This window comes from Nicotiana tabacum, chromosome 22 (assembly GCF_000715075.1).
Source record: "Nicotiana tabacum cultivar K326 chromosome 22, ASM71507v2, whole genome shotgun sequence".
Classification (NCBI taxonomy): Eukaryota; Viridiplantae; Streptophyta; class Magnoliopsida; order Solanales; family Solanaceae; genus Nicotiana; species Nicotiana tabacum.
This window is the reverse complement of record NC_134101.1, coordinates 172,526,723-172,582,292: the sequence shown is the minus strand read 5'-3', so window position 1 is coordinate 172,582,292 and position 55,570 is coordinate 172,526,723. Positions and strand designations below refer to the sequence as shown.

Sequence of the window (55,570 nt, the reverse complement as noted above, 5' to 3'; positions counted from 1 at the left end):
TAATATAAATAACACTAATAATACTCTGTGAAGTTAAAGGCTTTATCATTTAAGAATGTTATACTATAAATAACAAATATGAAAAAATGGCAACACTAACTTTTTTATGCATATGTATTTATATGTACTAATAAAAAAATATAAGGTATGTAATTAAAAATTAGCTTTAGGCCACTAATTTTATTGAGCGGCCCTTGATGTCATCCTTATGGTTTAATTGACGAAACTTCTATTCTATGTAACCGGAGCTGAAATGGATATGCAGAGTTCAAAACAAAGATGAACAGCGGTGAGACCTCAGGCTCAGCCAAGACTGTAACGATCCGACTGGTCGTTTTGCTTTTTAGAACCCCGTTCCCTTAAATAATACTTTTCGCGCTTGCTTTAACTAATTTACGACTTGCGGGGATGGTGGGTTCGGGATTGGAAGAGTTTGGAGTGAAATATGCCCATTTGATTCCTTAGGATTTTCTTAAAAGGCTAAGTTTGACTTTGGTCAATATTTTGAGCAAACGGACCCGGATTTGTAATTTGACGGTCCTTGAGGGACAGTAGGAAAATACGGTACCTAGGTGTATACCCAAAATCGAATTCCGAGGTCCCTAGCCTGAGTAATAAGTTTTTATCAGAAATTGTTAATATGAAGTTTTAAAGATTTAAAGAAACTAATTAATGATTGATTCCATGGGTATCAGACTCGTACATTGGTTTCGAAGCCCGGTACAGGTTTGATATATCATTTAAGACTTGCCCGCAAAATTTAGTGTCAATCCGAGTAGTTTTAGGGCGTTTCGGCTCGTTAGAGGAAAATTTAGAACTTGAAGTTTATAAGTTTGATTCATTTGGTTTTAGGGGCTGACTCTTAGATTTAGCGTTGTTTCGGGCGTTCCGAAGGTTCGAGTTGGTCCGTCTCGTGATTTTAGACTTGTCGGTATATTCGGGCGGGGCCTGGGAGCCCCGAGCATCAACCGGACGAGGCTCGAGTGAAGTTGAGAATTTGGAGAAATGCTGAAGCATCTGCTTATGTCATAATCGCACCTGCGGTTGGTCGACCGCAGGTGCAAGACCGCAGAAGCGGTCGTAGCCTCACAGATGCGGCCCAGAGCTGGCCAGGCCAAACCGCAGAAGCGGCTTCGCAGAGGCGACTTCAAGACCGCAAAAGTGGTCCCAGCCCTTTTAGCCAAAATCCGCAGATGCAGCCTCCCCTCGCAGATGCGGGACCGCAGATGCGGTCCCCTGACCGCAGATGCGGAAACTGCTAAAGTAGTGAGCTTTATTTAAGTCGAGCTCCAACCATTTTTGACCATTTTGGCACTCGGGTATTGAGCGATTTTGGAGCTCTTGAGAAGGGATTTCCATATAGCATCGTGAGTTTTGGATCATTCGGCTTCAAACTGAGAGTTTGGGCTCGTTCTTGGTATTGGAAGTGCACTTTGAAGCGAGGTGAGTCTCCTTTCTAACCTTGTAAGAGAGAATTGTCCTCATAGGTATAATAATTGAGTAAATTGCTGCTAAATGTGGGGGCTACGTATGCACTAGGTGACGAGAGTCCGTGCGTAGCTACTATTATGTTAATTGTTCGGGTAGTCTAGGACCCGTATCATGTTATATTTGTGAATGTCTCTATATTTTCTTGCTAATGTGATCACTTAGGGCATGCTAGAGACTTGGAAAGAAATATAAGCGAATATATACACGTGTTGGACACTTGTATGAATTTACTTGGAATTAAATGCACATTCATGTGTTTTCTTGATATTAATTGATATTTGTGGATCGGACCGATCGCCTTGGTAGAAATAGATGCATTTATGGTTCGCGCCATTCGACCCTCTGGTAGTGCACGGTTATTTTTCTATTGGATCGGGCCGTCGACCTCGGCATATGTGCGCATGATATATATATGTAAAATCTTATCCATGACTTGTGCTGCTGAATACTTGAAATGAATACGGTTAACTGTAAAATTGTTAAGAACATGACTTATTACCTCTTGCTACAAACTGTGGATTATTTGTGACAACCATGCCTAGCAGGACACTTTATTAAATTACTTGGCCCTAGTATGTGTCACGTCGCTCTCGTCTCTACTTCTTCGAGATTAGACGGGATACTTACTGGGTACATAGTTTTTATGTACTCATGCTACACTTCTGTACTTGATTGTACATGATCTGAGGTAGGTATATCTGGCTATCAGACTGGTGCATGCCCCTGATTCATAGACCGAGACTTCCACGGTGAGCTGGTCCCTTCATGTGTCGTTCATCAGCTTGATGGGGCCTTTCTTTATTTTTGCTGTCTATTCTATCCCAGACAGTAGGATAGTATTATTCTTTTGTACATTCTACTAGTTGCCCACTACTTGTGACACCAGGTCTTGGCACACATATTAGTAGACAGTTCTTTTGGGTTGTATAATGATTATTAAATATTGCTTATCATCACCTGTTTTAACTGCAAATTAAGAAATGTTGTAACCGATTTGGGTAAGTAAAATAAGAATTTACTAATACTTCCATGTTGGCTTGTCTGACAATGGTGTTGGGCGCTATCACGATCTGTTATGGAAATGGGTCGTGACAAAGACAATTGGGTCGAACTGTCTCAAAGACTCTCTTAATAAATGGGCTTTCGGCACTTCCATTTTGATCGTTTACCAGTATGAGGCCCCGACAAAGTAATTTGAGTTTCTTAATTGTGTTTTTTTTGGGAAGAAATTTCAGGGTAGCCTCATTTATAATTGCTAATTAAAAATTAATCATAATTTAAAATTACATAAAATTTAATCAAATTTTTCATGCGAAAATAAAATTTGAACAAAAATATTCTTAGTTAAAGTTCGAAACATTTTCAGCATAACATATTGGGGCTTGAATTTTACATATAAAATTCCAGCATAATGTGGTGAAATTCATAATGTGTTGGAATTTCAGCATAATATGCTCGAGTTTATATGCAGGAGTTCCATAATCTAGCATATTTTCTCGTGTCTCAGCTAAAGGTATTCGTGTCTATATTTTATCTCCATATTAAATAGTGGATATATTTTAATTATTTTGCAAACATTGGCTATTTTTCAATTACTAGTTTAATAAAACTAACTTGCTAATGCTATTTTGGCTCTCTTTTTCACCCCGACTAATTCGAACTCACATTGATCAATTAGATATAACCCATTAAGTTGACATTGTAAAGGCTACTAAGGACCGTGTGAAGAATGAAAGACGTCTGTTAAAACCCATAGGATAAGGTTTGCATATCCAATCATGAAGATCAAAATATTCAGCTGCCAATGGACAAAGCCCAAAGAATGACTACAAATGAAGGATTATAGTATTCTCCATTAGAATTTTTTTTATTCTCAAGGTTCACACTCTCATACTTATTCTACCTAGTAGGATTAAGCCCGAGCATAATATTATGGCAAACAAACTAAAATTACAGAGAATCAACATATTATTCGCAACTATGTTACATATAATTTGGTTAATAATTTACGAACAAAATTATCCAAATCAAAGCAGAAATTATCCAAGCTTATTCAAACTAAATACAACACCATACCAAAAATAAAAGGCATCGAATCTAGCAAATTCCAAAGCAACATGCTATGAAGAACAAATTTTATACAAAGATCAAACAGTTTTGAGTCTCCACCTGCCGTATAGCTGTCCAACGGGACGGTTCGGCCTGGTCCATCCCGATCCCGACCCACTAACTCTTAAACGGGACTAGGCCCATTGTATACGGAACATGGGATGGGAAGGGCTGCCCATTTTGTCCCGACGGGCCGGCCCGTTAACATCTCGTCCCGTCCCGCTAGCCCCCGTGAATATTTTTTTTATTTTTTGAAAAAGAGTCATTGGCAAACAACATTTTTTGCAAAATTAGTCGTTGGCAAAGGCTATAAGCGACTATTTTTTTGCCCCTACCCCCTCAAAACACCCCTTATCCACCCTCCCCCAAATTCCCTGTTATAATCCGTTGATGTAAGCTCAGAAATGAGATCCTCTTGGAAAGTATATAAAGTGATTTTATGTCCCATATTTTTTTTTGCAAGCCTTTGAGAGTTAATATTCAAGGATAAATATTTATAAGGGTACATGTTATTACACCCCGTACTTCAGACGTTACTATCATTATAGGATTATCTAATGTAAACTCAAAAAGGATGAAATCCTTCTACAAGGATAAGAAAGGTTTGCCGAAGTGTTAAGTAAGTTAAGATGAATATGAGACTTGTTAACCATGATTTAAATGATTTTAAAGCCATGATATGACTATATATGATTTTTGTATATGAAGTATAAAGTTTGAGAAAAATCGGATCTATGTTGCGGAAAAACCGACTAAGGATTTGCCTTGTAACTGAGTTTTTTGAGAAATATATTTCGTGTGCTATATGATGTTTTTTTGGGACATATTATATACCAAATTGAAGGTCTTGGAATGTAGTTTCCAACTCTCTTAATCGTTTGCTCATACGACACCCGGATAAAAAGTTATAGGTGTTGGAAGACGAGCCAATTATAAGGTGCCAAGTAGCACCTTTTGACTTTTCAACAAAATGGAGATTTATCTCCTTTATCTCGTCTTTTTATGCATATTTCCACAGAGCACGACCAAATAAGACCCCTAACATCACCCTCAATCTCTCTACAAGGATTTTCAATGATACTATCATCCGGGGCACGAAATCAAGTAGGGATAACATCAAAATGATCCATGCGACGTAAGTATCGCTATATCACTTTTTTACTTTATAGTTTGAGTTTAGAAGGTATTTTGAAGTTAATAAAAATGCCTAATTTCTGGTTTTAAGATTTTAAATATCAAGGAAGGTTGATTAATTTATTTCATAATAGTTAGAACCCACGGGACGGTGATCGGAAGTCGTGAGTTCGAGTTATTTGACTTGTAATGGATTGTTTTTGGGCTGTTTTGTGTAGCTTTTGGGATGTCTATTTTGTTGCTGTTAAATGGAGTTTTTGGATGATAAATGGTGTGGAGAAACATCATATAATGGCAAAATCATGGATTAGTCATTATGTTTGACACTACTAAAGTTGTCATTTTGGGTATGAATCGATTGGGGTATGTTGGGCTGTTATAAGCTAAATATAACATGGATTTCGACTTGCATCTACTGTAGTAGGTAATTATATTGTGTTCCTACAAGTGCTTAAGGTTATATTGACATCGGTTGAGTTAAATGGATGAACTAGACATGAACTAGTGAATAAAGTTGCTAATTGAGAATAATTGGAGTTGTGGATCGTTTTCTTTGTTATGGATATATGGTATGAGGCTAGAATTATTGATGAATTACTTCATTATCATATTAATGATACTATTAAGTTAAATTAAAAAGTCTATAAGGGGTGATATGGGATATACGAATTCCAATTGGAGCTTGCCACTCGTCGTAAAATAGTTGTGACTTGTTGTTGTTGTTTTATGGTGTCTTGTTATTGATAATTATGTATTGCTGGATTTCTCTGGTAATTGTTATTGTATATGGTATTGGAGTAGGCTCTTGTTACAGGGGAGATGCTGCCCGAATTTATATAAACGAGCTACAAGTTTATGTTACAGACTTAGCCTTTATTCAATACTGATTTTGAATCTCCTTATGCAATGGTAGATTGAATTGAGTTGTTTGAAGAGTTGCTTGGGAGGTATTAAGGACTCAACGTGGTTAAGGTATTTTAAGGAACTTACTTCTTTTTTTTGGCATGATCTAACGTGACATGAACATAAATGTTACGCTAATTCATAACGGATGTACTCCTAGGAACTAAGGTTGTCCATGTTGTTCTTTCCTTATAAAGTTATTCTAAGCAAGTGTGTATGATCCTTGAATCCTACTAAGGTTCATATTGGGGGTATGGATGTCCATAATGTTAATCGAAGGTGCAACGACCTTAAGTCACTCCGAAAGGTTTAGAATGTGATTCCCATGAGTCTAGCATGCATTATATATAGTATCTATTTTACTTTATCGAGTCGTGCTATAGTCGGCTGGGTATGACACCTATTGTGAAACCACTGATCAGTTAGATTTACCGAGCTCCACGTGGCCGGGTACGATTCTACCGAGCCTTATGATGGCCAGGTACGTTTTTATCGAGTCCTCTTTGAGGCCGGGTACGATATGATGATGATAGGCGTATGTTTTTAAAATTTTATGTATATATATGTATTATGCATTTCATGTCAGTAGCCCCCAGAGGCACTCAGATGTTACAGGTTGTATATCCTCTATCTCTCTTTACATTAATGTTCTTGTTTATGCTTTCCTGCCTTACATACTCGGTACTTATTTGTACTAACGTCTCTTTTGCCTGGGGACACTGCGTTTCATTCCCGCAGGTCCTGATTGATAGGTTGATAGTCTTCCTAGTAGGCTATCAGCTCAGCGGAGGTGTTGGTGCACTCCGCTTGCTCCGGAGTTGCCTATTTGGTTAGTATGCTTTGGATATGTATTGATTGGTGTGGCGGGCCCTGTCCCGACCTTTATGATTTTATGTACTCTTAGAGGCTTGTAGAAAGATGTCATGTATATGAAAATTGTATGGCCTTATCGGCCTATGTTCAGTGTATGAGTGATCACTTTGGTTTTATAGGCACATATGTCACATGTATAAGTTTTCATGTCATGTCAGGCCGTCCAATATTTAGTATTCCATTATATTTTATTTTTGTTATCTCATGATGACCTTTCTAGGCCATTTACCCATGATATTATGATATGACAGATATGTTACGTTGGTACTTGGTTGAGTAAGGCACTGGATGCCCGCCGCGGCCCTTCGGTTTGGGTCATGACAGAAGTGGTATCAAAGCAGTTCTGTCCTAGAGGAGTCTACAAGCCGTGTCTAGTAGAGTCTTGTTTATGGGTGTGTTGTACACCACACTTATAAGAGGAGGCTACAGGGCATTTAAGGCTGTCACTCTTTTTTCTTACTCTAGATCGTGTTGTAGAGCTCAATTGTAAGAATTCAAACTTCTAAATTCTATTGTTTCGTAATACAATGATACCTCATCCAAATAGATAGTTGGTATAAGATTGAATGTGGTTGTGGAAGAGTTGAGTCAGAGGAACTCGATTTTGCATCATGCTTATGACGAGAAAATGTGGTGTCTTCAACTTATCATGTGTGTATTAAGATATGTAAGCTTCTTGATAAGGAGTCATAAGGCAAGAATATATATCTACTCGTATGGTAAAAAGGACTAAGAGAATCGGAAAGTAGATACAAGTTTCAACAAGTAAAACAAGCAAGATGACGAAGTGTACGAGGTACCTAGTTAATGAAGATTATCAGTATTTACAATTCAGGCAGAGAAATGTAAGTACTGGTGTTACCTTCAATATTAACGGTGATATATACAATTCACCACACCCATCTCAGTTGTGTCTTATGGGAGCTAACAAATATAGTTTAAAAGAAGAAGGTGATATCAAGATTCAATTCGGGTTAGAGTAACCAAAAATTATGGATGGATTGTTATCATTAACTAATGTATCCGAAGGATAGTGCAAATGTGGTAATAGATCTCCTTGTGAGACACCTAGATGGTGAACTTTAGAATAATACATTCAGATATGAATACTAGAATATTCATAAATTTCAGAAGATAGGTAGTGGGATCCTAGAAGGGAAAAATATTTCCCTTAGTATGACTCCAGCCCCGAGTAAAAAAAGGGAAGAATGTTAGGCATTCCGAAGATCCAGTGAGATAAAGCAAGGGGAGCTAAAAGTAAAAGAACATTTTGTTCAAGTTTCAGAATAAAGTGATAGAAAAAAATATTATCCGGAGAATAAGAAGAGAGTAAATGAAGCATCATAAGTAAGATATGATATATGGGTAATAACAGTAAATCAAAATATGACACGATGATAGAGTCTATAGTCGAGTGGAGAAAACTACAAGATGTGACAGGCCTTGAGACAATAAATGAGTATAGGCCATAAAGTCATATCCTTATTTCGAGAATGAGTTGGTGACTTCAACGTAATTACCAGGAGGAAAGGTTAGACCCCAGAGTAGTAGAAATTAGTATGGGCTGGTGAACAAGATAAACTGAACATGAATTAGGGACTGAAGGATTTTATAATAGTTTATATCATGTGAATTTCAGAGATAACATTCCGACAATAATAGAATAGACAACAAAGAATAACCTTTAAGGATCATTCAGGAAGATGCTTCCCTAAAGCAAGCACGTGAAGCAAAGTTAAGCTTAAGGAACTAAGTGTGCCAGTTACATTAAGTGTCACCCTTGTGCGTAATAAATTCAATTATCCCTGGTATAGAGAGGTTACTGCAAGGCGAGTAAGATGTTAGTGAAGATGTGAAAAAAATACCAAGATGAAGAGGTAACTATGGAATAGTAAATGAAGAACTAGTAAAAGGTTGAAAGGAATGAGATTGCATCTATTCAGATCCTATAGATATGATATGACTCCTAAACATTATGCAAGCATGACGCTGGAGAGAAGCAGTAAGGGTTACGTACTCGATGATATTGATAAATAAGTGCAAATGAACACTTGATACATAAGGAGCCAGTGCGAGAGGTAACTTAAGACAAAATAAATAACTAAAGAGAGATTATAGGAATATAGATATGAGAATGGACCAACGAGTGGTTTGTAGTTGATTTAGAAAGAGCCAAGTTATAGCTATACAAGAGGTTATAAGCAAATCAGCAGATAATGCAAGATAAACGTAGTGAATCCTAATCTAGTAAATTTAGTCTCGCAGATATGATGTCGTAACCTTGAGAAATATTCAGCTAGGAGTTGGGTTACTAAAGGTACCGTATAAGTGTTACGGAAATAATGGAGAGTGCCACTAAGGAGACAATCAAAATCTGAGTTTAGAAGGAACCCTACGAGCACAAGGGCACGAAGGTATGTAACTAAGGATGTTTGTAGGCGAGTAAGAACATCAAAATTTCCTTCGGGTATACAGTATAACAAGATCATAATTTTACAGGATCCAGAAGGTCTCCTTAAGTACTACAAAGAAATACTAGCTGAGGAAATAAGGAAGAAGGCTTCAACTTAAGCATAATGACATAAAAAAGATATGGTCGGGTAACAACAGTCCCACTACAACATTGTATGCACTCAATACGAAAGTGTCACCTATCGTGGATAATGAACGGGAAGTCAAAGTGCTATTTGAGATTATATGAGTTACAACAAATTCAAGTATTCGTGGGCAATAATATAAGCCAATTATTCATGTAACAAGTGACGTAACGGCCATGAAAAATGATTGCTTACATTTAAAAAAAGTTGAGAGGGCACGAAATGAATTATTCAATCAATGACCCAGAGTTGGTTAAGTTGTGAATGCACTTAAGACTTCAGATTTATATCCATGACATTCATACAACTATAGGAGACTCTAGTATAAGTACAAGAAAGAATTAAGTCCACGTCACCGATAAAGACTTGAATTGTTAGAAGAATATATCATGGATGCTACATAGAGTCCATGAAAGGCTAATGTAATAGCTAATACCCTAAGCTGAAGATTGGAAGATAGCCTAAGCTTAATTAAAGGCTGATAAGGAAGAGGAAGCTCGAAAGTTACATCACGAGTCCGATTGTTCGACCCAGATGATTATAGAAATCGTGACTCAAACCATAGCAGGAGCACTTTTAATAGTAGAGGTATAAGAGAGATAGTACAACAATCATATTCTATAAAAGCTATACAATAAAGCAATTAGAAGAGTACCAGCCTCATAAGACGTTAATACGAAGCTCCTACCAGATTGTGTATGCACCAGAGTTGCAAGTATTATAGTAGAGCTTTAAGGTATGGATGTGAATTCCACCAATGTATAAGGGAGATTATGAAATCGATAGAAGATACGGTGCGAGATTTAAAGGTAAGTATAGTAAATGTGAGTGAGAAGGTGACAATAATAGGCAAGGTCTCAAGATTAAACCCGTCAAAACAAGAGAGTTGATGCTTTCCATGAGCTATAGAAAGCTCGGTACACTCTGAATGAACTCAGAGGAGTCTAAGAACAGGAGCAATTAGAAGAGATGGAATACTGCCCTGGAAGTAGAATAAAGGTGTAATTGTGATAGTTAAGAGAATGACGTTTGGGCCTTCGATTGAGTAATGATTTAAAGAAAAGGGATTTCATGGATGGCACGGTATTAGAATGCCCCCGTAAGATGAATACGTTGGGATGTTATGAAAATGCAGTTATTGAAGTATAGTATCGTCCCTAGGTGTATTAAGAAAATCACTTTAGATGTTCCTCGATGAGACGCGAGCCTTAGTGACAATGTATTACATCCGAGGCGATGGTTGGAGTTGGTGAAAGACTATGATGTTTATATTTTATATCATCCAGGGAAGGCGAATGTAGTAGTCAATGCCCTCAATCATAAATCTATGTGTAGCCTATCATATTTACAGGCATAGAAGAGTGCGATAGCTTGTGAGATTCATCCGCTAGCTAATCTTGGAATTCGATTACTAGATGCAGGTTGTACCAGAGTTACTACTTAGGACATGGAAACCTCCTCTCTAGTAATTGAAGTGAAGGAATGCCAGTATGAAGATCACGTGCTAGATCATTAAAGAGATACAACCCCTCAAAAGGAGAAGACACAACTTGAGATTACAGGAGATGGAGTCCTCAGATATCGAGGTCGATTATATGTTCCTAATATGGCAGGGTGAGATGGAGTACTCAGATATCGAGGTCGATTATATGTTTCTAATGTGGCAGGGTTGCGCCGACATGTTTTGGGACAAGCAATGAGAAAGTAACCTAGAGTTGTGTAGCACACCTCGGTAATAATACCAAGGCTATAAAACGAAATATAGCAATAGTAATACATTCAACAAAGTACCAAGGGAAGAGCTTAAATATACCTATGTATTCCCAGAGGGACATCATGTCATAGTTCTATATATGTATTCACAAAGTGAAGCCAAGAGATTGGCAAAAAGCTAGAGGAAAAAAAGGAGAGAAGAGTCGTGCATAAAAGGACATAGTCATATATGATACATCATAGAAGGTAGCCGAAGTTACGAGATTGGAAGAACTCCGGCCATAATTCGCGAGGTGAGAATAGGACTAAAGGGGGGAATGCCCTGGTTTTTAAATTTATTCACAGAACAATTGCCTAGATGACAAAGGATAATATTAAAGTATTCATAAGAGCCATATGTTATGAGAATGAGAAGCGCATCAGTCAACATTCGAGAACGAATGTTCCAAAAGGGGGAATAATGTTACAACCCATGTTTTTGTGCGTGAAAGTACGTCGTAAGTCCGTTGATGTAAGCTCAGAAATGAGATCCTCTTGGAAAGTATATAAAGTGATTTTACATCCCATATTTTTTTTGCAAGCCTTTGAGAGTTAATATCCAAGGATAAATGTTTATAAGGGTACATGTTATTACACCCCGTACTTCAGACGTTACTATCATTATAGGATTATCTAATGTAAACTCAAAAAGGATGAAATCCTTCTACAAGGATAAGAAAGGTTTGCCGAAGTGTTAAGTAAGTTAAGATGAATATGAGACTTGTTAACCATGATTTAAATGATTTTAAAGCCATGATATGACTATATATGATGTTTGTATATGAAGTATAAAGTTTGAGAAAAATCGGATCTATGTTGCGGAAAAACCGACTAAGGATTTGCCTTGTAACTGAGTTTTTTGAGAAATATATTTCGTGTGCTATGTGATATTTTTTTGGGACATATTATATACAAAATTGAAGGTCTTGGAATTTAGTTTCCAACTCTCTTAACCGTTTGCTCATACGACACCCGTATAAAAAGTTTTAAGCGTTGGAAGACGAGCCAATTATAGGGTGCCAAGTAGCTCCTTTTGACTTTTCAACAAAATGGAGATTTATCTCCTTTATCTCGTCTCTTTCTGCATATTTCCAGAGAGCACGACCAAATAATACCCCTAACATCACCCTTATGATCTCTACAAAGACTTTAAATGATACTATCATCCGGGGCACGAAATCAAGTAGTGATAACATCAAAATGATCCCTGCGACGTAAGTATCGCTATATCACTTTTTTTCTTTATAGTTTGAGTTTAGAAGGTATTTTGAAGTTAATAAAAATGCCTAATTTCTGGTTTTAATATCTTAAATATCAAGGAAGGTTGATTAATTGATTTCATAATAGTTAGAACTCACGGGACGGTGATCGGAAGCCGTGAGTTCGAGTTATTTGACTTGTAATGGACTGTTTTTGAGCTGTTTCGTGTAGCTTTTGGGATGTCTATTTTGTTTCTGTTAAATGGAGCTTTTGGAGGATAAATTGTGTGGAGAAACACCACATAATGGCAAAATCATGGATTAGTCATTATGTTTGACACTACTATAGTCGTCGTTTTGGGTATGAATCGATTGGGGTGTGTTGGGCTATTATAAGCTAAATATAACATGGATTTCAACTTGCATCTACTGTAGTAGGTAATTATATTGTGTTCCTACAGGTGCTTAAGGTTATATTGACATCGGTTGAGTTAAATGGATGAACTAGACATGAACTAGTGAATAAAGTTGCTAATTGAGAATAATTGGAGTTGTGGATCGTTTTCTTTGTTATGGATATATGGTATGAGGCTAGAATTATTGATGAATTACTTCATTATCATATTAATGATACTATTAAGTTAAATTAAAAAGTCTATAAGGGGTGATATGGGATATATGAATTCCAATTGGAGCTTGCCACTCGTCGTAAAATAGTTGTGACTTGTTGTTGTTTTATGGTGTCTTGTTATTGATAATTATGTATTGCTGGATTTCTATGGTAATTGTTATTGGTATATGGTATTGGAGTAGGCTCTTGTTACAGGGGATATGCTGCCCGAATTTATATAAACGAGCTACAAGTTTATGTTACAGACTTAGCCTTTATTCAATATTGATTTTGAATCTCCTTATGCAATGGTAGATTGAATTGAGTTGTTTGAAGAGTTGCTTGGGAGGTATTAAGGACTCAACGTGGTTAAGGTATTTTAAGGAACTTACTTCTTTTTTTTGGCATGATCTAACGTGACATGAACATAAACGTTACGCTAATTCATAACGGATGTACTCCTTGGAACTAAGGTTGTCCATGTTGTTCTTTCCATATAAAGTTATTCTAAGCAAGTATGTATGATCCTTGAATCCTACTAAGGTTCATATTGAGGGTATGGATGTCCATAATGTTAATCGAAGGTGCAACGACCTTAAGTCACTCCGAAAGGTTTAGAACGTGATTCCATGAGTCTATTTTACTCTACCGAGCCGCGCTATAGCCGGCCGGGTATGACACCTATTGTGCAACACTAATCAGTTGGGTTTACCGAGCTCCACGTGGCCGGGTATGATTCTATTGAGCCTTATGATGGCCGGATACATTTTTACCGAGTCTTCTTTGAGTCCGGGTACGATATGATGATGATGATGCCCACAAAGGCGTATGTTTTTAAAAGTTTATGTATATATATATATATATGTATTATGCATTTCATGTCAGTATCCCCCAGAGGCACTCAGATGTTATAGGTTGTATCTCCTTTATCTCTCTTTACATTAATGTTCTTGTTTATGCTTTCCTGCCTTACATACTCGGTACTTTATTTGTACTGACGTCCCTTTTGCCTGGGGACACTGCGTTTCATGCCCGCAAGTCCCGATTGATAGGTTGACAGTCTTCCTAGTAGGCTATCAGCTCAGCGGAGGTGTTGGTGCACTCCACTTGCTTCGGAGTTGCCTATTTGGTCAGTATGCTTTGGATATGTATTGATTGATATGGCGGGCCCTGTTCCGACCTTTATGATTTTATGTACTCTTAGAGACTTGTAGACAGATGTCATATATATGAAAATTGTATGGCCTTATCGACCTATGTTCAGTGTACGAGTGATCACTTTGGTTTTATAGGCACGTATGTCACATGTATAAGTTTCCATGTCAGGTCAGGTCGTCCAATATTTAGTATTCCCTTATATTTTATTTTTGTTATCTCATGACGACCTTTCTAGGACATTTACCCATGATATTACGATATGACAGATATGTTATGTTGGTACTCGGTTGAGTACGGCATCGGGTGTCCGTTGCGGCACTTCGGTTTGGGTCGTGACATCCCCTCCCCCCTCAAACTTTTAATTTAACCCCTAGGCTTTTTAAATTACACTTTGATCCAATTTTAAACTATAAGTACCCCATCCTTCTTCATTTTTTTCCACAAAAGTTCTCAAATCTCTTATATTCTATCTATATTTTTCTCACAATCAACTATATTTCAAGTATTTGAGCAAAATTTTGGAGCAACTTTCAAGCTTCAAATTAATTCGTTTGGAGCAATGTTTTGAGCAATTTCTTTAAGTTTCAATATTTAATCATAGTGCACTCGTTCCATTTTCTAATTTTAATATTTAATATTTGCGTATAATTTTAGTGCTTATATTTTGTGTTTACCTTACGTGTTCTATTTTCGTATTTTATTTGTGTGTTTAATTGTTGTGTTAACTTTTCTAATTTATTTTCATATTTAAATTATGGCTCATAAAAGTGTATTTGGCATAACCGATCCATTTTAAAAAAATAGTAAAAAAAGTAGTAAATGTGCTAGTTGTAGTAATCCTAATCTTAATCCTTCTCCTAGAATTAGAAAACATATAGATGAAATGACTCATGCTGATAAAACTTTATTTTTCCAACCCCTGCATTTTATAATATTAATTTAGAAAAACAACTAGATCATGAAACTTTACAAAGACAATTTGGCAATGATATTTTTAATGGGAAAGAAGAAAATGAGGAAGAAGAATTAGATGAAACACCCACTAGTCTAGTAACATAAGTTCCAACTCAGAGTCAATATCGGTTTGGAGCTTTACCTCATGTACCTCCTGTAGGGATAAGGTTAAGGTTAATCGTACGAAAACATCACTTGTATGAATTTTTTTTGAATATGATAAAGTCAACGAAGTTGCTATATGTGCAAAATGTAATGCACGATTTGCACATGGAAAATCAGGTGGGGTGCGAAAAAATTCCGGATCCTAACAGCGGTATTGGCGCTCCTACTGGATCTGGCGGGATTCTAACTTTTTCCAACAACAGCTTCGCCCTGCTTCTGGTAGTATGATACGCCCCTAAAACAAAGATAGAGATTGTGAAAATTTAGCAAAAATGATAAATATGTGTGGCTTACCTTTTATTTTTCCTTCTCAGCCTGCCTGCTTTTCAAGATTTTTCTAACACCACAGTTAGAAATGATACTTTTATTCATTGTGTATTTTTCCACTTAGACCGTAAAATGTCTATCACATTTGATATAGGTCGTAGTCCTAATGGTAATGCTTATTTAACGGTTACATTTCATTGGGTTGATCATCACTAGAACATGCAAAAACGTATTATTGATCATAAATTTGTTGCTTCAAAACACATTGGAGCATATATTGCAACGAATGTTCTATAAATAGTTGATTTTTATCGGCTCGTCGATAAAGTTTTAACTACATATTAGATAATGCTTCTGCTAACACCACTGCAGCAACTAGCTTAAGAGCTAGACTTTGTCCAATTAATCCAGAAATTTTTCATGTTACATGTGCATGGAATATTTTTAAATTGATTGTAAAAGATGGTATTAATTTATTTTTTGAGGCTTGTAATAAAGTACAACATGCTTACGGCTATATTTTTCGTGCTAATCAAGCGAGTAAAATTCGTGAGTTTAGACAACAACGTTCTAATACTGACCTTCCATATAGAAAAATTCCAAAATATATTTATACTTGGTGGAATTCTACTTATGAGATGCTTAAAGTTGCTTATGATTATCGGGTGACTATACATAAGGTATTTAATATACATAATGGTATCCTCGCTGATCAAATTGTTGAGTCTGATTGGGATGAGATCAAAGAGCTTACTAAATTTTTAGAAAATTTGTATTATGCTACAAAATAATTTTCTTGTATATATTATCCTACTTCTACACAAATATTACGGTATATTTATGGATTTTTTGTTGTATTTGGTAAGTATAAAATAAATCAAACTTATGCACTGGCCGTTAATGAAATGATTGCAAAATTTAAAAAATATTTTTTCTTATTCCCCAAGTTTATTTAATTTCTACTCTACTTAGCCTATCTTTAAAATTAAGAGGTGCAAATGAACTTATTCGTAAAATTTATGAGAATTTAGAAATTCAAGAAAATGAACAACCATCTCTCGAAGACTGCAAGCTAGCATATATTCTTATGCTAGATCAATATTTAATAGTTATAAATCTATGACAACAGCAGATGATGAAAATGCTCCTACTGCTTCTAAGGCTAGCGTAGAAGTTCTATGGGAAAGGATGAAGGATATAATGGGTCTTGATTCCTCTATTGACGATGAACTTGATTCTTATCTTATTCAGGGATTGGAATGTATTAAAGACGAAAAAGGCAACAAACAACTTTTTGCATGGTGGAGGGAGCGTGGCAAGGCATTTCCAATACTTTCAATAATGGCCTGAGATATACTGGCTATTCAAGCATCATCAATAGCATCGGAGAGTGCTTTTAGCGCGATAAGATTTCACATCAAAGATCATAGACATTCATTAGCGGAGGACAGCCTAGAGATTTTCGTCTTATTCAAAGATTGGATTAATTCAGAAAGAAGAAATCTTGACTTTGAAAAATTAACCACTAGGGAAGAAGAAGAAGAATGACGGCATGGAACTCATGGAACATCAAGCAACATTGTCAATTCCAGAACAATGATCGAGAGAAATTATAGATCAGTTACAGCGAAGCCATATAGGAGCTTACAAATATTAGTATGATAATTTGTAATTAGCTAATAAGAGGCCTAGTTCAAACAGAACCCTTCATAGAAAGTGGCTGCATAGATTAGGTGCTCTTCAAAAGACTTGTATATGTATGTGAAATTTGAAAGTTCTATTAATAAAATAAAAGGATTTAGCCTTGTTTTTTTTATTTATGAATTGTCTTACTTAGTTACTTTATAGCTTGAGATTATATTAAATAAATTACAAGTTTATTATAATTACTCAAATATTTTTTGTTGCAAGTCTTTTGTTTTAATATTTTATAATTCTTTACTTAGTTTTTTTTATAATTTATTAAGTTTATGTTTATTAAATAAGTAAAAAAACTAGCCTTTGCAAACTTTAAAAACTTAGTCATTGTCAACTTTTAAAAAAATAACCGTTGCTATCTATAAAAAATTAGTCGTTGCTAAATTTAATGCTTAAATATTTAAAAGATTTTTTTAAAAAAAGTCCACTCAAGGCCCACGTACCGTTTCATCCCGTCCTGTCCCATCCAGTTTGTTAATGGGATGGGATGGGCATACCGGGTCGTCCCGTTTAAGGCCCGTCTCGCTACCGTCCCGGTCAAATGCCGTCTCATCTCGATAATTTGGTCTCTTCCCGTCCCGACCCATCCCGTTTGACAGCCTTTAACCTGCGGTAAAAGCAACATGTCAAAAGTTAGGAAACACAAGGAAACTTATAGAAGGATATCTGGTAACTTTTTAACAATATGGGTATTTGGAAATTTGATGGTCCATGCCTCAAAATTTTAAATTCCTGGTGCAACAAAAATACAGTCAAATCTCTCTATAACAGTCTCGTTTGTTATGATATTTTTGCTGCTATAGTGAAGTGTTGTTATAGAAGACATATATTAAAACATAACATAAAAACCGATACTGAAAAAACTTGGCTTTTATAGTGAATGACTATTATATAGAGATGTTATAGAGAGTTCTGATGGTACCAAGTTAAAACCATGTCTAGCTTTGTCTAACTTCCTCTTTTTCCAAATAACTTTCTAACTGCAATGATAACGAGATAAAGTATGCGGAGATTAGTATCACCAGAAATTATTATAACCTCACGTTATTTGGTCACTTATCATCATCCGAGAGCTTTTATACGTAGTCAGACTTGCATTCCTTTATACTGGTCTCTTATATCACAAATGGTCAACTAAACAAGTCTAAACTAACTACTCTATTCCTACCTTTACTTTGTGTTCCATGTTAGAATTGGGGTATATTACTGTCTTAAGTAATCAGATGACTAGATGATCTCCATAATCTAATTAGATAGAAATTTCACATCATGCTACCAAGAACCTGTTATTTTCATAGTACAACTACTATCCAGCCAGTGCCGTTTACACTATGTATATAAGGTCAAATATTTTTCACCATGTACATATATAAGATGTTGAATCCCCTTATCTTTTTCGCGTGTTTACCTTTATAATTGTTTGAATCCCCTTGGTGAAAATACTGCTTCTGCCACTACCTGCTACCTCCCACTAGCACAACTACCATGGAACAATGTCCATCAGAGCTTAGACAGATAACTGGTAAAAACTGGTAGCCATAAAACCAATGAGGTCTAAGCCAAGCACTAATATCCATAAAAATTAACAATTATAGATCAGCTCTTCAGTAGAGTCAGTTTTTGGTAAAAATAGCTGCTATTAAGATAGCTTTACATAAGAAATTAGTACCATGTTCAGGTGAAATCTTAATGCAAAACTGCTAAAAACCAATCAGGTCTAAGCCAAGCACTGATATCCATAAAAATTGACAATTGTAGATCATCTCTTCATTGGAGTCGGTTTTTGGTGAAAACATCTGGCTATTAATATAGCTTTACATAAGAATTAGTAGTACCATGTACAGGTGAATGGAATTGGTCTCTCAGATGCAAAAGCAGTTTACACCAAAAGAATATTTAACCCGTTAACCCTACCTCTTTAAACCATATGTACTCTTCTACCCTTAGAGGGGAGAAGCATTCCTAACTTTGTTTTCAAAAGAAGAAACTTTGAAGGAACGGAAAGGCCATGTTTCATCAAGAATTCCTCCAACACTTTAAAGTCAACAAAGAATCCAGAATCTACAGGAGGAACTTCAGGGGACAATATGTTGAATCCTGTGGAAACTGGTGCCTCTGAAGGTCCAGAAAATAATCAATCATCATACAGAACGTCCAAATCGAGTGTGCTTTCAATTAACTGAGAAAATCTGCTTACCTCTGTTGACTTTGCAGGGTTAGGATTATATACCTTACCCAAATTGTTAGTTTGGGTAACATTTGTTTCCCAACCAAAGTCAAAATCTTCGAAACTTAGACCAAAATCATTTTCGCCTTGATATCCATGTTGGGAAGTACTTTGGCTATCAGATGATGAAATTTGCTGTCTACATAGGTTAGGTTGGCAAGCATAAGTGTTCTCGTGCCTGCTTCCAGAGGCACTTCCTGTCCTAGCAGGGGAAGGCAAATGGCCATTGCAGGGGATTGAACTTCTAGATGAGGTTCCATCATCTGGATGATTGGACAACTGGGACACCGAAGATTGCTGAGGCAAATTGTTAGTAGAGTTTCCGGCTGCATACAGTTGAGAGAACATTTGGGCTTCAGATGATAATGGGTTATTGTACATATTACCCACCTTTGACTGGGAGGATACTGCATTTTCAGATGAAATAAAACTTTCAAATTCACTTAGAACACTAGGAAGTGTAGATAAGTGAGGTTGAGAAGGTGATGAATTAGCATAGGGTAGAGAGAATGCTGGAGCTTCTGAAGACGCCGAATTTGCACATACACTAACTTGTGACTGAGAGGGTATCTGAGGTTCCATTGGTGCAAAATTTGCAGATGCATCCACAAACCTAGACTGCCTAGGTAATTGAGGTTGGAATAAAACAGCATTTGCACCAAGCATGCCAGCACTGGGCTGGGAGGATATCTCAGGTTCCATCAGTGCATAATTTGCAGATACACCCACAAGACTAGGCTGCCTAGGTAATTGAGGTTGGACAAAAATAGGATTAGCACCAGCTATGCCAGCACTGGGCTGAGAGGGTATCGCAGGCTCCATTGGTGCATAATTTGCAGATACACCCACCAGAGCAGGCTGCCCATGTAATTGATGTTGGGAAGAAACAGCATTAGCACCACGTATCTCAGCATTGGGCTGAGAGCGTATCTCTGGTTCCGTTGGTACATAATTTGCAGAGGCACGCGCAAGACCAGGCTGTTTATGTAGTTGATGCAGTTGACGTTGGCAAGAAACAGAACTAGCACCAAGTATACCAGCATTGGGCTGGGAGGAAGCAAGATATTTATTCGAGCCTACAGGCACCCTGCCATAAAGCTCTTGCCACCTAGCCACTGAAGAATGAGTTCCACCAAATTGAGGCACAGAACTAGCACTGGATGAATTATACCCCGATCTACCAGTTGCCAAAGCCTGTCCAGATGACCCTGCCCTTTTGAACGCTGTTCGGATAGTTAAAAACTGGGGACCCATGTGACTAACATTGTGCCTTTTGTCCCTTGGACTAACGTTAATGCTTGCATTGCGCAACTGTTGAGAGACAACATGGCTATGAAATTTGTCTCTACGATCAGTAAGTTGCTGTCTCGCTAAATTCGGTAACCCAGGACTGCTTGACATAGAACAAGGACGAATTGGGGCTTGTCTAATTCTTTGGTTCTGTGGCGGATAATTAGGTGATCTCCAAACCAAACCTGGAGCTTGGTTAGATACGGGTGGGTGAACAGATACTGAAGTATTAGGGCCTGGAGGGACCGATAAAAGCGCTATATCAATTTTCCTTGTGCTTTGTCTCTGTGATTTCCAATACTTCTCCTTGTCAGTAGCATGACAATGGGCAACACCAGTGCACCAGTAGACACAGGGAGCAAGTGTGTCACAAACGTAACAATGGCACTGAAATTAAGAGAATAGTGATCAAGATTACAAATTTTTGCACAAAAAATGGACTTCAAACAAAGGATATAATTACCTGATCACAGTGCCTTTCATGTGGAGTAGAACCAAAGGGATATTTAGCACAAAGATGTCGTGGATGTGGATAATCTCTGCAGGCAATCTGAAAAAAGTAAGACAAGCAGAAGAAATCAATGGCCGAAAAACACCTCCAAACTCCCAAGAGAAAGAATGTAAGTCATATATTGGACAACTGTAAAAACAAATTTTGTAAAAATGTACATGGAACAAACAAGGAGAATTTTCCATTCGGCACTTCTTACTCCGCAGAAAATTGCAATGTTGCTGATTACATTAAGTGCATTAGCCATTGAATAAGTCATCAATGTGTCTTTGTGCATGCTCATAGTGGACACAGCCAGCCTTCATCATGTGGAAAGACCATGCAGGTGAACTATTGCATAAACAACTATTTCAGTATCGATTACAAGTTAAGCAAGCTCGATAGAGGGACAAGGTAAGACATGACTTATGTATTGGTCATTCCCTCAATTACATGGGTTATCTTACTAAGATAAAGGTGCAGACAATCTCATCTCCAGAATGGAAAAATTGTCGAACAGGGGCAGGGGATGTAACGTTATCCACATAATTCATATCAAGGGAAGAAAAAAAGTCGAGAGGTTTGGCAGTCAAAACCCGAATTGATTTAAGGTTACCTTGTTGAAAATGTCCTTTGTCATACTTAGGTAAAAATAAATATGTAATACATTGTATGGAGGGAGGGAGGGAGGGAGGGAAAAAAAGGGAGGGTTGAGCGGAATCTAAAATAAAGTTATTCATCGAATCACGTAACTCCATGGTATGCTCTGATCACCATCTAGCTAACGTGATAGGGAGACTACTATCACTCAGTCAGTTTCACTTCCTAAGGGAACGTTACATGGAAATGGTACAGTTAAAAGTTAACCAAGCTTCAATGTTTGACTTTTTGTAAGAAACACAGTTTATAGCAGAGAGAGATGGCAAGAGTGGACAAAATCCAAACTGATGTAAGGTGCCTACCTTGTATACAATTTCCTCATTACAGGGGTTGGAATATTACAAAATGTTGTATATAAGTGAAATCCAACAGTATGACAATGTCCGTTATGAATTACCAGGGTTCAACTAGAGAGATGATGATATGTCCACACATAACGGAAATAATAAACAGGTAAGGGTGCAGTTCAATTCATCAATGCCATTCAGGCATTCACTGCCAAATATATAAATGGAAGAAGCAACATGATAGACATTCCATGGTATATGTTATTTATCTGTCCGTTCTGATCTTGTCTCTTTGAAGCATAAACCTTAAAGTCACTGAGGCTTGAGCCAGCATTATGGAGACCTCTGACCTGACTTCCCACCAGATAAATGATAGAAGCTTCTTGTCGAGATAAAGGACCCCGTCCTTAAGGGAATCCATTTAACTGCACCCACTTCGGTAGAGGAAATATCAAAAACACATGTTCTACATATGGTGTTGTCTTCTGGTGCTGCAACTGTGGTCCAAATAGAAAATCAAAATCCTTTGGAATCAGACCACCATGATTTCTAGTGTTAATTAAGATAAGTTCCTAAACATAGCGCAGCTAAGGAGTCATCTATCACCTATGTGGCACAAACAAGTCAACTCAAGTCTCTTGCCTCACCAACTCTATCTCGTACCTACTAGATTTTTTTATTCAGAAGCCTAAAACTCTAAAATCAGTAAACTTGCCAAAGACTTTGATTGTTCAATCAATTTAGCAATACATATGTTCTTGTACAGGAACGAGGTATGATATGGAGGCGTGAGTGGACAAGGGCTTTACTTCTCTCTGATAGTTCATCTTCCATGCGCGGCCACTGATGTTCCCTCCTCCACTTATCCATAGTCGTGGACATTCACATCTTTCAAAACTTCAGTGAATGTCTCTTCTAGTGAGCCTTGCCAGCTTTAAGGGGAAAAAAACACATCCTCTCAGATGAATTAATAATCGTGCATATCGATTTGAACTTGTTCATACTAATGAATGGCTAAAAATAGTGAACAGAGAACGACATCAGCTTTACGTCAGGGCCCCCGTCCCTCCTTCCTCCCACTATGATGAGGGTTCATCTAGGCCGAGAACGGGGACTCATAGGAACGAGAGAGGTATACCCCCTATTATTTGCTCACAACTTGTGTTTCACCTACAAAAATAGTCTACGCCCCGGAAAAACTCGAAACAAAGGTGAAGTGGCTGCCAAAGTTAAGGTCTGACCCAAGTACCAGAAAATCCGACGCCCTCTGCGAATTCCACAAGACACAAGATTGCATCGCCCTACGGCAAGAGGTGGTGAACATGTTGCAGCAAGGACGCCTCAAGGAGCTGCTGAGCGACTAGGGAAGGAACACCTTCTCCAGGGGTCGAGAACGTCAAGGCCCACCGAAGCCGCCCTCACATGCCCGCACCATCAATATGATTATTGGCGGCAACGATGATGCCTCCATCAACGGTATCAAGTTCACCACCACTCACAAGCTCAAAAAATCGATCACCCACGAACGGTATGATGGACTCGAAGAAAGTATCATCTTCGACGAGTCAGATGCCGACGGTTTGACTTTCCCTCACAACGATGCTCTTGTCATTACTTTACGAATTTCAGATACTGATGTAAAGCGTATCATGATAGATGATGGGAGTGGAGCGTGCATTATCCAACCTCGAGTTCACGCCCAGATGAGACTCGAGGACAAGATAGTGACACATTGGATCACATTAACCGGTTTTAACAATGCAGGTGAACGGACCTCATGAGAAATCACAATCCCCGTTCTTGTCGGTGGCATAACTCTGGAGACAACGTTCCACATCATGGACCATGCACCGCATACAATGCCATAGTAGGATAACCATGGATACATCCTATGAGAGTCATACCCTCCAACTTATACCAAGTGATTAAGTTCCCAATATACAATGCCATAGTAGGATAACCATGGATACATCCTATGAGAGTCGTACCCTCCAACTCATACCAAGTGATCAAGTTCCCAACACCTTGGGGAATATTCAGCATACACGGGGAACAACGCACGTCTCAGGAATGCTACCGCATCGCCATGGATGGCTCGACGATCCAACAAAAGAAAGATAAGGAAAAAGAAGAATAGCAATCAACAAGGTCGATGTCGACACAAGAAGAGACCAGGGATGTCATCACAGGCCCCGAAACGCTCGAAACTACGGATTCAACTATAGAGGACCTCAAACCCATTCAATTAGATACCTGCAATCCGGCAAAAAGGCCTACATCGGCTGCAAACTTCGAGAACCAGATAAATTTAGTTAATTTTTAATAACTAATGCATATTTGTTTGCCTTCAGCTATGCAGATATGTCGGGCATCCCCAAGGAGATTGCCACATGCAAGTTAAACGTCGACCTATTCTATCCCTCTATAAGGCAGGTCAGGCGGCAAGCTAGGCAGAAATTCAACCCCATCATTAATGATGCCATCCACGAGGAGGTAGAAAAGCTATTAGAAAATGGCTCCACCAGGGAGTCGAAATACCCAAATGGATAGCCAACGTGGTGATGGTCAAAAATAAATATGGAAAATGGAGGATGCGCGTAGACTTCACAAACTTAAACAAAGCGTGCCCGAAAGATTCATTCCCGTTGCCACATATCGACCAACTCATCGACGCAACGAACGGGTACGAGCTGCTGAGTTTCCTAGACGCATACTCGGGCTATAACCAGATACTCATAGAAGAAGAGGACTAGGAGAAAACCACGTTCATCACCCATACAGGAACATATTGTTATAGGGTCATGCTGTTCGGGTTGAAGAACGCAGGAGCCACTTATCAAAGATTGGTCACAAGAATGTTCAAAGACCAACTTGGCAAGACCATGGAGGTATATATGGATGACATGCTGGTCAACTCCGTAAGGGAAGAAGACCATATCGACCACTTAAGGGAAGCTTTCGACATACTAAGACAGTATGGGATGAAACTAAACCCAAAGAAATGCGCATTTGGCGTAACCTCGGGAAAGTTTTTGGGTTTCTTAGTGTCATAACGAGGGATCGAAGTCAACTTGGACCAAATCAAGGCTATCGACAGGATACCCGAACAACTGACTACTAAGAAGCAGGTCCAAAGGTTGACTGGCCGAACCGCCGCCCTATCGAGATTTATCTCGCGGTCGTCCGATAGATTTCACAAATTTTTCGACGTACTCAAAAAGGATAACGACCTCGAATGGACGCCCGATTGCGTACAAGCACTACAAGAACTTAAGATGTACCTATTGTCACCGCCTCTGCTCTCACAGCTTGAACCCGGGGAACACCTCCTCGTCTAACTCGCCGTCTCCAAAGTAGCAGTAAGTGCGGTCCTGGTGGAAAAAAATAAAGGTACACAATCCCCTATTTATTACATTAGTAAAACACTTGTCGACAGCCGAAGACGAGATACCCACACCTCGAAAAACTGACCCTGGCACTGATCGTAGCTTCGAGGAAGCTTTGATCCTATTTCCAGTGCCACCCTATCTCGGTCGTTACCATTTTTCCTTTAAGAAGCATTTTACATAGACCCGAGTTGTGCCAAATGGTCCATCGAGCTAAGCGAGCACGACATAACATATCAGCCACGAACAACGATAAAGTCGCAAAACTCGCCGACTTCGTCACGTACTTTAGCGCAAAGATAATCCATGAGGTCAAGAAGGAAGCCGCTCAAGCTTCTCTTCAAACACAAGACCTCTAGGTCCGATACATCGACGGCGCATTCAATGCTTCTAGATCCGGACTGGGACTCATACTCAAGGTCCCTACCGACGAAGTAATTCGCCAATCCATAAGATGCCCGGATATGACTAACAACAAGGTCGAGTATGAGGCCGTAATTTCAAGGTTGAGACTAGCACTCAAATATGGGGCGAGGCGGTTGAAACTCTGTTGTGATTCACAGCTCATAGTCAACCAAGTCATAGGGACTTTTCAAATCAAAGAACAAAGGTTGTAAAAATATCAAACCGAGATCTCTAAGTTGCTGCCCAATTTCGACAAATGCCAGCTCGACCAGATCCCGTGACCTCGGAATGTCGAAGCAGACGACCTCGCCAAATTGGCTGCAGCCACCAAAAGCATCACAACCGGGGATAAAAGTGTAATCCATCTCCTCAATTCGTCGTTAGACCAAATGGAGGTAAGATCTGTAAGTTTAACTTGGGACTGTTGTATTATCACCTACTTGCAGGACGACACACTCCCAAACAACAAAAAGGAAGCTAAAAAATTGAGAATGCAAGCGGCCAGATACAGCCTCCTTCATAACGACTTGTACAAGAGAACATACGGCGAACCTATGGCGAAGTGTTTGGGTCCAAACCAAACCCAACGCGTTCTCGAAGAAGTCCATAAAGGCCACTACGACGCTCATTCTGGTGATCAAACGCTCATTAGGTGCCTCATACGGGCAAGATACTACTGCCCACCATGAAAAAATGCACCTCAGAACTTGTAAGGAATGCGAACAATGTCAAAGATACGCCCCAATAATTCACCAAGCAGGCACACATCTTCACTCGGTCACCTCCCCATGGCCGTTTATCAGATCGGGAATGGACATTGTGGGCCCCTCCCGACAGGGCAAGGTAATGTGCGATTTCTTCTTGTTTTAACTGACTATTTCTCTAAATGGGTGAAAGCAAGAGTGTTCGCTCAAATACACGAATAAGAGGTAATCGCCTTCATATGGAAAAATATCATATGCCAATTCGGCCTACCAAGGAGTTCAGTTGCGACAACGGACCCCTGTTCACGGGAAAGAAAACTGCTAAATTCCTCGAGAAATGGCACATTAAGAGGATACTTTCAACCCCTTATCACCCAGCGAACAACAGGCAAGTAGAATCCTCCAACAAGTCCATATTAAACATCATGAAGAAAAAACTCGAAGAAGCCAAGGGATTATGGCCGGAAATACTCCCAGAAGTATTATGGGCATATAGAGCCACCTCGAAGACAAGCACAGGAGAGACACCCTATTCTCTGGTCTACGAAACTGAAGCAATTATACCATTCGAGGTCGGAGAGCCCAACCTAAGGAACTCCCATGCAAGCGGCACTAGCAATGACGAGAGTAGAAGGCAAGAGCTCGACGTGATCGACGAATGAAGAGACATGGCGTACATAAGAATGATCGCCCATAAGCGGCAAGCGAAACGTTACTATAACAAAAAGGCAAAGGTCCGACCGCTAAAAGTGGGGGACTACGTACTCAAAGCCAAAACCCAAGCAAGCAGAGATCCACGAGAAGGCAAACTGGAACAAACTAGGACGATCCGCACGAAATTATAGCCAAAGCAAACAAGGGTTCATTCCAACTAGAGACAATGGAAGGAAAACAGTTACCAAATAATTGGAATATCAGCTACCTCAAATACTTCAACTTCTAAAAGGAAGAAGCCCCCCCCAAGGCATACTTTTTTTCTCTCACTAAGTTTTGTCCCATTAGGGTTTTCTCAAGGAGGATATTAATGAGGCAACGAAAGCGACGCTTCGAGTCCAAGTATGCGAAGACCGGACTGATTTCTCTTTCATTTCCCGACTCCCCAAGACTCTCCAAGTCGAACAATGAAGGGACTAGATAGACCAGGACTAGAACGCCAACTAATGCCCAAAGTTTGTAACTTTCTCCAATAATGTAATCAGAGCAACAACGTCAAAGTAATAGAAACTTACGTTTATCAAAACCGTCTTAACAAAAGGTTAAGTTCGACCAAGTTCGAACAACACCTACCAGCCCTCGGCCGCGATTTGACAAAAGGCCAAGTTCGAACAACACCTACCAATCCTCGAACGCGATTTGACAAAAGGACAAGTCCGACCAAGTTCGAATAACACCTACTGGCCATCGGCCGCGATTTGACAAAAGGTCAAGTTCGACCAAGTTCGAACAGTACCTACTGACCCTCGGCTGCGATTTGACAAAAAGTCAAGTTCGAACAACACCTACCGGCCCTCGGCCGCTATTTGACAAAATGTCAAGTTCGACCAAGTTCAAACAACACCTACCTGCCCTCGGCCGCGATTTGACAAAAGGTCAAGTTCGACTAAGTTCAAAGCCAGTACGTCGCCTCCTTCGCGAATCGATCCTGGATAGTGCTTTCCACGGCAGTTGTATACTTATCTTTCAGCTTTACGTAAATTTCTTTACTCCTCTTCTTCCGCCGAGCACTCTCAATCTCTAAAATAACCGTCTACAAAACAAAGAAACGATGTTAGAACCTACAAGGAAACTAAGGCATAAGGAAAAGATCGGATGACAGTCGTACTTACCCTGAGAGCGAGACCGACAATGTTATTCGACAAAGTAACATTGTTTATCTTCTCGAGGGTCACGCCCTCGACTTCAAAACATAGAGGACCGAAGACAGGGATTACCCTCCTCGATATTTACAAGCAGATTACGATCCATTGGGATTGCAATAGTCCTAAAGCCCCCCTCCATCTTCACCTCAAGTTGGGTGAGCGCTTATCAATCATCCTCAGCTCATCCAAATCCATGTCGGAATCGGATTCGGCGCCCTCCTCAACAACAAACTTTCCTCTATCACCGACAAATGAGGAGACATCTATTGTAGCCCTAGAGGACGACGCCTCCTCTTGCTTCAGAAGTGCGAGGCCATCGTCAAACGCCTCCTCTTCGACCGCTTCCCCCTTAGCACGCACCGGTGCATCCAAATTCATCTCTTCTAATTGTGGGGCCTCGGAATCCACCCCAGTACTTTCTCTGACATGTATTATGGCCGTCTCTCTAAGAACGAAGTCGCCCCCCTCAGAGTCAATGGCCATTGTCCCTCAGCATCTACGGCCCTCCTCTTATGAGGCCTTAGACACCCATCGTCGAGAGAAACGTCATTGTCATCGTTAACCAGCGAGAAGAGTTGAGGAGCAGAAGCAGCAGTTGGGACGAAGGCAAGTTCTTCGACCGCAGTAGCCAAGACGGGGGCAGATGCGGAAAGTATGTTGGTCGCAACGGGGTCAGAAACCAAAGGCATAGCAGCCTTCCTCCAAAAATAAGGCACAGGTGCCCGACTCCTCCGAGAAGACCCCTACCTTGGAAAGAAAGAGATGGGAGTTAGTAAAGTAAGCCGACATACGACAAAGAGTATGATGACCACGGCCAGAGAAGAGAAGGGAAGAGAAGTACCTGTTGAGGGATGAGCTGGCCTAAACTTCTTAAAAAAGCTCGGCCGGTCATAGATCCCTACGCGTGAGGGAGAATCCGCTCGACCTAATCGACAACACGCACGACTAGGGAAGGAGGCTGGTTGTTGGATGCAAGAAAGGGAAAATCATCTAACTCAAGGTAAGCAAAGAAACAAAAAAAGAAAAACAGGCCACTTAAGTGTATAGTTCCAAGCCTCAGAGAAGCCGCCGACGCTAGCCACAACGTCCTCAGTTCTGACATAAAAGAAGTTAAGCCAGAACTGACGACTAGCCTTGTCGTCCATCTTCACCAGCAAGCACTTGCCTCCACGGTGGCGAAGGTTTAGCATTGTTCCCCCGTAGAAGCTAGGGGTGAACAGGTGCACCAAATGTTGCAGCATCAATTCGACCCCGGCCAGCTCGGCAAATTTGGTCAACATTCTGATAACTTTGTAAACATCCGGTGCAAGCTGAGTAGGGCAAACGCGCAAAATTCTTCCACCAAAGAAAGAAGAGGGAACGAGTAACCGATGAGGAAGGGGTAGGCGTATAAAGCACAGGACGATGAACCTGCACCACGTCCCCTTCAGCCGGGAAGACCAAACTTGGCTTTGAATTCAACCAACTCTTTGGATGTCGTCCTCGATAGAAAATTCTCGGGTGCCGCGTCTAGTAATCGGGTGAGAACAGACCTGGCATCGGGGTTACAAAGGAGTATCTCCCCCACCAACGAGGAAAGCTTCCTCAGCAATGGCGGAAACACTATCCTCACGAGTAGGAAACACAACCTCCAAGGGAGCAACGCGACTCCCTTCACCAGCATCTAAGGATATGTTTGACATACTTTGAGATAATGAAGAAGAATACAACAAAGAGAGGTTAGGGTACGGTGTAAGTAATGGAACTGGGAAAGAAGTTTCAAAGAAAAAGGTTGATATCTCAAAACTTTAAGAGAGCGAAATTTCAAATCCAAGTTTAACAACCCCTATTTATAGAAAGTAAGGCACCAAAACCCGAAACGTTCTCTTAATGGGCACCAAACCTAAAACGGCTCACCATAATTGGCATCGGAATCGAAACGGCAGATCTACTCAAAGGTCACGCGCAAATCGAAGCGATGCGTCGGACACAGGCAACATCATGACGCATGACGTCGTGACATCACCCCTTCTCTTGGACCAGATGGCTCCAACAAATCACCCGAAAAATTTAAGGGATTTGAAATACGCAGCCCACAAAGAGCTACGTTGCCTGCTCGCCACGACAACTACGACCCATATAGTCTGCCCGATGAGATCGACCATGAATGACATTATCCGCTCATTGAACTCGTCTGCGAGGACGACCTCAACAAGTAGATGGACTAACTATATGGGCCAAAAATTACCTTTGATATGAGTAAAGCATATTAGCATTAAGAAGGCCCTCATGGGCTACCACGTGTCACCAGTACGACTTCGATAAAGGCCTGTCCAAGGTCGAAGTGGTCTCTTAAAAGGTGAAGGGCAAAGCCGATGAAGTTATTGAAGATCAAGGTCGAGGAGTCAGTGAAGGTCAGGGTCAAGGTCGAGCACTCATCGTAGACAGAGTAAATAACGGCTAATTTTAGGATAAGTCATTAAAAGAGAATATTCTAGTGGATATTCTCTGTACTTGTACTATTAGGTAATTGTTCCCTATAAATAAAAAGAGACACAATGATAAGAGACATAAAATATTCACTTGTAAGAAAACACATTGACTTTCTCTATAGAATTTAGCTTTATTGCAAACATACAACGTATACCTTTTTCCTAAGATTATTGGCTAACTTTTCCACTCGATCCAAGAACAATCTGAACATTTGAAGGCTTATCAATCATTCATCATTGTCAGAGGGAATATCCATAAATCTCACCCCTTTTCGGGTGACACACACGTTCTTATTTACTTAAATGTCATTCTTTGCTATTTATTGTTATTTAATGTTATCCCCATCTTTTTGGGTCATTGAATACTATTAGTGTTGTCAATATTTCATGTCATTCGGATAATATACATATTATCTTATTACAAAATCAGTTAACGTATCTTTTGAATATTAATATTGGCTAAGATTGACTTTATTTTATTAAATCTAATTAGTTAAGCCCAGATCTAAAATTTGGGTAAAAACACCTACGTCTATCAATATGATACCACTAGCTAGCTGATGCAGGTAAATCATAAAAACAACTCGATACTTCCATAAAAGAGAGCAAGTTTGAAAACCCCAAACTCAACGTTGGCTGAAATTAAAAAGAAAATCAACATTGGAAGATTCTTTTGCCGATAATTGTTCAAAATCTCATAATGCATACCAAGGTTAACATGTGCTTTCTAGTTTTACGCAAAATAAGAATTGCTCTCAGCCAAAAGTGAACTCGATGCAAAAGCAGTCCTGTTATGAGCCCAATTATAAACCCAGATGAAAAACAATATAAATGTATCATACAAATTGAGCTTCCAAATGCACAGGTAGTGTTCAGATTACAAAATTTTCCACCCTTTTCTGTTTCCCTATCCAAAAAAGGACAATTTATAGGGTAAAGCGCGCTTAAGCCCCGAAGCGAGGCGCAAAACATGTTGAGCGCTTTGCCTCACTTAGAAGGCGCATCAGTGTCGTCATCAAGGCTTTAAGGCATAATTTTCCTTGCCAATGGACATTTGTTATTTTACTTTATTCTCCAAACTTATGACTCTAACTTCTCAAGCCAAAGTATCTATATATATCCCTCCTACACAGACATTACATAGTGACCCCTCTCATTTTCTCCGCCTAGTGACCCGCCCTCCCCCGTTTTCTACCTTTACGCTTTTCTTTGTAGCCTTTTTATGACATATGTATAAGGAGGTATCTCACTTTAAGATCTTTATGTGTTTGAAAGCTAGTGAACTTCAATAGGGTTTTAGATGGAGAAATTTCTTTTTCTGTTCATTCACAGATTAGAGGATTCTTCCATATCACCAAAATAAATTTCCGGCAAACGTTAGAAGCTAATAGCAAAAATTCAAACTGTAAAATCAGAAATATCAGCTCTTTTGGAACACTACAGTCATAATCTTTCCATCTTCTTTTATATTTTATTTCCTTTGCCATTTTGTTACTAAACTAGAACTTGCCAGCACTAAGTGAATACACTACAAGAAGCAATTAAGCAAGCAAAAACGAAAAAAAACATCAATTGGGAAAATATCAACAAAAAAAAAGGTGCTATCTTTGCAAAAAATAAAAAAATAAAAAATAAAAAAATTACCTGACCCTTTTCGCTAACTACAAGCAAATCATCAGAATCATCACCACCTCTCTCGTTCTCAACTTCAACAGGCTTCTCTGGGTCTTCCTCCAAAACCACACAATCATCATCATCATCGTCAGGCTTAGCAGTAGCATTACTTACAGACTTCAAATTTTGCTTCGATGGGTTCATGATAACTTCCCCCACTACCACCACATCGTCAGAAGAATCGTCCTTTTTGCGTCCATCCCCTTCATCCAAAAGTTCCATTATCCACGAATAGTCATCGCTCCCTCCGCCGTCGCCGCCCACTTCTTCATCAGAGCTTATATCGAATATCACTCTCTCCGGATCAACCATCATGCCCATTGACCCGTGAATCGAATTTCCTCAATTTCTTCAATCCCCCCAAAATGTCACCCGTTTCTCTTTGCCCAATTTTCAAACAAAATAACCAAGATTTTGTAAAATAAACAAAATCTAGGTTTTAAATAGAACAACAAAGAGAATACTAAGGTTTGTGGAAAATAACTCGGAAGTGTACACAGGTGAAAGAGAGAGTGATAAATTAAAACTATTTTACCCAATTTAAAACAAATTTGAAAAGAAAAAAAAATTGGATTATGTGTTATAAAATAAAGACCGTAAAGTAAAGAAAAGTATAGAGAGAAACTGATATATTATTCGAACTCAAACTGATGTATATAATGAATTGAAATCTCTTTTTTTTTATAGAAGAAAGGAAGCTGCTATGTAAGCTGCTACTATAAGCTGCTGTGTAAGCTACTACTACAAGCTGCAGTGTAAGCTACTATAAGCTGCTGTGTAAGCTGTTACTACAAGCTGCTGTGTAAGCTGCTACAAGCTGTTGTGTAAGCTGCTGCTGTACCAGATATGGATAATCTTCTACTGAGAGCAATATTTATCCATAACGGAGTACTGAATGGATAAGCTTATTATACCCGGTATGGATAATCTTCTACCGGGGGTAATGTTTATCCATAACTGGGTACTGAAAAGATAAGCCTATTATACCCGGTATGGATAAACTTCTACTGGGGGTAATGTTTATCCATAACCGGGTACTGAAGTGATAAGCTTCTTCAGGAAGCTTATTTACAATATAGTACTAAATAGATAAACATATTTACGGTGGAGTCCCATATGGATAAGCTTCTTCAGGAAGCTTATTTACAACGGAGTACTAAATGAACATCCATAATATAATATATTTATAACACTCCCCTTGGATGTTCATTAAAAGATAATGTGTCTCATTAAAATCTTACTAGGAAAAACCACGTGGGGAAAAATCCTAGTGAAGGAAAAAGAGTACACATATTTAGTAATACACATTGCTAGGTGCCTCATTAAAAACCTTATAAGGAAAACCCTATGGGAAAAAACCTTAGTAAGGGAAAAAGAGTGCATCACGTATTTTACTCCCCTGATGAAAACCTTGTTTCAAATATTTGAGTCTCCGCATTCCAATCTTGTATACCATCTTCTCAAAAGTTGAAGTTGGCAAAGATTTAGTGAATAAATCTGCTGGATTATCACTTGAACGGATTTGTTGCACATCAATGTCACCATTTTTCTGAAGATCGTGCGTGTAGAATAATTTTGGTGAAATGTGTTTCGTTCTATCTCCTTTTATAAATCCTCCCTTCAATTGGGCTATGCATGCAGCATTGTCTTCGTATAAAATTGTGGGTCTTTTCTCACATTCCAAACCACATTTTTCTCGAATAAAATGAATTATTGATCTCAACCATACGCATTCCCTACTTGCTTCATGAATAGCTATTATCTCAGCGTGATTTGAAGAAGTAGCAACAATAGATTGCTTTGTGGATCGCCATGATATGATAGTACCTCCATATGTAAATACGTAGCCGGTTTGAGATTGAGCTTTATGGGGATCAGATAAATAACCTGCATCTGCATAACCAACAAGGTCTGCACTATCTTTGTTAGCATAAAACAAACCCATATCAAGAGTTCCCTTTAAATATCGCAATATATGCTTAATCCCGTTCCAATGTCTTCGTGTAGGAGAAGAACTATATCTTGCTAGTAAATTAACAGAAAATGCTATGTCAGGCCTTGTAGCATTAGCAAGATACATTAGTGCACCAATTGCACTGAGATAGGGTACTTCGGGACCAAGGAGTTCCTCGTCCTCTTCTGGAGGTCGGAACAAATCCTTATTCACTTCAAGTGATCGAATAACCATTGGTGTACTCAATGGGTGCGCTTTGTCCATGTAAAAGCGTTTTAAGACCCTTTCTATATAGGCAGATTGATGGATAAAGATCCCGTCTGCTAAATATTCAATTTGCAAACCAAGACAAAGTTTTGTCTTTCCAAGATCTTTCATCTCAAATTCTTTCTTAAGATATTCAATTGCCTTTTGGAGCTCTTCTGGAGTTCCAACAAGATTTATGTCATCAACATAAACAGCAAGTATAACAAATTCTGATGCCATTTTCTTTATAAAAATACATGGACAAATAACATCATTTATGTAACCTTCTTTCAGCAAATATTCATTAAGGCGATTATACCACATGCGCCCAGATTGCTTTAAACCGTACAAAGATCTTTGTAATCTGATTGAATACATTTCCTGAGATTTTGCATCAGGCATTTTAAATCCTTCAGGAATTTTCATATAAATTTCATTATCAAGTGAACCGTACAGATAAGCTGTAACTACATCCATTAGATGTATTTCAAGTTTTTCATGTAGTGCTAAACTGATGAGATATCGAAATGTTATGGCATCCATAACAGGTGAATATGTTTCATCAAAATCGACTCCAGGTCGTTGTGAGAATCCTTGTGCAACAGGGCGAGCTTTGTATCTTTCAACTTCATTTTTATCATTCCTTTTTCGCACAAAAATCCATTTATGACCAATTGGTTTTATACTAGCAGGTGTTTGGACTACTGGTCCAAAGACCTCTCTTTTAGCAAGTGACTTCAATTCTGATTGAATTGCCTCTTGTCATTTTGGCCAATCAGATCTTTGTCGACATTCTTCGACAGATCGAGGTTCAAGATCCTCACTATCTTGCATAATATTAAGTGCAACATTATATGCAAAAATATTATCCACCACTATTTCAAATCGATTTAAATTAATCTCATCACCGTTCGAACTTATTAAAAGTTCCTCTCACTCACATGAGCTTCGGGTTCATTGATTTCTTCAGGAATCTCAGAACTAATTAGATTTTGGGTCTCTTCAGGAGATCCCTTCATAGTATCGTTTTGATCATTTGTCGATTTTCTTTTTCGAGGATTTCGATCCTTAGAACCCAAAGGCCTACCACGCTTCAGGCGTGCTTTAGGTTCACTAGCTCCCATGCTAGTAGATGGTCCTACTGGGACATCAATTCGGATAGACACATTCTCTGCTGGGATATGTGACTTAGTTATCCTTTTCAAATCAGTAAATGCGTCTGGCATTTGATTTGCTATATTCTGTAAATGGATGATCTTCTGGACCTCCTGATTACATATAGGGGTACGGGGATCAAAGTGAGATAATGATGAAACTTTCCACACAATTTCTCTTTTGATTTCCTTTTTCTCTCCCCCTAATTGTGGGAAATTTGTTTCATCAAACCGACAATCTGCAAATCGAGCAGTAAATAAATCTCCTGTCAATGGTTCAAGATAGCGAATAATAGAGGGTGATTCAAACCCAACATATATTCCTATCCTTCTCTGTGGTCCCATCTTACTACGTTGTGGTGGTGCTACTGGCACATATACAGCACATCCGAAAATTCGTAGATGGGCAATATTTGGTTCATGACCAAAAACTAATTGTGATGGACAATATTTATTATAATGTGTCGGTCTGAGACGGATAAGTGATGCTGCATGCAAGATAGCATGGCCCCAAACAGTGGTGGGCAATTTTGTTTTCATAAGTAGTGGTCTTGCTATCAATTGCAGGCGTTTAATAAATGACTCTGCAAAGCCATTTTGAGTATGAACATAAGCTACAGGATGTTCAACTTTTATCCCAACTGATAGACAATAATCATCAAAAGCTTGAGATGAGAATTCTCCAGCATTATCAAGGCGAATGACCTTTATAGGATAATTTGGGAATTGTGCCCTTAATCGAATTATTTGGGCTAATAGCTTTGCAAACGCCAGATTGCGAGATGATAGTAGGCACACATGAGACATCTTGAAGATGCATCTATTAGGACCATAAAATATCTAAACAACCCACTTGGTGGGTGAATAGGTCCACATATATCCCCATGTATACGCTCTAAAAAGGCAGGGGATTCAATACTAACCTTCATCGGTGATGGTCTAGTGATCATTTTTCCTTGATAACAAGCATCACAAGAAAATTCGTCATTTGTAAGAATCTTCAAGTTCTTTAATGGATGCCCACTCGAATTTTCAGTAATTCGTCTCATCATTATTGATCCGGGATGGCCCAAACGGCCATGCCAAAGCACAAAAGTATTTGAATCTGTAAACTTCTGGTTTACGATAGAGTGTGCTTCAATTGTACTAATTTTTGAATAGTATAAGTCAGAAGATAAAGTTGGTAACTTTTCTACAATGCATTTCTGGCCAGAAATATTCTTTGTAATACAAAGATATTCCCTGTTCATTTCATCTATTGTCTCTACATGATACCCATTTCGGCGGATATCTATAAAACTCAACAAGTTTCTTCGGGACTTGGAGGAGAACAATGCATTATCTATAATAAGTTTTGTTCCCTTAGACAGAAATATTATGGCTCTTCCGGAGCCTTCAATCAAACTTATATTACCAGAAATTGTTGAAACATTTGCTTTTTCCTTATGCAAATAAGAAAAGTATTTCTGATCGTTGAATATGACATGAGTTGTTCCACTATCAATAACACAAATATCTTCATGATTTGTCTTTGATCAAAACATAATTTGAGGGTTATCCATATTCTTCAAAATAACATAAATAAAATATATTATAGTAAACATCATTATCAAAGCATAACTTTTATTTATGTACAACAATTACATAATCATACTATCTATTACAAACAACAAAAATTAAAATATTTACATTTCTACAGATTCACCACCGATTACATGACTTGTTTCTCCTTCTGGGAGTGCAAAGTAATCAGCTACATCCAAATGCATGAAGTCTAAATTATCTTCAGAAATAAAATTTGCTTCAGCATTTTTCTCTGTCTTCTTCAGGGAGGCTTGATAAAGCTCAACCAGGTGCTTTGGCGTACGACAAGTACGTGACCAGTGCCCTTTTCCTCCACATCTATAGCATGCATTTTCTACATTTGGCGCTTGCACCGCTTCATGCTTTTGTTCCTTCCTTTTCCACTGCTGGTGGTGAGGAGGCTTCTTTGGTGCATTATTATTACCATGATTGGGGTTTCTTCCCCGACCACGGCCATGACCACGACTGGGGCCACAACCTCTTCCACGTTTAGCTTGGTGGAAGTTCGTCTCATTCACTTCAGGGAATAGACAAGAACCAATAGGTCGACTTTCATGATTTTTCATTAATAGCCCATTATGTTGCTCTGCTATAAGAAGATGTGAGATAAGTTCAGAATACTTTTTAAATCACATCTCTCGATATTGCTGCTGCAGGAGCATATTCGAGGCATGAAAAGTGGTGAAAGTTTTCTCCAACATATCATGATCAGTAATATTATCACCACATAATTTTAATTGGGAAATAATTCTGAACATAGCAGAATTATACTCACTGATAGATTTAAAATCTTGTAGCCTTAGATGAGTCCAATCATAACGTGCCTGTGGAAGAACGACCATCTTCAGGTGGTCATATCTATCTTTCAAATTATTCCACAGTATGACTGGATCTTTAATAGTGAGATATTCCATTTTCAGGCCCTCATCAAGGTGATGGCGTAGGAATATCATTGCTTTGGCACGGTCTTGGTTTGATGCCTGGTTTTTATCCTTGATGGTGTCTGCCAGACCCATCGCATCAAGATGAATTTCAGCATCAAGCACCCAAGACATGTAGCTTTTGCCCGATATATCCAGGGCTACAAATTCAAGTTTAGAAAGATTTGACATTATTTAGGAAAAGAAAGTTCTTACCTCAGATACTTTCAAAATATTTGCTCGAGATGGTAGAGCTTCGTGCTGATAAAGTGTTATAAAATAAAGATTGTAAAGTAAAGACAAGTATAGAGAGAAACTGATATATTATTCGAACTCAAACTGATGTACATAATGAACTGAAATCTCTTCTATTTATAGAAGAAAGGAAGCTGCTCTGTAAGCTGCTACTATAAGCTGCTGTGTAAGCTATTACTACAAGCTGCAGTGTAAGCTACTATAAGCTGTTGTGTAAGCTGCTACTACAAGCTGCTGTGTAAGCTGCTGCTGTACCAGATATGGATAATCTTCTACTAAGAGCAATATTTATCCATAACGGAGTACTGAATGGATAAGCTTATTATACCCGGTATGGATAATCTTCTACCGGGGGTAATGTTTATCCATAACCGGGTACCGAAGTGATAAGCTTCTTCAGGAAACTTATTTCCAATATAGTACTAAATAGATAAACATATATACGGTGGAGTCCCATATAGATAAGCTTCTTCAGGAAGCTTATTTACAACGGAGTACTAAATGAACATCCATAATATAATATATTTATAACATTATGGAGCTATTTTGCTCATTCTCACTCTTCAGTTATTTTTTTTTTATATTTTCTGTGCTAAGTCTTTGGTTGGTTGAGTCATGGCTGGGGGGGAGGGAAGAAGGGGGACGGGTACGTGTAGGGAAAAGTAAACAAACTACGTTTACCGTTTCTTAATTTGTAGTCGAAAGTACTTGGTACTTTAATTATCACGTTAATAATAATTATTTAAATATCGAAAAATATTACAAAATTAGCATAACACACAAACTTAAAATAATTGGACATTATCTTAACCTGCAAAATGATCAATTTAGCCATGACATTTAGATAGTATCTTTTATTTTTTTGGTAATAACATTTAGATAGTATCACTATGTAGTTATAGTTTGGAAATATGCTATGTGATGATACTTACCTAAGACCTATTTGTAGATGATGTTTTGCGTATATTTCCTTTTGAATGTTGATTATTCCGTCATCACTAAAACTCTTATTATCGATGTAAATATTCCTCTTGAAAGTACCACATATAATTGTCCGTGCGAAAAAATATTACGGTAAATATGGACCAATGCTTGGGAATGTTTACGTTTGTACTTTATTTATTGTCATTGGAAAGCATAAGTATATTATAAATTATTTTTAGACAAATTTAAAAGAATATCTTTCATTTTTTGGAGGCAAAAGTTAAATTCTAGAGATAAATACATGCTTGAAAGTACATTTTCAATTATGATTTTTGTATATATGATATTATTATTAAAACCTTTATATACCATCCATATACTGTTACATAAGCCATTTGATGGATCTAAGTTTCTCAGTAACATGGTAGGCATATTTTTTAAGATCAACATGTACACAATGAAAGATCAATTTTAACAGTCTATTATATACATATATGAGACTAACATACAAAAGAAATAATAAATTTGACAAGATATATGTATGGTAGAAGGTCAAGTATTTAAGTATTCTTCTTGGTATTTAAGTATTTAAGTATTCTTCTTGGTAGTAGTTGTTGATATTATCCTCTACTGAGTCAAAATTAAAAAATATTTTTCTTTTACAAAGGAACTTGGCAATTATCATCTTATTTAGTTGATAAACACATTTATTATTGCTAGCTAAAATAGCCATTTTTTTAATAACCCTTATTAAGCAATCTTCACCAATAGTATAATCACGGGGCTTGATAACTAATTATTTTAGAGGAAGGAACAAATCATCTTTTATTATAGGCTTTTCTCCATTTTTGATATGAAGCAAGAAATCGCTGAATGTTGGATATGTCCTTGTTCTCAAATTTCTTGTCATATCTTTTTCATTTAAGGTCATAAGTATGATTTTGCCAAGCTTGTAATTACAGTCTTTGCTCTCGTCGATTTTAGAACTATTGGTAGTATCTAGAAATTATCTTCAAAAATATTACTTTTTTACCAAATGGTTCATTAACATCCCTTACATCTCTGAAGCTCCAATCAACGGGTTCGATCATCTGACACTCTATCATATGCGCTTCATCCCAGATTATCAACTTTGATTTTCTTATCAATTTAGCACCACCACTCCGCTTTGACATATTTGTGATGGTTGTTTTAGTTGTTTGAAAAGGTATGTTGAATCTAGAGTGAGTTGTAGGACACAACTTATAATTTTTTTCTAGCGTTATCATGCCTCTTGATCTGATATTTGCAAGTAATGCACGATATAATAATGGTTTTCTAGTTCCTCCAGGGCCTTCTTCAAAGAACAATCAGCTCTACCGGATTAACTCTTTGTAATATAGTCTTGAAAGCTTGCTCTTATTTAGGATTTAGTTTTAATGGTGCGTTGAAATCTTCCTCAAGTAGTTGTATAGACTTCTCCTTCAATAATTTCATCGCATTATGCATTCTGAGCAACATTATCATCTCAACCATGATCAAGTTTAGGTAAAGCATATTTGTCAGCACTCTTGCCCATGCTCTATAACTACCATTATAGTAACCCTTTTGTAACGATCCGATCGGTTGTTTTGAGCTTTTGTACTTCACTCGTCAGTTTTCGGGTATGACTAGCCCCGTGTGATGTATTATGACTATGTAAATCGTAGGTTTTGATTTTCAGGATAATCGGAATAGATTTGGAAGAACAATTCTCAGTTTGAAGCCTTAAGTTTTAAAGGTTTGACCAAGTTTTGACTTTTTAGTATTCGATCTCAGATTTGAATTTCTATGATCTGGTTAGCTCCATTAGGTAATTTTGGACTTGGGAGTGCGTCCGGAATGTATTTTAGAGGTCCGTGGGAGATTTAGGCTCGAATTTGCGAAATTAGAAATTTGACATTTTTTGTCGGCAGTGGAAATTTTGATATCGGGGTCGGAATGGAATTCAGAAAATTGGAATAGGTTCGTTGTATCATTTGTGACGTGTGTGCAAAATTTCAGGTCATTCGGACGAGGTTTGCTAGACTTTTTGATCGAATTCGGATTTCGGAAGTTTTGGAATTCTTAGGCTTGAATCCGAGGGAGATTCGATGTTTTGGTGTTGTTTTGAGCGTTCCGAAGGTTGGAACAAGTTTGAATGATGTTATGGGGTGTGTTGGCATATTTGGTCGGGGTCTCATGAGGCTCGGATAAGTTTTGGAAGAGTTTTTGGAAGATTTTGGCGTTTTGAGCATAATCATGTAATGATCCAAAGGTCCATTTTTAGTTTAGAGATCGAAATTTGTTTTCGAGACTTCCGAAATTTTGATAATGAATTATAGGAGTGATCTGAAAAGTTTGGTCTAATTTCATCAAGTCGCGATTGGGTTTTTGATGCGAATCATGAGTTAATTGTTTAACGAGCAAAATGAGTATCGCACTGAGCAAATGAGCTCCGAATTAAGTTTCGATTGAAGGACTATGTTCTTATTATTATTTGTGACTCATAGGAATAAGAATCATCAAATTTCGAGTTCGTATGATGGAGTTAAAGCCATTTTAGTGAAATTAAAGATTGTTGGTACATCAGATCTGGTGTGCACCTTTAGTGACCAGATTGGACCACTTTTAGCGACGGGAGATAGCTTTTAGCGACCATAATCGAGTTTATTAATGATGTTTTGTTTTTTTTTAGCTCATTTTGATGTTTTTTGGTGAAAGAACACGGCTTAGGGCGATTTTTAAGCAAGAAATCATGGGAAATCTTGAGGTAAATCACTTGTGATCATTTCTACTCCATTATATTGAATTATCATCGAATAATCCGACTAGATTACATGTTTTTGAGGTGTAAATTGGGGATTTGGACCTAGGGATTTGAAAATAAGATTTGAAGATTTGGAGGCCGAATTTTTATTGGAATTTAGTAATTTTGGTATGGTTGGACTTGTGGTTGAATGGGTTGTCAGATTTTGTAAGTTTTGTCGGATTTCGAAGCATGGACCCGGGGCCTGATTTGAGCCAAATTCGAGATTTTTGGTCTAATTTGATAATTTTCATAGGGAATTCATTCCTTTGGCGTATATTGATGACAATATACTGATTTTGGTTAGATTTTGAGCATTTGGAGGCCGAGTCGAGCGGCAAGGGCATTGCGGAGTAGAATTTCATCCGGATTGAGGTAAGTAATGATTGTAAATGTTGTCTTGAGGGTATGAAACCCCGGATTTCACATCGTTGTGCTACTTTAAGTTGACGCACACATTAGATGACGAGTGTGGGTTTGTGCACCATTGGGGATTGTGACTCGGTCTGCCCCGTACGACTATTAAGTTGCATATTTGATTGAAAACTATTTGATATCATTGTGTTTTGGAAACTATTACCATGTTTTGGGTTGAATTCTATATTTGGGCCTCGTGTCAACTGTTTTGGACCCCTAGGGGCTTTTTACTACTATTCCTCGCTATTTTGACTTAATATCTGTACTCAGTCATGTTGTGCTTTATTGTTTTCATAATTCAGCTGTATTTACTCCGTTTTGATATTTTAAATGATATTTTGGGCTGAGCATCATGTTTTACTGTTGCCCAAGTTGCTTGAGATATTTCTGATTGAGTGAGGCCGAGGGCCTGTGTTGTAAGGATATTATGGGATTGGGCTGCACGTCGCAACAAGTTGTTACTGATTCATGATATTGTGAGGCCGAGGGTTGATTGATTCATGCCACGAGGTGGCTTGTTATTATGAGGCCGAGGGCCTGATTTATTATGCCACGAGATGACTTATTATAGCGCTTGGGCTGTAAGAGCCCATCCGGAGTCTGAACACTCCCAGTGAGCGCGGGTACCTAGTGTGAGTGATGTGATATAGCCTGAGGGGTTATTGTTGTTTCATATTGTTGCTCGAAGGGCTATTCTTGATCCATGTTTTGTCCCAGGGGCGGTTCTTGATTCATGTTATACCCGAGAGGCTGATTACGAGAGATTGTGAGGTAGCCCGAGGGGCTGGTTCTGTTGATATTATGCCCAAGGGGCAGTTTATGGTACATGTTTTGCCCGAGGGGCTGTTTACGTTTCTATCATTTTTACTCACTGTTTTATCACTCGTTTGAAACTATTGGAAGATGTTTTAAAAAAGAAAGGGTTTTTACTGAACTGAGTTTGATTTACGAAGTAAATAATTTATGTACTGTTTTGGAAATGTATTGTATTTCTTGTAGCATTATGACGTTGTTTACGTGTTTTCTTATTGCTCAGCTTTCATTTACTTTAATTACTTACTGAGTTGGCGTACTCACATTACTCTCCGCACCTTGTATGCAAATTCAGGTATTTTTGAACCCGGTAGCGGGTGTTGATTGCTCAGTGACAGAGTCATCGAAGTTGGCAAGGTAGTTGCCCGACGTGCCCTGCTCTTCTCCCTCTTGTATTCCTTAGACCGTTTTTAGTATATTTTTAGACTCTTCGTTGTATTCAGACGTTAGTAGATGCTCGTGACTTGTGATACCCCGATGTCGGGCTTGTGTTATATTTCCGCACTGGTCATTTAGACCTTTATTATGAGATTTCTTGTTGAATTAATGGCTTAAAATGACCTTTATAGAAAAATGGTTGATTTGGAAATTGTGTCGCCTGACCTAGTTTCACGATAAACGTCATCACGATCGGGTCGGTTTTAGGGTCGTGACACCTCTTTCTTTTGCAGTTTCCTTGAATGTTTGGCATTCTCTTTCATTAACAATTTTAATGAAAGAGTCCTCTAACTTAATTCAACAATAATCTCAAATAATATCTTTCACGTTCTATGGTTAGTTGCATTATTCAAGAAACGAGGATAAATAAATAAAATTTACAAAAAAGATATTAGAAAACTTTTGGGTGAAGTGTTAAATTCCTTCCAAATAGCAATTTGACTAATTACATTTTTTTTTTGCTTCTTTGTCTTCGGCTCTAGACATAATACTCTGAAAATTCTTTGTGTAAATGCATTTGTCCTTCATCATATGTTGAGTATGTCTTGAAATACTCATTGAGCGTGGTTCGCTTGATATTATTCAATGCTTTAATAGTTTGCAAAATTTTTCTTTTCCCATAGTGCACTAAGTAAAGATATTTTATTAAATATTAATCAACTTTTATTCCCTTAAATATTTATTTAGTGAAGCAAGTTACAGGTGGATATAATTGTAACTAACTATAATTTTAATTTTTGAAGAATCTGTGTTTGCCAAAACAACATTTTCCTAGTGAATCTCAATTCCATAATATATGGATAAAATTATAATAATTAAAATGATTTCTGATCTTGAAATACTCATTGAACATGGTTTGCTTGATATTATTCAATACTATAACATTTTGCAAATTCTGCTTTTTTTTTTCCCAATAGTATGCTAAGTAAAGATATTTTGTTAGAATTCGTATATTTGATAATTTAATAAGAATATATAGTAAAGTATACCTTTTATTAAAGTTATAATATAACTAACTTAATTTTTTTAAAATTCAGATGGCTAGTTCAAATAAAGGAATAAGGTAACCCAGATATTGATAATAATATAATATTTCTATTTTCATATCTTAAATAAGATTTAGAGTTAAAATCTTGAATTTGGAGATAATTTCATGGCACAATCATCTAACTGAATATGGCGTAGTCATAATTTATATGTTGTATATAATAATTTACATGGTTGTATATTATTTTTGGTGATTATCATGGATGGAGTTGAATTTTTGTCACGATCCTAACTCCGAACCCGGTTGTGATGGCGCCTCTCGTGAAGACAAGACCAGCCAGTTCAACCCAACTCAACTTTTAAAGCAGTTAATCAACATAAAAATAGTCTAAACATGATTTAAACAATACTAAATAGCGGAAATATCGATAACAATGCGGAAAGTCCAACCCGACACAGCCCTAACCGGGGTGTCACAAGTCACGAGCATCTCTAAACCATAATACTAGTCCGCTAAAGTCATAAACTACTACAAGTGTTTGAAAGGAAACAGAAATGATAGAGAAGTAGAGACACGGGGCTGCGGACGTCAACAGTTACCTCGTAGTCTCCGAAAAACCGCCTGGAACTGGAGGAATCAGCACTCAGGAGTGGTACCTGCTACGCCTAAATCTGCACACAGGGTGCAGGGAGTAAAGTGAGTACTCCAACTCAGTGAGTAAACTATGTAAATAACGACTGAAAGCAAGAAATCACGTAAAACATATCAAGATGCTGTATAGAAGCAGTCCAAAACCAGTAAGAAAGCAGTGAAGCTGTAAAAATCTCTTAAAATATCTTAGCTCAGTTTAAACTTCTTTGAGAATGATTTTTTCAACGGTTACGCAAATGAATGCAAAATTGTTAGTGCAGAGAAGCATAGAAATTTTCCCCTCCGGCACAAATACCATAGTTTAACAGGTAAAATTACAAGTAAATATGAAAGATAAACAAATAAAGGTTCTCCTCTCGGGCACAATGTCAACAACTACCCCCCTCGGGCAATGTCTCAGAACAATACCAGCCCCTCGGGCAATCACATAGAACAGTACCAGCCCCTCGGGCAATCACATAGAACAATACCAGCCCCTCGGGCTATCACATAGAACAATATCAGCCCATCGGGCTATCTCTCACATCACAATGGGTACCCGCGCTCACTAGGGGTGTACAGACTCCGGGATGGGCCCCTTACGGCCCAAGTTCAATATCAAGCCATCTTGTGGCATCAAATCTAAGCCCTCGTCCTCATATCAGTCAAGCCATCTCGTGGCGTATATATCTCAGGCCCTCGGCCTCATAAGCAATATCAACAAGCCACCTCGTGGCGTACATATCTCAGGCCCTCGGCCTCAATCACTATCAGTGTTTCCTCACAACTAGACCCTCGGCCTTACTTAGTCAAAAATACTCACAAGCCCATTGGGCATTAGTAAAATAGTATTTCTCAGCCTAAAACATCATTTAGAATATCATTTAAGTCTCAAAAACGGAGTAAAATGGCTGAGTGGTAAAACAGTGGAAAATAACATGACTGAGTTCAATTAATAAGTCAAAGCAGTGAGAAAATAGTAAAAAAATCCCCGAAGGGTTCAAATAGTTGGCACGAAGCCAAATATGGCAATCAGCCCGAATCATGATGATAACAAATAAGTTTCAGTCAAATACGCGATAAAATCATCAATCGGGACGGACCAAGTAACAATTCCCAATAATGCACGACCCCACGCTCATCAACAAGCGTGTGCCTCACCTCAATATAGCACTACGATGTGCAATCCGGGGTTTCAAACCCTCAGAGCATCATTTACAATCATTACTCACCTCGAACCGGCTAAATCTCTAACTCACAATGCCTTTGCCACTCGAATCGGCCTCCACGCGCGTCGAACCTATCCAAAATCAGAACGAATACGTCACAATATGCTAAGGGAATAAAGCCCAAGCGAAAACAATCAAATTACCACAAAATTCCAAAAATTGGTCAAACCCGACCCACGGGCCCACATCTCGGAATTTGATAAAATTCACAAAACTAGAATCCTTATACCCTCACGAGTCTAACCATATGAAAATTATCCAATTCCGATACCATTTGGTCCTTCAATTTATCATTTTATATTTTTGAAAGATTTCACAATTTTCTTCCCAAATTCCATCCCAAATCACGAATTAAATGATGCATTCAATAATGGATTCATGTACTCTAGCCAAATCTGAGTTAGAATCACTTACCCCGATGAATTTCTTGAAAAACCTTCGAAAAACCGCCAAAATCCGAGCTCTGTAGGTCAAAATATCAAATAATATCCAAAATCTCGTATTTATAGAGTACCCCACAGATTTCCACCTCCGCATACCACACAAAATTGACCGCGGTCCGCTCAAAACCAGTGCGGTCCGCACAAAAATGACCGCGGCCGCACAGGCTTTCCTCTGCAGTAATAGGCTTTAGTATTTTGACCATAACTTTGGATACAGATGTCCAAATTGTTATTCTTTTACCTTTCTGGAAACTAGACACGAATGGCTACAACTTTCGTTTTGAATCATTTCAAAATTTCTTGTAGATCAAAAGATATGAGCTTCCAAAGTAGGACCAGTGAAATATCCCCCACCGCGGCCGCACTACATTTTGTGCGGTCCGCACAACACCTACCGCGGCCACACTTCATTTTGTCCGGTCTGCATATCACATACCGCGGCGGCAGTTCTTTTTGTGCGGACTGCACGAGTGGGTTCCGAGGCCTGCAACCCTTCTGGACCTGCTACAGCTATGATTTTCGGCCTAAAACATCCCCGAACCTACCCGGAATTCCCGGAACTTCAAACCAATTGTACCAACACATCCCATGACATCATTCAAACTTGTTCAAAACTTCGGAACGCTCACAATAACACCAATCACCAATTTAACATAGGATTCAAGTCTAAGAACTCCAAGAACTCTTAAATTATGCTTTCGATCAAAAAATCTATCAAATCTCGTCCGAATGACCTAAAATTTTACACACACATCCCAAATGACACAACGAAGCTCCCGACCCCTATATCAAAATATCGCCTATCAACCAGAATCGCCAAAATATTAACTTCGCCAATTTAAGCCTAAATCTTCTCTACAACTCCAAAACCCATTCCGATCGTGCTCCTAAGTCACAAATCACCTCCCGAAGCTAACCAAACCACTAGAACTCACTTCTGAGCCTTTTAACACATAAGTCAACATCCGGTTGACTTTTCCAACTTAAGCCTTCTTAACAGAGACTAAGTGTCTCAAACTTCACCAAACTCATTCCGGACTCGATTTGCCCAACCCGATATCACAAAAACACGGATAACAAAGCATAAAGAAGCTGAAATGGGGGAAATAGAGCGGTAACTCATGAGACGACTGGCCGGGTCGTCATATCTTCCCAAACTAAAAAAACGTTCATCCTCGAACGAGTCAAGAAACATACATGAAGCCTCGAATAGGTGAGGATATCTGCTCCGCATCTCCCGCTCGGTCTCCCAAGTAGCCTCCTCCACGGGCCGACCTCTCCACTGCACTTTAATTGAAGCTATATCCTTTGACCTCAACTTCTGAACCTGACGACCCAAAATAGCTACTGGCTCCACATCATAGGTCAGATCATCATCTAACTAAACCGTGCCGAAGTTCAAAACATGAGACGGATCCCCAATATACTTCCGGAGCATAGAAACATGAAATATTGGATGCACACTCGACAAGCTGGGTGGCAAAGCAAGCTCATAAGCCACCTCCCCAATCCTCCAAAGCACCTCAAAAGGCCCAATAAACCGAGGACTCAATTTCTCTTTCTTCCCAAATCTCATAACACCCTTCATGGGTGAAACCTTCAATAGAACCTTCTCGCCAACCATGTAGGACACATCTCAAACCTTCCTATCAGCATAACTCTTTTGCCTCGACTGCGTTGTACGAAGCCTCTCCTGGATCACCTTCACCTTCTCCAAATCATTATGTACCAAATTAGTCCCCAATAACTTGACCTCACCGGGCTCGAACCAACCAACTAGAGATCTGCACCGCCTCCCATACAAAGCCTCATATGGAGCCATCTGAATACTTGACTGGTAGCTATTGTTATAAGCAAACTCTGCAAGCGGTAGGAACTCATCCCATGACCCTCCGAAATCAATAACACAAGCACGCAACATGTACTCCAAAATCTGAGTAGTACGCTCGATTGCCCATCCGTCTGAGGATGAAAAGCTGTGCTCAACTCAACTTGAGTACCCAACTCTCTCTGCACGGCTCTCCAAAACTGCGAAGTAAACTGAGTATCTCTATTTGAAATGATGGAAACCGGAACACCATGCAAACGAACAATCTCCCGGATATAAATCCCTGCCAACCACTCTAAAGAATAGGTAGTACATACAGGAATGAAGTGCGCGGACTTGGTCAGCCGATCCACAATTACCCAAATAACATCGAACTTCCTCAAAGTCCGTGGACGTCCAACAACAAAGTCCATAGTGATTCTCTCCCACTTCCACTCAGGAATATCCATCTGTTGTAGTAAGCCACCCGGTCTCTGATGCTCATATTTCACCTGCTGACAATTGAGACACCGAGCTACAAATCCCACAATATCTTTCTTCATTCTTCTCCACCAATAGTGCTGCTTCAAATCCTGATACATCTTTGCGGCACCCGGATGAATGGAATACCGCGAGCTATGGGCCTCCTCCAGAATCAACTCCCGAAGCCCATCCACATTGGGCACACAAATTCGGCCCTCAACACCCCATCATCACCAATGGTCACGTCTCTAGCATCATTATGCTGAACTCTGTCCTTAAGGACAAGCAAATGCATATCATCATACTGGTGCTCTCTGATGCGATCATATAATGAAGACCAAGAAACCACACACGCCAATACCTGACTGGTTTCCGAAATGTCTAATCTCACAAACCGATTGTCCAAGGCCTGAACATCAACTGCAAGAGGTCTCTCCCCAACTGGAATACATGCCAAACTCCCCATACTCACTGCCTTTCGGCTCAAAGCATCGGCCACCACATTGGCCTTTCCCGAATGGTACAATATAGTGATATCATAATCCTTAAGCAACCCCAACCACTTCCGCTGCCTCAAATTAAGATCCTTTTACTTGAACAAATGCTGAAGACTGCGATGATTAGTAAACACCTCACAAGATACGCCATACATGTAATGCCTCCAAATCTTCAATGCGTGAACTATGGCAGCCAACTCCAAATCATGAATGGGGTAGTTCTTCTCATGGGACTTCAACTAATGAGAAGCATAAGCTATAACTCCACCCTTCTACATCAACACACAACCAATCCCAACTCTCGAAGCATCACAATACACGGTATATGAACCTGAAGCTAATGGCAAAACCAACACTGGAGCTGTGGTCAAAGTTGTCTTGAGCTTCTGAAAGCTCTCCTCACACTCGTCCGACCATATAAATGTGGCACCCTTCTGAGTCAACTTGGTCAAGGGCGATGCGATAAATGAGAATCCTTGAACAAACTGGCGATAATAACATGTCAAACCAAGAAAACTGCGAATCTCTGTGGCTGAGGATGGTCTGGGCCAACTCTGAACCGCCTCTATCTTCTTTGGATCAACCTGAATACCCTCGCTGGACACCACGTGCCCCAAGAAAGCCACTGAACTGAGCCAAAACTCACACTTGGAGAATTTTGCATAAAGCTTCTCCTCCCTCAATCTCTACAATACAACTCTCAAATACTCCGCGTGCTCCTCCTAACTACGCAAATACACCAAAATATCATCAATGAAGACTCTGACAAATGAATCGAGATACAGCCGGAACACACTGTTCATCAAATGCATGAACGTTGCTGGGGCATTGGTCAGCCCAAAAGACATCGCCAAGAACTCATAATGACCATATCGGGTCCTGAAAGCCGTCTTAAGAATATCCGAGTCCCTGATCTTCAACTAGTGATAACCTGAACGGAGATCAATCTTGGAGAACACCCTCGCTCCCTGAAGCTGGTCAAATAAATCATCAATGCGAGGCAAAAGATACTTGTTCTTAATTGTTACCTTGTTCAATTGCCTATAATCAATGCACATTCTCATTGTGCCATCCTTCTTCTTCACAAACAGAACTGGCGCACCCCAAGGTGACACACTAGGCCGAATGAACCCCTTATCTAGGAGCTCCTAAAGTTGCTCCTTCAATTCCTTTAACTCCGTTGGTGCCATACGATACGATAGAATAGAAATGGGCTGAGTGTCCGGCACCAGGTCAATACCAAAATCAATATCCCTTTCCGGTGGCATGCCCGAAAGGTTTGCAGGAAATACATCGGGAAATTCCATCACAACTGGAACAGAATAAATATTGGGAGTCTCAACTCCAACATCCCTTACAAATGCTAGGTATGAAAGACAAACCTTCCCAACCATACGCTGGGCTCTTAAGAAAGAGATAACTCTACTAGGAACGTAATCAGTCACACCTCGCCACTAGATCCGTGGCACACCCGGCATAGCCAATGTTACTGTTTTAGCATGACAGTCCAAAATAGCACGACACGGAGATAACCAATCCATGCCCAAAATAACATCAAAATCCACCATGCTCAATAGTAATAGATCCACTCGAGTCTCCAGACCCCCAATAGTCACCACACATGACCGGTACACATGGTCTACAACAACAGTATCACCCACTAGAGTAGATACATGAACAGGTAAAGCAAGAAACTCATGGGGCATACCCAAATAATGAGCAAAATATGATGACACATAAGAAAGGTGGAATTGGGATCAAATAATACAGAGGCATCTATGTGGTAGACTGAAACAATACTCGTGATAAAAGTATTTGAAGCAATAGCATCGGGTCTACCTGGAAGTGCATAAAACGGGCCTGACCACCACCTGATCGACCTTCCCCTCTGGGGCGACCCCTAACTGACTGACCTCCATCCCTAGCTGGCTGGGCAGGTAGTGCCGAAGTAACTGGTGCTGGAGCCGATGACTAACCCCTCTATTAAGATGTGCTCACAAGACAACGAGGGCACTGCCTCCACATATGACCCATCTCACCACACTCATAACAACTCAAGATATTTCGTGATTCTCATACACCTACGAGCATAACATAACCTTTTCCTTTACTCAAGCCATCCTCGGTCTCAAATCTTTGTAAGCCATAACTGATTCTCTCGGACACCTCAAACTGGAACCAACATAGCACATAATCGTGTAATTGACTAATTAATAATGGACTCCCCCACTTGGCTCGAAGCCATAGACCAAACATTCACAATAACTCATAATGCATATACTTTATTGCTGCCATAATACCATAGTGAGATTAAACTCGATCCCTTATAAGTTCGTGAAACACAGACCTTCTGTACTTTAAATCTTATGCAAATCTCGCATTACTCTCGTAACAGTTAAACCCACTTTCTTAAGCGACCCAAACTTAAATTGCACATATATATTTCACTTGTAAATGAGATCTTCCAATAAATAACACAAGAGATTACGCAAACTTCAGAACAATCTGCAGGAGATAACCCCACCTGCTTTGCCTCAAACTAACATTTCTGTATACCTTCCACCATCATAAACATTACGCAGTCACTTAAACTTCCTGAGTCTGAACTCAGACCGCAAACAATATGGATACATCTCACAGTACTAACATACTCATCACATAGTTATGCAGTCGTCACTTCCACTAATAGGGACACTACCGAACATATCAGTTCGAAGACACTTGCTCACACAATCAGCACCTCGGTGCTTAAGCTATTGGCAAAGATCTGGCCTCAAGTCCTCCAGACTGGCCCAACATCAACTCACAGAGATCACGTCTCGCCTCTCGATTAGGAAATCACAAACCATCGATGCACATCTGATACTGAGCGCTAATGCGCGCACACGAACGCGTGGAAGGAATTCAAAGAGTTACATTTCAAGCTGAATCAAAGGACCCACGATAAGAATTCAAGGATGTGAAGCTTTCCTAAAGGTTCTGCAGCCTCTCGAGAATAAATACAGACGTCTCCGTACCGATCCGCGAGACTCTACTAAATCTGCTCATGACTCATGAGACCTATGTAACCTAGGCTTTGATACCAACTTGTCACGACCCTCACCCCGAACCCGGTCATGATGGTGCCTCTCGTGAAGACAAGGCTAGCCAGTTCAACCCAACTCAACTATTGAAGCAGTTAATCAACATAAAAATAGTCTAAACATGATTTAAACAATACTAAATAGCAAAAATATCGATAACAATGCGGAAAGTCCAACCCGACAAGCCCTAACCAGGGTGTCACAAGTCACGAGTATCTCTAAACCATAATACTAGTCTGCTAAAGTCATAAACTACTACAAGTGTTTGAAAGGAAACAGAAATGATAGAGAAGTAGAGACACGGGGCTGCGGACTCAACAACTACCTCGTAGTCTTTGAAAAATCGCATGGAACTGGAGGAATTAGCACTCAAAAGCGGTACCAGCTACGCCTGAATCTGCACACAGGGTGCAGGGAGTAAAGTGAGTACTCCAACTCAGTGAGTAAACAATGTAAATAACGATTGAAGGCAATAAATCACGTAAAATATATCAAGATGCTGTATAGAAGTAGTCCAAAACCAGTAAGAAAGCAGTGAAGCTGTAAAAATCTCTTAAAATATCTTAGCTCAGTTTAAACTTCTTTGATAATGGCTTTTTCAATGGTTACGCAAATGAAGGCAAAATAGTTAGTGTAGAGAAGCACAGAAATTTGCCCATCGGGCACAAATACCATAGTTTAACAGGTAAAATGACCAGTAAATATGAAAGATAAACAAATAAAGGTTCGCTCCTCGGGCATAATGTCAACAACTCCGCCCCTCGGGCAATATCTCAGAACAATACCAGCCCCTCGGGTAATCACATAGAACAGTACCAGCCCCTCGGGCAATCACATAGAACAATACCAGCCCCTCGGGCTATCACATAGAACAATATCAGCCTCTCGAGCTATCTCTCACATCACAATGGGTACCCGCGCTCACTGGGGGTGTACAGACTCCGGGAGGGGCCCCTTACGGCCCAAGCGCAATATCAAGCCATCTCGTGGCATCAAATCTAGGCCCTCGACCTCATATCAGTCAAGCCACCTAGTGGCGTACATATCTCAGGCCCTCGGCCTCGATCAGTATCAGTGTTTCCTCACAACTAGGCCCTCGGCCTTACTCAATCAAAAATACTCACAAGCCCCTTGGGCATTAGAAAAATAGTATTTCTCAATCCAAAACATCATTTAGAATATCATTTAAGTCTCAAAACGGAGTAAAAATGGCTGAGTGGTAAAACAGTGGAAAATAATATGTCTGAGTTCAATTAATAAGTCAAAGCAGTGAGGAAATAGTAATAAAAATCCCCCAAGGGTTCAAATAGTTGGCACGAAGCCCAAATATGGTAATCAGCCCAAATCATGATGATAACAAATAAGTTTCAGTCAAATAAGCGGTAAAATCATCAATCGAGACGGACCAAGTCACAATCCCCTATAGTGCACGACCCCACGCTCGTCAACAAGCGTGTGCCTCACCTCAATATATCACTACGATGTGCAATCCGGGGTTTTAAACCCTCAGAGCAATATTTACTATCATTACTCACCTCGAACCGGCTAAATCTCTAACTCGTGATGCCTTGCCCCTCGAATCGGCCTCCACGCACGTCGAATCTATCCAAAATCAGAACGAATACGTCACAATATACTAAGGGAACAAAGCCCAAGCAAAAACAATCGAATTACCACAAAATTCCAGAAATTGGTCAAACCCGATCCCCAGGCCCACATCTCAAAATTTGACAAAATTCACAAAACTAGAATTCTTATACCCTCACGAGTCTAACCATACAAAAATTATCCAATTCTGATACCATTTGGTCCTTCAATTCTTCATTTTACATTTTTGAAAGATTTCACAATTTTCTTCCCAAATTCCATCCCAAATCACGAATTAATGATGAATTCAATGATGGATTCATGTACTCTAGCCAAATCTGAGTTAGAATCACTTACCCCGATGAATTTCTTGAAAAACCTTCGAAAAATCGCCAAAATCCGAGCTCTCTATGTGAAAATATCAAATAAAACCCAAAACCCACCTCCGCGGACTGCACAAAATTGACTGCGGTCCGCACAAAACCAGTGCGGTCCGCACAAAATCGACCGCGGCCGCACAGGCTTTCCTCTGCAGTGACAAGCTTTAGTATTTTGGCCATAACTTTTTCTACAGATGTCCAAATTGCGAGTTTTTTACCTTTCTCGAAACTAGACATGAATGGCTACAAATTTCATTTTTGAATAATTTCAAAATTCCTTGTAGATCAAAAGATATGAGCTTCCAAAGTAGGACCAGTGAAATATCCCCCACCTCTGCCGCACTGTATTTTGTGCGGTCCGCACAACACCTACCGCGGCCGCACTTCATTTTGTCCGGTCCGTACAGCACATACCGCAGCCGCAGTTCTTTTTGTGCGGACCGCGCGGGTGGGTCCGAGGCCTGCAACCCTTCTGGACCTACTACAGCTATGATTTTCGGCCTAAAACATCCCGGAACCTACCCGAAACACCCGGAACTTCAAACCAATTGTACCAACACATCCCATGA

At 39.2% G+C, this 55,570-nt stretch overlaps 1 protein-coding gene and 1 long non-coding RNA gene across 3 annotated transcripts; both read right to left on the bottom strand.

Moving 5' to 3' along the window:
* Positions 1 to 14,852: 14,852 nt before the first annotated feature.
* LOC142176426 (uncharacterized) lies at positions 14,853 to 17,516 on the bottom strand. The gene is made up of 2 exons (XR_012705029.1): positions 17,354 to 17,516; positions 14,853 to 15,180 (listed from the first exon to the last, which is right to left on the bottom strand). It is a non-coding gene; the product is annotated as an uncharacterized LOC142176426 (long non-coding RNA).
* A 1,129-nt stretch (positions 17,517 to 18,645) lies between these two features.
* On the bottom strand, positions 18,646 to 32,925 carry LOC107780091 (uncharacterized). Of its 2 annotated transcripts, XM_075244130.1 has the most exons (4): positions 32,334 to 32,925; positions 20,891 to 20,977; positions 19,108 to 20,814; positions 18,646 to 19,025 (listed from the first exon to the last, which is right to left on the bottom strand). In XM_075244130.1, the coding sequence occupies exons 1-4, from the start codon at positions 32,682 to 32,684 to the stop codon at positions 18,972 to 18,974; spliced, it is 2,199 nt and encodes a 732-aa protein (XP_075100231.1). In that variant the 5' UTR covers positions 32,685 to 32,925; the 3' UTR covers positions 18,646 to 18,971. The 2 variants fall into 2 exon arrangements, with proteins under 2 accessions (XP_075100231.1, XP_075100230.1); XM_075244129.1 differs by having other exon boundaries at positions 18,906 to 20,814.
* Between the last annotated feature and the right edge of the window lie 22,645 nt (positions 32,926 to 55,570).

Excerpts from the sequence above, each read along its gene's own strand:
- LOC107780091 (XM_075244129.1), bottom strand. The coding sequence starts at position 32,684 with ATGGGCATGATGGTTGATCCGGAGAGAGTGATATTCGATATAAGCTCT. Across the intron at positions 20,978-32,333 it reads TAGTTAGCGAAAAGGGTCAG|ATTGCCTGCAGAGATTATCC; the intron begins GTAATTTTTTTA and ends TACTTTTTTCAG. Across the intron at positions 20,815-20,890 it reads ATGAAAGGCACTGTGATCAG|TGCCATTGTTACGTTTGTGA; the intron begins GTAATTATATCC and ends TCTTAATTTCAG.